Source organism: Scyliorhinus canicula, chromosome 8, assembly GCF_902713615.1.
Source record: "Scyliorhinus canicula chromosome 8, sScyCan1.1, whole genome shotgun sequence".
In the NCBI taxonomy this organism is placed as follows: domain Eukaryota; kingdom Metazoa; phylum Chordata; class Chondrichthyes; order Carcharhiniformes; family Scyliorhinidae; genus Scyliorhinus; species Scyliorhinus canicula.
Genome location: NC_052153.1, coordinates 198,358,762 through 198,430,343, shown reverse-complemented (window position 1 = coordinate 198,430,343; position 71,582 = coordinate 198,358,762). Strand labels below are relative to the sequence as shown.

Here is a 71,582-nt window from a genome sequence, read left to right as displayed (position 1 = left end):
AGTGAGCCCCTCAAGGCGAACCCCGATAGTGAGCCCCTCAAGGCGAACCCCGATAGTGAACCCCGATAGTGAGGCCCTCAAGGCGAACCCCGATAGTGAGCCTCTCAAGGCGAACCCCGATAGTGAACCCCGATAGTGAGCCTCTCAAGGCGAACCCCGATAGTGAACCCCGATAGTGAGCCTCTCAAGGCGAACCCCGATAGTGAACCCCGATAGTGAGCCTCTCAAGGCGAACCCCGATAGTGAGCCTCTCAAGGCAAACCCCGATAGTGAGCCTCTCAAGGCGAACCCCGATAGTGAGCCCCTCAAGGCGAACCCCAATAGCGAGCCCCGATAGTGAGCCTCTCAAGGCGATCCCCGATAGTGAGCCTCTCAAGGCGAACCCCGATAGTGAACCTCAATAGTGAGCCCCTCAAGGCGAACCCCGATAGTGAGCCCCTCAAGGCGAACCCCGATAGTGAGCCTCTCAAGGCGAACCCCGATAGTGAGCCTCTCAAGGCGAACCCCGATAGTGAACCCCTCAATGCGAACCCCGATAGTGAGCCCCTCAAGGCGAACCCCGATAGTGAGCCTCTCGAGGCGAACCCCGATAGTGAACCCCGATAGTGAGCCCCTCAAGGCGAACCCCGATAGTGAGCCCCTCAAGGCGAACCCCGATTGTGAACCCCGATAGTGAGCCCCTCAAGGCGAACCCCGATAGTGAGCCTCTCAAGGCGAACCCCGATAGTGAGCCCCTCAAGGCGAACCCCGATAGTGAGCCTCTCAAGGCGAACCCCGATAGTGAACCCCGATAGTGAGCCTCTCAAGGCGAACCCCGATAGTCAACCCCGATAGTCAACCCCGATAGTCAACCCCGATAGTCAACCCCGATAGTCGAACCCCGATAGTGAGCCTCTCAAGGCGAACCCCGATAGTGAGCCTCTCAAGGCGAACCCCGATAGTGAGCCCCTCAAGGCGAACCCCGATAGCGAGCCCCGATAGTGAGCCTCTCAAGGCGAACCCCGATAGTGAGCCTCTCAAGGTGAACCCCGATAGTGAGCCCCTCAAGGCGAACCCCGATAGTGAGCCCCTCAAGGCGAACACCGATAGTGAGCCTCTCAAGGCGAACCCCGATAGTGAACCCCGATAGTGATCCCCTCAAGGCGAACCCCGATAGTGAGCCCCTCAAGGCGAACCCCGATTGTGAACCCCGATAGTGAGCCCCTCAAGGCGAACCCCGATAGTGAGCCTCTCAAGGCGAACCCCGATAGTGAGCCTCTCAAGGCGAACCCCGATAGTGAGCCCCTCAAGGCGAACCCCGCTAGTGAACCCCAATAGTGAGCCTCTCAATGCGAACCTCGATAGTGAGCCTCTCAAGGCGAACCCCGATAGTGAGCCTCTCAAGGCGAACCCCGATAGTGAACCCCGATAGTGAGCCCCTCAAGGCGAACCCCGATAGTGAACCCCGATAGTGAGCCTCTCAAGGCGAACCCCGATAGTGAGCCTCTCAAGGCGAACCCCGATAGTGAGCCTCTCAAGGCGAACCCCGATAGTGAGCCCCTCAAGGCGAACCCCGATAGTGAGCCCCTCAAGGCGAACCCCGATAGTGAGCCCCGATAGTGAGCCTCTCAAGGCGAACCCCGATAGTGAGCCCCGATAGTGAGCCCCTCAAGGCGAACCCCGATAGTGAACCCCGATAGTGAACCCTGATAGTGAGCCCCGATAGTGAGCCCCTCAAGGCGAACCCCGATAGTGAGCCCCTCAAGGCGAACCCCGATAGTGAGCCTCTCAAGGCGAACCCCGATAGTGAGCCTCTCAAGGCGAACCCCGATAGTTAACCCCGATAGTGAGCCTCTCAAGGCGAACCCCGATAGTGAACCCCGATAGTGAGCCCCTCAATGCGAACCCCGATAGTGAACCTCTCGAGGCGAACCCGATAGTGAGCCCCTCAAGGCGAACCCCGATAGTGACCCCCTCAAGGCGAACGCCGATAGTTAGCCTCTCAAGGCGAACCCCGATAGTGAGCCTCTCAAGGCGAACCCCGATAGTGAGCCCCGATAGTGAGCCTCTCAAGGCGAACCCCGATAGTGAGCCCCTCAAGGCGAACCCCGATAGTGAGCCCCTCAAGGCGAACCCCGATAGTGAACCCCGATAGTGAGCCTCTCAAGGCGAACCCCGATAGTGAACCCCGATAGTGAGCCTCTCAAGACGAACCCCGATAGTGAGCCTCTCAAGGCGAACCCCGATAGTGAGCCCCTCAAGGCGAACACCGATAGTGAACCCCGATAGTGAGCCTCTCAAGGCGAACCCCGATAGTGAACCCCGATAGTGAACCCCGATAGTGAACCCCGATAGTGAACCCCGATAGTGAACCCCGATAGTGAACCCCGATAGTGAGCCCCTCAATGCGAACCCCGATAGTGAACCTCTCAAGGCGAACCCCGATAGTGAGCCCCTCAAGGCGAACCCCGATAGTTAGCCCCTCAAGGCGAACCCCGATAGTGAGCCTCTCAAGGCGAACCCCGATAGTGAACCCCGATAGTGAGCCTCTCAAGGCGAACCCTGATAGTGAGCCCCTCAAGGCGAACCCCGATAGTGAGCCCCTCAAGGCGAACCCCGATAGTGAGCCCCTCAAGGTGAACCCCGATAGTGAGCCGCTCAAGGTGAACCCCGATAGTGAGCCCCTCAAGGCGAACCCCGATAGTGAGCCCCGATAGTGAACCCCGATAGTGAGCCTCTCAAGGCGAACCCCGATAGTGAACCCCGCAAGGTGAACCCCGATAGTGAGCCCCTGAAGGCGAACCCCGATAGTGAACCCCTCAAGGTGAACCCCGATAGTGAGCCTCTCAAGGCGAACCCCGATAGTGAGCCTCTCAAGGCGAACCCCGATAGTGAACCTCTCAAGGCGAACCCATATAGTGAGCCTCTCAAGGTGAACCCCGATAGTGAACCCCGATAGTGAGCCTCTCAAGGCGAACCCCGATAGTGAGCCACTCAAGGCGAACCCCGATAGTGAGCCTCTCAAGGTGAACCCCGATAGTGAGCCTCTCAAGGCGAACCCCGATAGTGAGCCCCTCAAGGCGAACCCCGATAGTGAGCCTCTCAAGGCGAACCCCGATAGTGAGCCCCGATAGTGAGCCCCTCAAGGCGAACCCCGATAGTGAACCCCGATAGTGAGCCCCGATAGTGAGCCCCTCAAGGCGAACCCCGATAGTGAGCCTCTCAAAGCGAACCCCGATAGTGGGCCTCTCAAGGCGAACCCCGATAGTGAGCCCCTTAAGGCGAACCCCGATAGTGAACCCCGATAGTGAGCCCCTCAAGGCGAACCCCGATAGTGAGCCCCGATAGTGAACCCCGATAGTGAGCCTCTCAAGGCGAACCCCGATAGTGAACCCCGATAGTGAGCCCCTCAAGGCGAACCCCGATAGTGAGCCTCTCAAGGCGAACCCCGATAGTGAGCCCCTTAAGGCGAACCCCGATAGTGAACCCCGATAGTGAGCCCCTCAAGGTGAACCCCGATAGTGAACCCCGATAGTGAGCTTCTCAAGACGAACCCCGATAGTGAGCCTCTCAAGGCGAACCCCGATAGTGAGCCCCTCAAGGCGAACCCCGATAGTGAGCCCCTCAAGGCGAACCCCGATAGTGAACCCCAATAGTGAGCCTCTCAAGGCGAACCCCGATAGTGAGCCTCTCAAAGCGAACCCCGATAGTGAGCCTCTCAAGGCGAACCCCGATAGTGAACCCCGATAGTAAGCCCCTCAAAGCGAACCCCGATAGTGAGCCTCTCAAGGCGAACCCCAATAGTGAGCCTCTCAAGGCGAACCCCGATAGTGAGCCTCTCAAGGCGAACCCCGATAGTGAGCCTCTCAAGGCGAACCCCGATAGTGAGCCCCTCAAGGCGAACCCCGATAGTGAGCCTCTCAAGGCGAACCCCGATTGTGAACCCCGATAGGTAGCCTCTCAAGGTGAACCCCGATAGTGAACCTCTCAAGGCGAACCCCGATAGTGAGCTCCTCAAGGCGAACCCCGATAGTGAGCCCCTCAAGGCGAACCCCGATAGTGAGCCTCTCAAGGCAAACCCCGATAGTGAGCCTCTCAAGGCAAACCCCGATAGTGAGCCCCGATAGTGAGCCCCTCAAGGCGAACCCCGATAGTGAGCCCCTCAAGGTGAACCCCGATAGTGAGCTGCTCAAGGTGAACCCCGATAGTGAGCCCCTCAAGGCGAACCCCGATAGTGAGCCCCGATAGTGAACCCCGATAGTGAGCCTCTCAAGGCGAACCCCGATAGTGAACCCCGATAGTGAGCCTCTCAAGGCGAACCCCGAAAGTGAGCCTCTCAAGGCGAACCCCGATAGTTAGCCTCTCAAGGCGAACCCCGATAGTGAGCCTCTCAAGGTGAACCCCGATAGTGAACCTCTCAAGGCGAACCCGGATAGTGAGCCCCTCAAGGCGAACCCCGATAGTGAGCCCCTCAAGGCGAACCCCGATAGTGAGCCTCTCAAGGCGAACCCCGATAGTGAGCCTCTCAAGGCGAACCCCGATAGTGAGCCCCGATAGTGAGCCTCTCAATGCGAACCCCGATAGTGAGCCCCTCAAGGCGAACCCCGATAGTGAGCCCCTCAAGGCGAACCCCGATAGTGAGCCGCTCAAGGTGAACCCCGATAGTGAGCCCCTCAAGGCGAACCCCGATAGTGAGCCCCGATAGTGAACCCCGATAGTGAGCCTCTCAAGGCGAACCCCGATAGTGAGCCTCTCAAGGCGAACCCCGATAGTGAGCCTCTCAAGGCGAACCCCGATAGTGAACCCCGATAGTGAGCCTCTCAAGGCGAACCCCGATAGTGAGCCTCTCAAGGCGAACCCCGATAGTGAACCCCGATAGTGAGCCCCTCAAGGCGAACCCCGATAGTGAACCCCGATGGTGAGCCCCTCAAGGCGAACCCCGATAGTGAGCCTCTCAAGGCGAACCCCGATAGTGAACCCCGATAGTGAACCCCGATAGTGAACCCCGATAGTGAGCCCCTCAATGCGAACCCCGATAGTGAACCCCTCAAGGCGAACCCCGATAGTGAGCCTCTCAAGGTGAACCCCGATAGTGAACCCCGATAGTTGAGCCTCTCAGGCGAACCCCGATAGTGAACCCTGATAGTGAGCCTCTCAAGGCGAACCCCGATAGTGAACCCCGATAGTGAGCCCCTCAAGGCGAACCCCGATAGTGAACCCCGATAGTGAGCCTCTCAAGGCGAACCCCGATAGTGAACCCCGATAGTGAGCCTCTCAGGCGAACCCCGATAGTGAACCCCGATAGTGAACCCCGATAGTGAGCCCCTCAAGGCGAACCCCGATAGTGAACCCCTCAAGGCGAACCCCGATAGTGAGCCTCTCAAGGTGAACCCCGATAGTGAACCCCGATAGTGAGCCTCTCAAGGCGAACCCCGATAGTGAACCCCGATAGTGAGCCTCTCAAGGCGAACCCCGATAGTGAACCCCGATAGTGAGCCCCTCAAGGCGAACCCCGATAGTGAACCCCGATAGTGAGCCTCTCAAGGCGAACCCCGATAGTGAACCCCGATAGTGAGCCTCTCAAGGCGAACCCCGATAGTGAACCCCGATAGTGAACCCCGATAGTGAGCCCCTCAAGGCGAACCCCGATAGTGAACCCCTCAAGGCGAACCCCGATAGTGAACCCCGATAGTGTGCCTCTCAAGGCGAACCCCGATAGTGAACCCCTCAAGGTGAACCCCGATAGTGAGCCCCTGAAGGCGAACCCCGATAGTGAACCCCTCAAGGTGAAGCCCGATAGTGAACCCCGATAGTGAGCCTCTCAAGGCAAACCCCGATAGTGAGCCTCTCAAGGCGAACCCCGATAGTGAGCCTCTCAAGGCGAACCCCGATAGTGAACCCCTCAAGGTGAACCCCGATAGTGAACCCCGATTGTGAGCCTCTCAAGGAGAACCCCGATAGTGAGCCTCTCAAGGCGAACCCCGATAGTGAGCCTCTCAAGGCGAACCCCGATAGTGAACCCCTCAAGGTGAACCCCGATAGTGAGCCCCTCAAGGCGAACCCCGATAGTGAGCCTCTCAAGGTGAACCCCGATAGTGAGCCTCAAGGCGAACCCCGATAGTGAGCCTCTCAAGGCGAACCCCGATAGTGAGCCTCTCAAGGCGAACCCCGATAGTGAGCCTCTCAAGGCGAACCCCGATAGTGAGCCTCTCAAGGCGAACCCCGATAGTGAGCCTCTCAAGGCGAACCCCGATAGTGAGCCTCTCAAGGCGAACCCCGATAGTGAACCTCTCAAGGCGAACCCCGATAGTGAACCTCTCAAGGCGAACCCCGATAGTGAGCCTCTCAAGGCGAACCCCGATAGTGAACCCCGATAGGGAGCCTCTCAGGGCGAACCCCGATAGTGAACCCCAATAGTGAGCCTCTCAAGGCGAACTTAACCTTTTCTAGACCGAGAAAGCTCGCCATGTCCGATAGCCATGCTTCGGTCTTTGGGGCTTTGAGTCCCTCCAAGCCAACAGTATTCGTCGCCGGGCTACCAGGGAAGTAAAGGCCAAGATGTCGGCCTCCTTCTCCTCCTGGACTCCCAGGTCCACCGACACCCCAAAGATTGCCACCTCAGGACTCATTACCACCCCAGTTTTCAAAACCCGGGACATGATGTCCGCGAATCCCTGCCAGTACCCACTGAGTTTAGGGTACGACCAGAACATGTGCAACTGATTAGCCGGCGCATCCAGCACACTTGTCCTCCAGCCTGAAAAATGTACTCATTCAAGCCACTGTTATGTGGGCCCCGTGCACGACCATCAGTCTGTGTATCCTCTGCTCCCATTAGCTCTTTGTAAATATCTGAGACTCTACCCTCACCTACCCCTGCCCTAGAGACTACCCTGTCCTGCCTCCCCTTTGGCTGGAGGCGTGGGAAGGACGTCACCGGCCTGCACACGAAGTCCCGCACCTTTAAGTATCTAAAGTCATTCCCTCTCGTAAGCCCGAACTTCTCCTCCAGCGCCCTCATGCTCGGGAAGCTCCCCTCCAGGAACAGATCACCCTCCCTCACGATCTCCGCCCTCCGCCACAGCCGATACCCACCGTCCATGTTCCCTGGGGCAAATCGGTGATTGCCGCAGATTGGGGTCCACACCGATGCTCTCACTTCCCCTATATGCCTCCTCCACTGGCCCCAGATCCGTAGAGCCGCCACCACTATAGGGCTGGTGGAGAACTGCGCCGGCGGGAGCGGCAGGGGCACCGTAACCAACGCCGCCAAACTGGTGCCCCTGCACGAAGCAGCCTCCATCCGCTCCCAGACTGACCCCGTACCCACCATCCATTTCCTTATCATCGTTGGCCGCCCGGTAGTAGTTGCTAAAGTTCAGCAACGCCAGCCCCCCCTCCCCTCTGTTTGCCAGCGCAAACAACAGTGGGGAGAGTGGGCACCCCTGTCTTGTCCCGCAATACAGTCTGATTATAGAACATAGAACGATACAGCGCAGTACAGGCCCTTCGGCCCACGATGTTGCACCGACATGGGAAGTCAAAAACTAAAGGCCATCTAACCTACACTATGCCATTATCATCCATATGCTTATCCAATAAACTTTTAAATGCCCTCAATGTTGGCGAGTTCACTACTGTTGCAGGTAGGGCATTCCACGGCCTCACCACTCTTTGCGTAAAAAACCCACCTCTGACCTCTGTCCTATATCTATTACCCCTCAATTTAAGGCTATGTCCCCTCGTGCTAGCCACCTCCATCCGCGGGAGAAGGCTCTCGCTGTCCACCCTATCTAACCCACTGATCATTTTGTATGCCTCTATTAAGTCACCTCTTAACCTTCTCTCTAACGAAAACAACCTCAAGTCCATCAGCCTTTCCTCATAAGATTTTCCCTCCAAACCAGGCAACATCCTGGTAAATCTCCTCTGCACCCGTTCCAAAGCTTCCACGTCCTTCCTATAATGAGGCGACCAGAACTGTACGCAATACTCCAAATGCGGCCGTACTAGAGTTTTGTACAACTGCAACATGACCTCATGGCTCCGGAACTCAATCCCTCTACCAATAAAGGCCAACACACCATAGGCCTTCTTCACAACCCTATCAACCTGGGTGGCAACTTTCAGGGATCTATGTACATGGACACCGAGATCCCTCCGCTCATCCACACTACCAAGAATTTTACCATTAGCCAACTATTCCGCATTCCTGTTATTCTTTCCAAAGTGAACCACCTCACACTTCTCCACATTAAACTCCATTTGCCACCTCTCAGCCCAGCTCTGCAGCTTATCTATGTCCCTCTGTAACCTGCAACATCCTTCCGCACTGTCTACAACTCCACCGACTTTAGTGTCGTCTGCAAATTTACTCACCCATCCTTCTGCGCCCTCCTCTAGGTCATTTATAAAAATGACAAACAGCAACGGCCCCAGAACAGATCCTTGTGGTACGCCACTCGTAACTGAACTCCATTCTGAACATTTCCCATCAACTACCACTCTCTGTCTTCTTTCAACTAGCCAATTTCTGATCCACATCTCTAAATCACCCTCAATCCCCAGCCTCCGTATTTTCTGCAATAGCCGACCGTGGGGAACCTTATCAAACGCTTTACTGAAATCCATATTCACCACATCAACTGCTCTACCCTCGTCTACCTTTTCAGTCACCTTCTCAAAGAACTCGATAAGGTTTGTGAGGCATGACCTACCCTTCACAAAACCATGCTGACTATCCCTAATATTATTCCTATCTAGATGATTATAAATCGTATCTTTTATAATCCTCTCCAAGACTTTACCCACCACAGACGTTAGGCTCACCGGCCTATAGTTACCGGGGTTATCTCTACTCCCCTTCTTGAACAAAGGGACCACATTTGCTATCCTCCAGTCCTCTGGCACTATTCCTGTAGCCAATGATGACCTAAAAATCAAAGCCAAAGGCTCAGCAATCTCTTCCCTGGCTTCCCAGAGAATCCTAGGATAAATCCCATCAGGCCCCGATGACTTATCTATTTTCACCTTGTCCAGAATTGCCAACACTTCTTCCCTACGCACCTCAATGCCATCTATTCTAATAGCCTGGGTCTCAGCATTCTCCTCCACAATATTATCTTTTTCCTGAGTGAATACTGACGAAAAGTATTCATTTAGTATGTCGCTTATCTCCTCAGCCTCCACACACAACTTCCCACCACTGTCCTTGACTGGCCCTACTCTTACCCTAGTCATTCTTTTATTCCTGACATACCTATAGAAAGCTTTTGGGTTTTCCTTGATCCTACCTGCCAAAGACTTCTCATGTCCCCTCCTTGCTCGTCTTAGCTCTCTCTTTAGATCCTTCCTCGCTTCCTTGTAACTATCAAGCGCCCCAACTGAAACTTCACGCCTCATCTTCACATAGGCCTCCTTCTTCCTCTTAACAAGAGATTCCACTTCTTTGGTAAACCACGGTTCCCTCGCTCGACCCCTTCCTCCCTGCCTGACTGGTACGTACTTATCAAGAACATGCAATAGCTGTTCCTTGAACAAGCTCCACATATCCAGTGTGCCCAACCCTTGCAGCCTACTTCTCCAACCTACACATCCTAAGTCATGTCTGATGGCATCATAATTGCCCTTCCCCCAGCTATAACTCTTGCCCTGCAGGGTATACTTATCCCTTTCCATCACTAACGTAAAGGTCACCGAATTGTGGTCACTGTTTCCAAAGTGCTCACCTACCTCCAGATCTAACACCTGGCCTGGTTCATTACCCAAAACCAAATCCAATGTGGCCTCACCTCTTGTTGGCCTGTCAACATATTGTGTCAGGAAACCCTCCTGCACACATTGTACAAAGAACGACCCATCTAATGTACTCGAACTATATCTTTTCCAGTCAATATTTGGAAAGTTAAAGTCTCCCATAACAACTACCCTGTTACTTTCGCTCTTTTCCAGAATCATCTTCGCCATCCTTTCCTCTACATCCCTAGAACTATTAGGTGGCCTATAGAAAACTCCCAACAGGGTGACCTCTCCTTTCCTGTTTCTAACCTCAGCCCATACTACCTCAGAAGAAGAGTCCCCATCTAGCATCCTTTCCGCCACCGTAATACTGTCCTTGACTAGCAGCGCCACACCTCCCCCTCTTTTGCCCCCCTTCTCTGAGCTTACTAAAACACCTAAACCCCGGAACCTGCAACAACCATTCCTGTCCCTGCTCTATCCATGTCTCTGAAATGGCCACAACATCGAAGTCCCAGGTACCAACCCATGCTGCCAGTTCCCCTACCTTATTTCGTATACTCCTGGCATTGAAGTAGACACACTTCAAACCACCTACCTGAACACTGGCACCCTCCTGCGAAGTCAAATCTGTGCTCCTGACCTCTATACTCTCAATCTCCCGTACCCCAAAACTACAATCCAGGTTCCCATGCCCCTGCTGAATTAGTTTAAACCCCCCCCCCAAAGAGCACTAACAAATCTCCCCCCCAGGATATTGGTGCCCATAGATTATCATAGAATTTACAGTGCAGGAGGCCATTCGGCCCATCGAGTCTGCACCGGCTCTTGGAAAGAGCACCCTACCCAAGGTCAACACCTCCACCCTATCCCCATAACCCAGTAACCCCATCCAACACTAAGGGCAATTTATCATGGCCAATCCACCTAACCTGCACATCTTTGGACTGTGGGAGGAAACCGGAGCACCCGGAGGAAACCCACGCAGACACAGGGAGAACGTGCAGACAGTGACCCAAGCTGGAATCGAACCTGGGACCCTGGAGCTGTGAAGCAATTGTGCTATCCACAATGCTACCGTGCTGCCCAGTCTGAAGTAATCTGATGTCGTCCTTACACTAGTCTCTGGGGCCTGGTATAACAGCCGAACCCAGTCAATGAACTCCTCCCCGAACCCAAACCTTCCCAGCACCTCCCACGGATAGTCCCACTCAACCTGGTCGAAAACCTTTTCCGCATCCATAGCTATCACTAACTCTGCCTCCCTGCTCTCCGGGGGCATCATGGTCACATTAAGCAGCCTTCTTAGATTGGCCACTAGTTGCCTACCCTTTACGAACTCAGTTTGGTCCTCCGCAATTACGGTACACAGTCCTCAATTCTACTGGTCAAGATCTTGGCCAGTAACTTAGCGTCTGCGTTGATCAAAGAGATCGGCCTGTAAGACCCACAGACCTCCGGGTCTTTATCCCGTTTCAGAATAAGCGAAATAGTGGCCTGCGACATCGTCAGGGGTAGGACCCCTCTGTCTCTTGCCTCGTTAAAAACCCTGACCAGCACCGGCCCCACTATCTTGACAAACTTTTTGTAAAACTCCACCGGATACCCATCCGGCCCCGGGGCTTTACCCGATTGCATGACCTTCAGGCCCCCCAGTACCTCTTCGATCCCAACCAGGGCCCCCAGTCCGTCTCCCAACCCCCTACCCACTCTTGGGAAGGTCAGCCCGTCCAGGAATCTCCTCATCCCCTCCGTTCCCCTGGGGGGTTCCGAAGTGTACAGCTTACTGTAAAAGTCCCTAAACACCTTGTCCAGCCCTGCCGGGTCCTCCACCAGATTTCCCTCTCCATCCGCTATCCTTCCTGTCTCCCTAGCCGCTTCTCCCTTCCTTAGTTGTTGCGCGAGCATTCTGCTGGCCTTCTCTCCATGCTCATATATCGCGCCTTTTGCCTTTCTAAGCTGCTCTACAGCCTTGTCTGTAGTCAGCACCCCGAACTCTGGTCTCGGGGACTCCGTGTAGCTCCTGTCGGTCCGTTTCTGCCCTGTCTGTCCTGTCCCAATGGGCCCAGATTGAGATCAGCTCCCCTCTCACCACTGCCTTCAGTGCCCCCCAGAGCGTCGCTGCTGAGACTTCTCCGGTGTCATTTACCTGCAGGTAATTCTGCATGCATTTCCTCAGCCTCTCACACACCGCCTCGTCCGCTAGCAATCCAGCCTCCATTGTGGGCGCTGAAAGCTATCCTTACAAATCCGTAGGTCCACCCATTGCGGAGCATGGTCCGATATGGTAATTGCCGAATATTCTGCCCCCACCATCCCGGCCAGCAGGTCCCTACTCGTGACAAAGAAATCAATTCAGGAATACACCTTACGGACGTGGGAGTAGTACGAAAACTCCCTCGCCGACGGCCGGCTAAATCTCCACCGATCAGCTCCCCCCTATTTGCTCCATGAACCCTCTCAGTTCCTTTGCCATCGCTGCCAACCTGCCTGTTTTTGAAGGCCAGGATCGGAAACCCACCACGAAACAACAAGGAAAATAATTTTAAGTTCATGAAAAGGCCATATTTCAAAAGACTAGATATTTCACTCTCAAAACTGTAAAGTTATTTGAAGTCAAGAGTACAATATTTAAATAGTTTTATGTAGCTCATTTTCTGTTTCCTCCAGGCTCAGGTCCAGGACTGTGTTAAAGTCCCCGCCCCGATCAGTTTGCTGAGTCCAAGTCGGGGATCTTCCCGAGCACCCTCCTGATAAAATCCACATTGTCCCAATTAGGGGCATACACACTGCCCAAGACTACTCTCAACCCTTCGAGCGTTCCCTTCGCCCCGTCCGCAACTGTATCCTCCGCCTCAAATTGAACCCTTTTATTAATCAGGATCTCAAACCCCCAGTCTTAGTGTCGAGCCCCGAATGAAAGACCTGACTGACCCAGCCCTTCCTCAACCTAACCTGGTCTGCCACTTTCAGGTGCGTCTCCTGCAGCATGACTGCGTATGCCTTCAGAACCCGCAAATGCGCGAATACATGCCCTCTTCACTGGCCCGTTTAACCCTCTAACATTCCAGGTGATCAGCCTGGTTGGGGGGCACTTCGCCTCCCCCCCCCCCCCCCCCCCCCGTTGCCGATCAGCCATCCCTTTCCTTGGCCAGCCCTCCAGCCATGTGTCGCGCCTCATCTGGCCGGCTCCACCCATGACCTCCTCCCTGTTGCCATGTCCAGTTTCCATCCTCGTCAGCAGATCAACTCCCCCCCCCCCCCCCCCCCCCCCCCGCGCATCAGTAACACCAGCCTACCATCTAACCCCTGCTCTGGTCTAACTGTATGAATCCCCCCTACTTGGCTTCCGTTGACTAGCCCACCCAGCTAGCCTGGTGGCTCCCAGCTTCGGCGCCAGTGCGTCTCTCACCCATTGTTCCCTGGCTCCCCTCCCCCCCAGCCCATCCATACCACTTCCCCAAACCAGCCCTGCTTAAACACACACACTATACAAGTCAAAGACATCCCCTACAATAGTGCAATTCAGATCCAACAGATAGAGATGAGACGTACCAGGCACTCTCAGCCCTTCCCCTCCACATACAGAAAGATTGCAAAATATTCCCCCGAAACCCCCATCATAACCACACCTTTTTAGCTATTTTCTTTTTCATTTTCCCCCTACCAAACCTCCAACCAAACACGAGACCCCAAAAAGGAAACGTTTAGGGAACCACGGAAAAGAACAAGAGAAACACATCGCAACCAATATACATCAACCAAGAAAGGTCGAGAAAGCAAAAAGAACGGACCCAAGCATGCAGCCATCTCTCACAGCGAGAGAGAAACCAAATTGACTTAAACGTTCTACCATGAGTTGCAGCACGGTAGCACAGTGGTTAGCACAATTGCTTCACAGCTCCAGGATCCCAGGTTCGATTCCCGTTTGGGTCACTGTCTGCGGAGTCTGCATGTTCTCCCCGTGTGTGTGTGGATTCCCTCCGGGTGCTCCGGTTTCCTCCCACAGTCCAAAGATGTGCAGGGTAGGTGGATTGGCCATGATAAATTGCCCTTGGTGTCCAAAATTGCCCTTAGTGTTGGGTGGGGTTACTGGGTTATGGGGATAGGGTGGAGTTGTTGACCTTGGGTAGGGTGCTCTTTCCAAGAGCCGGTGCAGACTTGATGGGCTGAATGGCCTCCTTCTGCACTGTAAATTCTATGATCGGGTTGGAAGGTGGGGTTGGGGGGCGGGTTGGAAGGTGGGGTTGGGGGGCGGGTTGGAAGGTGGAGTTGGGGGGTGGGGTTGGGGGTGGAGCAGGGGGGCGGGTTGGAAGGTGGGGTTGGGGGTGGGGCTGGAAGACGGGGTGGGGGGTGGGGTTGGAAGATGGGGGCGGGGTTGGAAGATGGGGTTGGGGGTGGGGGTCGGGTTGGAAGGTGGGGGCGGGGTTGGAAGGTGGGGGCGGGGTTGGGGGTGGGGGTCGGGTTGTAAGGTGGGGGTGGGGCTGGAAGACGGGGTTGGGGGTGGGGGCGGGGTGGGGCAGGGGGGCGGGTTGGAAGGTGGAGTTGGGGGGGGTTGGAAGGTGGAGTTGGGGGTGGGTTGGAAGGTTGGGGTGGGGGTGGGGTGGGGTTGGGGGTGGGTTGGAAGGTTGGGGTGGGGTGTGGGGTGGGGTTGGAAGGTGGGGGTGGGGTTGGGGGTGGAGCAGGGGGGTGGGTTGGAAGGTTGGGGTGGGGTGGGGTTGGAAGGTGGGGGTGGGGTTGGGGGTGGAGCAGGGGGGCGGGTTGGAAGGTGGGGTGGGGGGTGGGGTTGGAAGATGGGGGCGGGGTTGGAAGATGGGGGTGGGGGTCGGGCTGGAAGGTGGGGGCGGGGTTGGAAGGTGGGGGCGGGGGTTGGGGGTGGGGGTCGGGTTGTAAGGTGGGGGTGGGGCTGGAAGACGGGGTTGGGGGTGGGGGTGGGGTTGGAAGGTGGGGCTGGAAGACGGGGTTGGGGGTGGGGGCGGGGTTGGGGGCTATTTGGGGGGGTGGGGCTGGAAGACGGGGTTGGGGGTGGGGGGTGGGGTTGGAAGATGGGGCGGGGTTGGAAGGCGGGATTGGGGGTGGGGTTGGGGGGCGGGGGTGGAGTTGGGGGCGGGGTTGGAAGGTGGGGGCGGGTTGGAAGGAGGGGTTGGAAGGTGGGGGCGGGGGCTATTTGGGGGGGTGGGGGTGCTGCAGTTTGTAACTGTTGTTTTCCCCGCAGGTCCTACAACATTAACAAGTTGGCGTCCCAGGAAGTGGAAGATCTTCTGTCTATTGGTGAGTGGAGAAACCCGGCTATAGGGAGAGAATCAGAGTGATTACAGAGATCATTCCGCCCAGAGTGGCTGTCGGTCACTGTTTTCTCCAGGGGCCTGTGCACGCGTTCTCTCTCCAGAAGCATTTCCAATTTCAAAGCTATGACTGAACTTTCCTCCATGTCCCTCTGCTTTGTTATCTTTCTAAATGACTTGGATGAGGAAGTGGAAGGGTGGGTTAGTGAGTTTGCCGATGACATGAAGGTTGGGTGGAGTTGTCGAGAGTGGTGAGGGCCGTTGCAGGTTACAACAGGACATTGACAGGATGCAGAGCTGGGCTGGGAAGTAGCAGATGGAGTTCAACCTTGATAAATGTGAAGTGATTCATTTGGGTAGCATGGTAGCATTGTGGATAGCACAATCGCTTCACAGCTCCAGGGATCCAGGTTCGATTCCGGCTTGGGTCACTGTCTGTGCGGAGTCTGCACATCCTCCCTGTGTCTGCGTGGGTTTCCTCCGGGTGCTCCGGTTTCCTCCCACAGTCCAAAGATGTGCAGGTTAGGTGGATTGGCCATGATAAATTGCCCTTGGTGTCCAAAATTGCCCTTAGTGTTGGGTGGGGTTACTGGGTTATGGGGATAGGGTGGAGGTGTTGACCTTGGGTATGGGGGTAGGGTGCTCTTTCCAAGAGCCGGTGCAGACTCGATGGGCTGAATGGCCTCCTTCGGCACTGTAAATTCTATGATTCTATGATCTATGATTTTGTAAGGTCGGATTTGAATGCTGAATACAGGGTTAAAGGCAGGATTCTTGGAAGTGTGGAGGAACAGAGTGATCTTGGGGTCCATGTACATAGATCCCTCAAAGTTGCCACCCAGGTTGATAGGGTTGTTAAGAGGGTGTATGGTGTGTTGGCTTTCATTAACAGGGGGGTTGAGTTTAAGAGCTGTGAGGTTTTGCTGCCGTTTTATACAACCCTAATTCGACTGCACTTAGGGGCTGGTTTAGCTCACTCGGCTAAATCGCTGGCTTTTAAAGCAGACCAAGGCAGGCCAGCAGCACGGTTCGATTCCTGTACCAGCCTCCCCGAACAGGCGCCGGAATGTGGTGACTAGGGGCTTTTCACAGTAACTTCATTGAAGCCTACTCGTGACAATAAGCGATTTTCATTTTCATTTTTTCATATTGTGCGATGAGGGATCCATAACCGAGGGTGCGAATTTTATAATCGAGGTGTTTGACTGGGAGTCGGTGTAGGTCAGAGGGCACAGGGTGATAGGGGGACACGACTGGCTGGAAGGTCAGAGGTCACAGGGTGATAGGGGGACAGGACTGGCTGGAAGGTCAGAGGTCACAGGGTGATGGGGGACAGGACTGGCTGGAAGGTCAGAGGTCACAGGGTGATAGGGGAACAGACTGGCTGGAAGGTTAGAGGGCACAGGGTGATAGGGGACAGGACTGGCTGGAAGGTCAGAGGTCACAGGGTGATAGGGGAACAGACTGGCTGGAAGGTCAGAGGGCACAGGGTGATAGGGGGACAGACTGGCTGGAAGGTCAGAGGGCACAGGGTGATAGGGGGACAGGACTGGCTGGAAGGTCAGAGGGCACAGGGGAACAGGACTGGCTGGAAGGTCAGAGGGCACAGGGTGATAGGGGACAGGACTGGCTTGAATCTGGCAACAGGCAGCAGAGGTTTGGATGATTGCGGGTTGGAGGGTAGATGGGAGAGCCACTGGAGAGTGGTGACATCACTGGATTAGTAATCCAGAGAGCCAGGGTAATGTTCCCAGGACCCAGGTTCAAATCCAACTTATTCAATTTGAATTGAATAAAAATATCTGGAATTAAAAGTCGAATGATGACCATTGTCGATTGTTATAAAAAACCATCTGGTTCACTGGCCCTGGGGGGGGGGGGGAGGGAGGTGGGCGCTGTGGCCCTGGGGGGGGGGGAGGTGGGCGGTACGGCCCTGGGGGCGGAGGTGGGCGGTGGGGCCCTGGGGGGGGGGAGGTGGGCGGTGGGGCCCTGGGGGGGGGGGGGGGGGGGGGGAGGTGGGCGCTGCGGCCCTGGGGGGGGGGGGGGGTGCGGCTCTGGGGGGGGGGGGGGGGTAGGTGGGCGGTGCGGCCCTGGGGGGGGGGAGGTGGGCGGTGCGGCCCTGGGGGGGGGGAGGTGGGCGGTGCGGCTCTGGGGGGGGGGGGGGAGGTGGGCGGTGTGGCCCTGGGGGGGGGGAGGTGGGCGGTGCGGCTCTGGGGGGGGGGGGGTGGGCGGTGTGGTCACACAGCAGCCTGGCTTTCTGAGGGGGATGGTTTTGTTGTGTGAGGTTGTTTCTGGGACCCTCCCTGCGGTGACTAACCCGTGTTTCTGTCCGTTAGTTAAGCAGAGGAGCCTTGTGAACCTGACCATCGATCAGGACTTTGTCCAACAAGGTGAGTGTGAGGTGACTTGTAGCTTGGTGGGCGTCCCACAAACTGACGATTCGCTACCTCCCACAGCCAGGAAAAGAAAGTCTGCATTGATATAGTGCCTTTCACATCCTCAGGGGCTGCAAAGATTTTAGATAAGATGTTGGAGCAGAAGTCCATTCGGCCCATCGAGTCTGCTCCAGAATCTGCGGCTGGATTCTCTGTTTGGGAGAATGATCTCCCGATGGAGATCAATCAGCCCCGCACTCTCACAGGGGGAGGGGGGTCTCTGGTGGGGGGTCTGTAATGGGGGGTCTTTGTAATCGGGGCGTTTCTGGTGGGGGTCTCGGTAATGGGGGGGGGGGGGGTCCTGGTGGGGTCTCGGTAATGGGGGGGGTCCTGGTGGGGTCTCGGTAATGGGGGGGGTCCTGGTGGGGTCTCGGTAATGGGGTGGTCCTGGTGGGGTCTCGGTAATGGTGGGGTCTCGGTAATGGGGGGGGGGGTCCTGGTGGGGTCTCGGTAATGGGGGGGGGTCCTGGTGGGGTCTCGGTAATGGGGGGGGTCCTGGTGGGGTCTCGGTAATGGGGGGTGTCCTGGTGGGGTCTCGGTAATGGGGGGGGTCCTGGTGGGGTCTTTGTAATGGTGGGGTCTCGGTAATGGGGGGGGGTCCTGGTGGGGTCTCGGTAATGGGGTGGGTCCTGGTGGGGTCTCGGTAATGGGGGGGGTCCTGGTGGGGTCTCGGTAATGGGGGGGGGGTCCTGGTGGGGTCTCGGTAATGGGGGGGGGGGGTCCTGGTGGGGTCTCGGTAATGGTGGGTGTCCTGGTGGGGTCTCGGTAATGGGGGGTCCTGGTGGGGTCTCGGTAATGGGGGGGGGTCCTGGTGGGGTCTCGGTAATGGGGGGGGGTCCTGGTGGGGTCTCGGTAATGGGGGGGGTCCTGGTGGGGTCTCGGTAATGGGGTGGTCCTGGTGGGGTCTCGGTAATGGGGGGGGGGGGGTCCTGGTGGGGTCTCGGTAATGGGGGGGGTCCTGGTGGGGTCTCGGTAATGGGGGGGGTCCTGGTGGGGTCTCGGTAATGGGGGGTCCTGGTGGGGTCTCGGTAATGGGGGGGGTCCTGGTGGGGTCTCGGTAATGGGGGGGGTCCTGGTGGGGGTCTCGGTAATTGGGGGGTGGGGGGGGGGGGGTCCTGGTGGGGGTCTCGGTAATTGGGGGGTGGGGGGGGGGGTCCTGGTGGGGGGAGGATTAGGATGTGCATTGTGGGCGGTGTCGGGTGTTCTGATTGACTTTGGGGGGCAGCGCTCCCTTTGACGCCCCCTCACCAGGGCTACGCTGGCAAATCCCGGTACCGATCGCTGCCGTGGTGAATGCTGGTGCAGAGGAGTGAAGAATAGCACCGGCTTGGGGAATGTGGTGTCCAGTCCTTAATAGAATCCAAATGGGTCACTTTGCCCTGGATACCGCGAGCAGCTCCGGGCTGGAGCATTAGAACGGGAAACACGATGGATTCTCCGCCACAGCGGGAACTGTCAGCGGACAATCTCGTCCCCTTTCCGGCCTTATCCCCAGAAACCCGGACTTCCTGACTCATTAAAACTTGGTCTAGAACATAGAACAGTACAGCACAGAACAGGCCCTTCGGCCCTCGATGTTGTGCCGAGCCTTGTCCGAACCAAGATCAAGCTATCCCACTCCCTGTCATTCTGGTGGGCTCCATGTGCCTATCCAATAACCGCTTGAAAGTTCCTAAAGTGTCCGACTCCACTATCACAGCAGGCAGTCCATTCCACACCCTAACCACTCTCTGAGTAAAGAACCCACCTCAGACATCCCTCCTATATCTCCCACCCTGAACCTTATAGTTATGTCCCCTTGTAACAGCTACATCCACCTGAGGAAATAGGTCGGGATTCTCCCCTATGGGCGGGGGGTCCCGGCGGGATGGAGTGGGCGTGAAACACTCCGGCATCGGGCCTCCCCAAAGCTGCGGAAGTCTCCAGACCTTTAGGGGCCAGGCCCTCACATTGAGGGGCTAGGCCCGCGCCGGAGTGGTTGGCGCCCCGCCGGCTGACGTGGACGGCATTTAGCGCCACGCCAGCCGGGGCCGAAGGAACTTCAGCGGCCGGCGGAAGTCAGCGCATGCGCCGGAGCGTCAGCGGCTGCTGGCGTCATCCCCGCGCATGCGCAGGGGAGGGGGTCACTTCTGCCTCCGCCTTGGTGAAGACTATGGCGAAGGCGGAAGGAAAAGAGTGCCCCCATGGCACAGGTCCCCCCGCCGATCGGTGGGCCCCGATCGCGGGCCAGGCCACCGTGGGGGCACCCCCTGGGGCCAGATCGCCCCGCGCCCCCCCCCCCCCCAGGACCCCGGTGCCCGCCCGCGCCGCCAATCCCGCCGGTCAGGTAGGTGGTTTGAAGGGCAGCACGGTGGCACAGTGGTTAGCATTGCTGCCTACGGCGCTGAGGACCCGGGTTCGAATCCCGGCCCTAGGTCACTGTCCGTGTGGAGTTTGCACATTCTCCCCGTGTCTGCGTGGGTTTCGCCCCCACAACCCAAAGATGTGCAGGGTAGGTGGATTGGCCACGCTAAATTGTCCCTTAATTGGAAAAAATAATTGGGTACACTAAATTTATAAAAAAAAAGGTAGGTGGTTTGATCCACGTCAGCGGGAGAGGCTTGACAGCGACGGGACTTCGGGCCAGAGAATCGCTGGTGGGGGGGGCCCGCCGACTGGCGTGGCACGATTCCCGCCCCCGCCGAATCTCTGGTGGCGGAGAATTCGGGACACGGCAGGGGGTGGGATTGACACCGACCCTGAACGTCCACTCTATCTATCCCCCTCATTATCTTATACACCTCTATTAAGTTGCCTCTCATCCTCCTCCACTCCAAAGAGAAAAGCCCTAGCTCCCTCAACCCCCCCCCGCCCCCCTAGGGTTGCTGCTGTTACGGACCATTGTCTACCGTTCTGCCAGGAAGTCTAGAAACGGTTGCCACCGCCCAAAAAACCCTTGCACCGACCCCCTCAGAGCAAATTTCACCTTTCCCAATTTAATAAACCCCGCCATGTCATTGATCCAGGCCCCACGCTTGGGGGCCTCACATCCTTCCACTGGAGAAGCATCCTCCGCCGGGCTACTAGGGACGCAAAGGCCAGAATGCCGGCCTCCTACACTCCCGACTCCTCTGCAACCCCAAATATTGCGAGCCCCCAGCCTGGTTTGACCCTGGATCCTACCACCCTCGACACCGTCTTCGCTACGCCCTTCCAAAATTCCTCCAGCGCTGGGCAAGCCCAGAACATATGGGTGTGGTTTGCTGGGCTCCCCGAGCACCTAACACTCAAAAAACCGGCTCATCCTGGTCCCGGGCGTGTCTGCCCTGTGCAGCACCTTAAACTGTCTGAGGCTGAGCCTCGCGCACAGAGGAAGAGTTCACCCTCCTGAGGGCATCTGCCCACGTCCCCTCCTCGATCTCCTCCCCCAACTCCTCCTCCCACTTACCTCTTACAGCACCACATGGGGGACAGACCAAATCTGACTAGCAACACCTCTCATTCAGCAACACATTATATTACCCCTGACAGGGCAGCACTCCCTCAGCACTAACCCTCTGACAGTGTGACGCTCCCTCAGCACTAACCCTCTGACAGTGCGGCATTCCCTCAGTACTGACCCTCTGACAGTGCGGCACTCCCTCAGTACTGACCCTCTGACAGTGCGGCACTCCCTCAGTACTGACCCTCTGACAGTGCAGCACTCCCTCTGTACTGACCCTCTGACAGTGCAGCACTCCCTCAGTACTGACCCTCTGACAGTGCGGCACTCCCTCAGTACTGACCCTCTGACAGTGCGGCACTCCCTCAGTACTGACCCCTCTGACAGTGCGGCACTCCCTCAGTACTGACCCTCTGACAGTGCAGCACTCCCTCAGTACTGACCCTCTGACAGTGCAGCACTCCCTCAGTACTGACCCTCTGACAGTGCGGCTCTCCCTCAGTACTGACCCTCTGACAGTGCGGCACTCCCTCAGTACTGACCCTCTGACAGTGCGGCACTCCATCAGTACTGACCCATTGACAGTGCGGCACTCCCTCAGTACTGACCCTCTGACAGTGCAGCACTCCCTCAGTACTGACCCTCTGACAGTGCGGCACTCCCTCAGTACTGACCCTCTGACAGTGCAGCACTCCCTCTGTACTGACCCTCTGACAGTGCAGCACTCCCTCAGTACTGACCCTCTGACAGTGCGGCACTCCCTCAGTACTGACCCTCTGACAGTGCGGCACTCCCTCAGTACTGACCCCTCTGACAGTGCGGCATTCCCTCAGTACTGACCCTCTGACAGTGCAGCACTCCCTCAGTACTGACCCTCTGACAGTGCAGCACTCCCTCAGTACTGACCCTCTGACAGTGCGGCTCTCCCTCAGTACTGACCCTCTGACAGTGCGGCACTCCCTCAGTACTGACCCTCTGACAGTGCGGCACTCCATCAGTACTGACCCATTGACAGTGCGGCACTCCCTCAGTACTGACCCTCTGACAGTGCAGCACTCCCTCAGTACTGACCCTCTGACAGTGCGGCGCTCCCTCAGTACTGACCCTCTGACAGTGTGGCACTCCCTCAGTACTGACCCTCTGACAGTGTGGCACTCCCTCAGTACTGACCCTCTGACAGTGTGGCCCTCCCTCAGTACTGACCCTCCCTCAGTACTGACCCTCCCTCAGTACTGACCCTCCCTCAGTACTGATCCTCCCTCAGTACTGACCCTCCCTCAGTACTGACCCTCCCTCAGTACTGACCCTCCCTCAGTACTGACCCTCCCTCAGTACTGACCCTCCCTCAGTACTGACCCTCCCTCAGTACTGACTCTCCCTCAGTACTGACCCTCCCTCAGTACTGACCCTCCCTCAGTACTGACCCTCCGACAGTGCGGCACTCCCTCAGTACTGACCCTGTGACAGTGCGGCACTCCCTCAGTACTGACCCTGTGACAGTGCAGCACTCCCTCAGTACTGACCCTGTGACAGTGCAGCACTCCCTCAGTACTGACCCTGTGACAGTGCAGCACTCCCTCAGTACTGACCCCCTGACAGTGCGGCCCTCCCTCAGTACTGACCCTCCCTCAGTACTGACCCTCCCTCAGTACTGACCCTCCCTCAGTACTGACCCTCCCTCAGTACTGACCCTCTGACAGTGCAGCACTCCCTCAGTACTGACCCTGTGACAGTGCGGCACTCCCTCAGTACTGACCCTGTGACAGTGCAGCACTCCCTCAGTACTGACCCTCTGACAGTGCAGTACTCCATCAGTACTGACCCACTGACAGTGCGGCACTCCCTCGTACTGACCCTCTGACAGTGCAGCACTCCCTCAGTACTGACCCTCTGACAGTGCGGCGCTCCCTCAGTACTGACCCTCTGACAGTGTGGCACTCCCTCAGTACTGACCCTCTGACAGTGCGGCGCTCCTCAGTACTGACCCTCTGACAGTGTGGCACTCCCTCAGTACTGACCCTCTGACCGTGCGGCACTCCCTCAGTACTGACCCTCTGACAGTGCAGCACTCCCTGGGGACTGACCCTCTGACAGTGCGGCACTCCCTCAGTACTGACCCTCCCTCAGTACTGACCCTCCCTCAGTACTGACCCTCTGACAGTGCAGCAGTCCCTCAGTACTGACCCTCCCACAGTGCAGCGCTCCCTCAGTACTGACCCTCTGACAGTGCGGCACTCTCTCAGTACTGACCCTCTGACAGTGCGGCCCTCCCTCAGTACTGACCCTCTGACAGTGCAGCGCTCCCACAGTACTGACCCTCTGACAGTGCAGCACTCCCTCAGTACTGACCCTCTGACAGTGCGGCATTCCCTCAGTGCTGACCCTCTGACAGTGCGGCACTCCCTCAGTACTGACCCTCTGACAGTGCAGCACTCCCTCAGTACTGACCCTCTGACAGTGCGGCACTCCCTCAGTACTGACCCTCTGACAGTGCAGCACTCCCTCAGTACTGACCCTCTGTCAGTGAGGCACTCCCTCAGTACTGACCCTCTCACAGTGCGGCGCTCCCTCAGTACTGACCCTCTGACAGTGCGGCGCTCCCTCAGTACTGACCCTCTGACAGTGCGGCACTCCCTCAGTACTGACCCTCTGACAGTGCGGCACTCCCTCAGTACTGACCCTCTGACAGTACTGACCCTCCCTCAGTACTGACCCTCCCTCAGTACTGACCCTCCCTCAGTACTGACCCTCCCTCAGTACTGACCCTCCCTCAGTACTGACCCTCCCTCAGTACTGACCCTCCCTCAGTACTGACCCTCCCTCAGTACTGACCCTCCCTCAGTACTGACCCTCCCTCAGTACTGACCCTCCCTCAGTACTGACCCTCCCTCAGTACTGACCCTCTGACAGTGCGGCACTCCCTCAGTACTGACCTTGTGACAGTGCAGCACTCCCTCAGTACTGACCCTCTGACAGTGCGGCGCTCCCTCAGTACTGACCCTCTGACAGTGCGTCACTCCCTCAGTACTGACCCTCTGACCGTGCGGCACTCCCTCAGTACTGACCCTCTGACAGTGCTGCACTCCCTTGGGACTGACCCTCTGACAGTGCGGCACTCCCTCAGTACTGACCCTCCCTCAGTACTGACCCTCTGACAGTGCAGCAGTCCCTCAGTACTGACCCTCCCACAGTGCGGCACTCCCTCAGTACTGACCCTCTGACAGTGCAGCGCTCCCTCAGTACTGACCCTCTCACAGTGCGGCACTCCCTCAGTACTGACCCTCCCTCAGTACTGACCCTCTGACAGTGCAGCACTCCCTCAGTACTGACCCTCTGACAGTGCAGCACTCCTTCAGTACTGACCCTCTGACAGTGCGGCACTCCCTCAGTACTGACCCTCTGACAGTGCAGCACTCCCTCAGTACTGACCCTCTGACAGTGCAGCACTCCCTCAGTACTGACCCTCTGACAGTGCAGCACTCCTTCAGTACTGACCCTTTGACAGTGCGGCACTCCCTCAGTACTGACCCTCTGACAGTGCGGCGCTCCCTCAGTACTGACCCTCTGACAGTGCGGCACTCCCTCAGCACTGACCCTCTGACAGTGCGGCGCTCCCTCAGTACTGACCCTCTGACAGTGTAGCACTCCCTCAGTACTGACCCTCTGACAGTGCGGCGCTCCCTCAGTACTGACCCTCTGACCGTGCGGCACTCCCTCAGTACTGACCCTCTGACAGTGCGGCGCTCCCTCAGTACTGACCCTCTGACAGTGCGGCACTCCCTCAGTACTGACCCTCTGACAGTGCGGCACTCCCTCAGTACTGACCCTCTGACAGTGCGGCGCTCCCTCAGTACTGACCCTCTGACAGTGCGGCACTCCCTCAGCACTGACCCTCTGACAGTGCAGCACTCCCTCAGTACTGACCCTCTGACAGTGCGGCACTCCCTCAGTACTGACCCTCTGACAGTGCAGCACTCCCTCAGTACTGACCCTCTGACAGTGTAGCACTCCCTCAGTACTGACCCTCTGACAGTGCGGCACTCCCTCAGTACTGACCCTCTGACAGTGCAGCACTCCCTCAGTACTGACCCTCTGACAGTGCAGCACTCCCTCAGTACTGACCCTCTGACAGTGCAGCACTCCCTCAGTACTGACCCTCTGACAGTGCGGCACTCCCTCAGTACTGACCCTCTGACAGTGCAGCACTCCCTCAGTATTCACCCTCTGACAGTGCAGCACTCCCTCAGTACTGACCCTCTGACAGTGCAGCACTCCCTCAGTACTGACCCTCTGACAGTGTGGCACTCCCTCAGCACTGACCCTCTGACAGTGCGGCGCTCCCTCAGTACTGACAGTTGTGTTGATTTTTTGTGCATTTGTTTAAATGCTGTGTGCTTGTTATGTGAATGACGTTCTGAGGTTAACCCATCTTTACTGTCTGCAGTCACTGAACACTACAACCAGTCACTTGTGTTCTGCCCAGAGGAGCCAAAGATCTTCTTCAGTATCCGGGAGCCCATTGTAAACAGAGTGTTCACCAGCCATCCACACCGAGGCTTCACCAGCAAGTATGTGTCCTTCATCCTGAGCTTTCCATCACTCTGACATTATCCAGTCTTTATCTGGGACCGAGTGTCAGCTCTCCTCGCTCCCCCTCTCCTCGCTCCCCCTCTCTGCGCTCCCCCTCTCTGCGCTCCCCCTCTCTGCGCTCCCCCTCTCTGCGCTCCCCCTCTCTGCGCTCCCCCTCTCTGCGCTCCCCCTCTCTGCGCTCCCCCTCTCTGCGCTCCCCCTCACCGCGCTCCCCCTCTCTGCGCTCCCCCTCTCTGCGCTCCCCCTCTCTGCGCTCCCCCTCTCTGCGCTCCCCCTCTCTGCGCTCCCCCTCTCTGCGCTCCCCCTCTCTGCTCTCTGTTCATCATGTTTCTGTCACTTTTTCAATGCTGCCTTTTCCTGGTGTGTCTTTGTGTGTCCACAATGGAGGTTTTCTGTGTAAACACACTGTAATTATCTGAGAATCATAGAGACATAGAATCGTTACAGTGCAGAAGGAGACCATTCTGAAAGAGCACCTCTTAACTAGGCTCCTGCCCTGTCCCTGCAAATCCACTAACCCGCATAACAAAGGCAATTTAGCACGGCCAATCCACATCACCAGCACGTCTTTGGACTGTGAGAGGAAGCCCATGCAGACGCAGGGAGAACGTGCAAACTCCGCACAATCACTCGAGTCGGAATCGAACCCAAGTCTCTGACGCTGTGAGACAGCAGTGCTAACCACTGTGCCAACCCAATTATAGAATCAAAGCAAAATACTGCAGCTGCTGGAAATCTGAGAGCAATGCAGAAAATGCTGGAAATACTGAGTGGGTCCGACAGCATCTGTGGAGAGGGAGAGTCAATATCGTCTGTCCGCCTTGCAGAGCTACAGAGGAGAAATGTGATTGATTATCTAATCTTTCAGAGAGGGTGGAGTAAAATACAAGGTCGGGGTAGATGCAAGCAGAGTAGAGATGTGATGGGAACGACGGGGAATGTTAATGGCAGTGTTAAAGACTAAAGAAGGAGCTGATAGTGGTATAAAGGTAGATATCGGAATGTGTTAACAGCAGGACAAGAGGGTCTGTGAAAGCAACACTTAACAAGTAACAGATGGTCCTGTGGAGAAATGATTGGGTCAAACAAATTGGATTGCAAGCGGGACCCAGACCTTCCTGTCGCTGCCATTTCAGCTCACAGTGCTGCTCTCACATCCACATGTCCATCCTCAGCCTGCTGCAATGTTCCAGTGAAGCCCAGCACAAACTGGACGAACAGCACCTCACCTTCCGATTGGGAACGTTACAGCCTTCCAGACTCAACATTGAGTTCAACAACTTCAGACTGTGAACTCTCTCCTCCACCTTGGCCCTCTTTTTTAACCCCGTTTTCTAGTCCCAGTGTGGCTCCTGTTTCCACAGGGACATCTGTCCCGTCCTCTTACAGACCCTTGTTCTGCTCTTAACACGTTCTAATATCTCACCTTCACACCACTATTGGCACCTTCTTTAACACTCCCTCCGTCTTACATAATAATAATCTTTATTGTCACAAGTCGGCTTACAATAACACTGCAATGAAGTAAGGGCAGCACTGTGGTGCAGTGGTTAGCACTGGGACTGCAGGGCCGAGGACCTGGGTTCAAATCCCGGCCCTGGGTCACTGTCCGTGTGGAGTTTGCACATTCTCCCATTGTCTGCGTGGATTTCACCTCCACAACCCAAAGATGGTTAGGTGGATTGGCCGCGCTAAATTACCCCTTAATTGGAAAAAAAATTAATTGGGTACTCTTTTTAAAAAAAAAAAAAAAAATCTTTTTAAAAACAAAAAAAAAACCCTGCAATGAAGTTACTGTGAAAAGCCCCTAGTCGCCACATTCCGGCGCCTGTTCGGGTACACAGGGAGAATTCAGAATGTCCAATTCAACTAACAGCCCGTCTTTGGAGACTTGTGGGAGGAAACCGGAGCACCCGGAGGAAACCCACGCAGACACGGAGAGAACGTGCTGACTCCTCGCAGACAGTGACCCAAGCCGGAATCGAACCTGGGACCCTGGAGCTGTGAAGCAACTGTGCTAACCACTGTGCTACCGTGCTGGCCATTACATATTTGTCAAATCTCTCCTGCACTTCCAGCTATCATGACCTGTTGTGCTGCAGCCCATCTTTAACAGTATAAAATCTATCACATTTTATGGATAGAACTGTGGCTGCACAGTGCCAGGGTCCCAGGTTCGATTCCCCGCTGGATCACTGTGTGGAGTCTGCACGTTCTCCCCGTGTCTGCGTGGGTTTCCTCCGGGTGCTCCGGTTTCCTCCCACAGTCCAAAGACATGCAGGTTAGGTGGATTGGCCGTGATAAATTGCCCTTGGTGTCCAAAAAGGTTAGGAGGGTTATTGGGTTACGGGGATAGGGTTGAAGTGAGGGCTTAAGTGGGTCGGTGCAGGCTCGATGGGCCGTATGGCCTCCTGCACTGTATGTTCTGTGTACGTTCTACATACATTTCTTCTGTTCAGCTCTGATGAAGAATCATAAGGACTCGAAACGTTAGCTCTTTCTCTCCACAGACCTGCTGAGTAATTACACAATCAATCCATTGGGTAGCTTGCCCGGGTTACATATTCTCGGTGTCTATTGAGACGTGATTTTCATTTTCAAACGTTACTGTTTTTGGTAAAATTAGAACATATTTACAGCTCAGAAACAAGCCATTCAGCCCATTTACTTCCTACTACTCCTCCTCCTACCCCTTCTCACCCTATTAGCATATCCTCCTATTCCTTTCTCTCTCTTGTGTGTCCAGCATCCCCTTCAATGCTGTTCACCTCAATTCCAGTCTAACCTGTTGGCGATTCAGCCCCAGTTTCCCAGGGTAATGCTCTGGGAGCTGGGATCCAGGGGAATGCTCTGGGAGCTGGGATCCAGGGGAATGCTCTGGGAGCTGGGATCCAGGGTAATCCTCTGGGAGCTGGGATCCAGGGGAATGCTCTGGGAGCTGGGATCCAGGGGAATGCGCTGGGGAGCTGGGATCCAGGGGAATGCTCTGGGAGCTGGGATCCAGAGGAATGCTCTGGGAGCTGGGTTCCAGGGGAATGCTCTGGGAGCTGGGTTCCAGGGGAATACTCTGGGATCCAGGGTAATCCTCTGGGAGCTGGGATCCAGGGGAATGCTCTGGGAGCTGGGATCCAGGGGAATGCGCTGGGGAGCTGGGATCCAGGGGAATGCTCTGGGAGCTGGGATCCAGAGGAATGCTCTGGGAGCTGGGATCCAGGATAATGCTCTGGGAGCTGGGACCCAGGGGAATGCTCTGGGATCCAGGGTAATGCTCTGGGAGCTGGGATCCAGGGGAATGCTCTGCGAGCTGGGATCCAGGGGAATGCTCTGGGAGCTGGGATCCAGGGGAATGCTCTGGGAGCTGGGATCCAGAGGAATGCTCTGGGAGCTGGGTTCCAGGGGAATGCTCTGGGAGCTGGGTTCCAGGGGAATACTCTGGGATCCAGAGATGCTCTGGGAGCTGGAATCCAGGAGAATGTGCTGGGATCCAGGGTAATACTCTGGGAGCTGGGATCCAGTGGAATGCTCTGGGATCCAGGGTGGTGCTCTGGGAGCTGGGTTCCAGGGGAATGCTCTGGGAGCTGGGATCCAGGGTAATGCTCTGGGAGCTGGGATCCAGGGGAATGCTCTGGGAGCTGGGATCCAGGGTAATGCTCTGGGAGCTGGGTTCCAGGGGAATGCTCTGGGAGCTGGGATCCAGGGTAATGCTCTGGGAGCTGGGTTCCAGGGTAATGCTCTGGGAGCTGGGTTCCAGGGTAATGCTCTGGGAGCTGGGATTCAGGGTATTGCTCTGGGAGCTGGGATCCAGGGTAATCCTCTGGGAGCTGGGTTCCAGGGGAATGCTCTGGGAGCTGGGATCCAGGGGAATGCTCTGGGAGATGGGACCTAGGGGAATGCGCTGGGAGCTGGGATCCAGGGGAATGCTCTGGGAGCTGGGATTCAGGGTATTGCTCTGGGAGCTGGGATCCAGGGTAATCTTCTGGGAGCTGGGATCCAGGGTAATGCTCTGGGAGCTGGGTTCCAGGGGAATGCTCTGGGGAGCTGGGATCCAGGGTAATGCTCTGGGATCCAGGGGAATGCTCCGGGAGCTGGGATCCAGGGTAATGCTCTGGGAGCTTGGGTCCTGGGTAATGCACTGGGAGCTGGGATCCAGGGTTATCCTCTGGGAGCTGGGATCCAGGGTAATGCTCTGGGATCCAGGGGAATGCTCCGGGAGCTGGGATCCAGGGTAATGCTCTGGGAGCTTGGGTCCTGGGTAATGCACTGGGAGCTGGGATCCAGGGGAATGCTCTGGGATCCAGGGTGGTGCTCTGGGAGCTGGGGTCCAGGGTAATGCTGTGGGAGCTGGGATCCAGGGTAATGCTCTGGGATCCAGGGTAATGCTCTGGGAGCTGGGATTCAGGGTAATCCTCTGGGAGCTGGGATCCAGAGGAATGCTCTGGGAGCTGGGATCCAGGGGAATGCTCTGGGAGCTGGGACCCAGGGGAATGTTCTGGGAGCTGGGATCCAGGGTAATGCTCTGGGAACTGGGTTACAGGGGAATACTCTGGGATCCAGGGGAAAGCTCTAGGATCCAGAGTGATGCTCTGGGAGCTGGAATCCAGGAGAATGTGCTGGGATCCAGGGTAATGCTCTGGGGGCTGGGATCCAGTGGAATGCTCTGGGGGCTGGGATCCAGTGGAATGCTCTGGGAGCTGGGATCCAGGATAATGCTCTGGGAGCTGGGACCCAGGGGAATGCTCTGGGATCCAGGGTAATGCTCTGGGAGCTGGGATCCAGGGAAATGCTCTGTGAGCTGGGATCCAGGGGAATGCTCTGCGAGCTGGGATCCAGGGGAATGCTCTGGGAGCTGGGATCCAGGGGAATGCTCTGGGAGCTGGGATCCAGAGGAATGCTCTGGGTGCTGGGTTCCAGGGGAATGCTCTGGGAGCTGGGATCCAGGGGAATGCTCTGGGAGCTGGGTTCCAGGGGAATGCTCTGGGAGCTGGGTTCCAGGGTAATGCTCTGGGGAGCTGGGATCCAGGGTAATGCTCTGGGGAGCTGGGATCCAGGGTAATGCTCTGGGATCCAGGGGAATGCTCCGGGAGCTGGGATCCAGGGTAATGCTCTGGGAGCTGGGGTCCAGGGCAATGCACTGGGAGCTGGGATCCAGGGGAATGCTCTGGGATCCTGGGTGGTGCTCTGGGAGCTGGGGTCCAGGGTAATGCTCTGGGTGCTGGGATCCAGGGTAATGCTCTGGGAGCTGGGATCCAGGGTAATGCTCTGGGAGCTGGCATCCAGGGTAATGCTCTGGGAGCTGGGATTCAGGGTATTGCTCTGGGAGCTGGGATCCAGGGTAATCTTCTGGGAGCTGGGATCCAGGGTAATGCTCTGGGAACTGGGATCCAGGGGAATGCTCTGGGAGCTGGGATCCAGAGGAATGCTCTGGGAGCTGGGATCCAGGGTAATCTTCTGGGAGCTGGGATCCAGGGTAATGCTCTGGGAACTGGGATCCAGGGGAATGCTCTGGGAGCTGGGATCCAGGGTAATGCTCTGGGAACTGGGTTCCAGGGGAATACTCTGGGATCCAGAGATGCTCTGGGAGCTGGAATCCAGGAGAATGTGCTGGGATCCAGGGTAATGCTCTGGGAGCTGGGATCCAGGGTAATGCTCTGGGAGCTGGGATCCAGTGGAATGCTCTGGGAGCTGGGATCCAGGGTAATGCTCTGGGATCCAGGGTGGTGCTCTGGGAGCTGGGGTCCAGGGTAATGCTCTGGGAGCTGGGATCCAGGGGAATGCGCTGGGAGCTGAGATCCAGGGGAATGCTCTGGGAGCTGGGTTCCAGGGGAATGCTCTGGGGAGCTGGGATCCAGGGTAATGCTCTGGGATCCAGGGGAATGCTCCGGGAGTTGGGATCCAGGGTAATGCTCTGGGAGCTGGGGTCCAGGGTAATGCACTGGGAGCTGGGATCCAGGGGAATGCTCTGGGATCCAGGATGATGCTCTGGGAGCTGGGATCCAGGGGAATGCTCTGGGAGCTGGGACCCAGGGTAATGCTCTGGGAGCTGGGATCCAGGGGAATGCTCTGGGAGCTGGGACCCAGGGGAATGCTCTGGGATCCAGGATGATGCTCTGGGAGCTGGGATCCAGGGGAATGCTCTGGGAGCTGGGATCCAGGGGAATGCTCTGGGAGCTGGGATCCAGGGGAATGCTCTGGGAGCTGGGTTCCAGGGGAATGCTCTGGGATCCAGGATGATGCTCTGGGAGCTGGGATCCAGGGGAATGCTCTGGGAGCTGGGATCCAGGGGAATGCTCTGGGAGCTGGGATCCAGGGGAATGCTCTGGGAGCTGGGACCCAGGGGAATGCTCTGGGAGCTGGGACCCAGGGGAATGCTCTGGGAGCTGGTTGTGACTCTCACCAGGGTGGATGGTGAAATTCGAATTCAATAAAAATCTGGAATTAAATGTTTCACGATGACCATGAAACCATTCCCGACTGTTGTAAAAACCTACCTGGTTCACTAATGTCCTTTAGGGAAGGGAATTTGTCATCCTTACCCAGTCTGGCCTACATGTGACTCAGGACCCACAGCAATGGGGTTGACTCTGACCTCCCCCCTCAATTAGGGCTGGGCAGTAAATGCTGCCCCAGCCGGCGACACCCATGTACAAATAAAGAAGTTGTTCTGCTTCCGGAGGAGGCTGTTCGTCCCATCGACTCCATTCTGCCTCTGACGAGGAATCCAGTCAATCCCATTCCTCTGGCTCCATCCCCATATCTTTGGCTCTACCTTATCCTGGGCAGATCCGTTCTCCTGTTGAAATTATCCTAATTCCATTGCATGGTCCAGAGGGGTGGGGGGGGGGGGGGGGGGGGATTTCAGGTCACCTCTGTACTCTGGCGAAGGGCCCAGGCAATCGGGGTGGGGGCTGATTTGCGGTGTTTGGGGGGGAGGGGGCGTAGGGTGGATGTCCGCAGGAACGCGCTGTTAGGCCGCCCTCCCAAAGGGATTCCCCCAGGATCTCTCCTATTCCGTGCAAAATGTGCATGCCGAGGAATACGGAATTGCATCCCGCTTCACACTCACAGGGGGTTTGTAAATCGGGTGCAATTCTCCGGCAGGGGAACATAGGCCGGGATTGTCCGTAGCCGATATCGTGTTCAGTGGTCGGGTGGAGAACGAGCTGTGACACTGAAATTGGGGCCGGTCTGCCGTCATCGTGACCCGCGCTGTGCACCCTGCGACGGCGTCAACGCGTGATTGGCTGGTCCAGCGGGAGCCCGACGTGATGGCTGAGGACTGTCTCCAGCCCCACCACACTGGGCCGGGCTCCGTGCCACTGGCCGGGGGGGCCTCTGCAAAGGCTGGAGGGACTGGTGCGGGGTGGCCAGGGGGGGTGGGTTGTGGAGTCGCGGGTGGCGTGTTGGGTTCGTGTTGTGCGGCGCGACCTCTGCAGGTTGACGGCACGCACGTGCACGGGCCGGGACCCGCCCATTCTCTGGCCGTTTTCAGCATGGGAGACGGCAGTTTTACTTGGTGCCGGTGCTAGACCCTCGCCGCTCCCGGAATCAACACGGCGAGTGTTTGCCGGTACAAGATCACACACTCTGCTGGCACCAGCACTTAGCCACTGACACGGAGAATCCTGTCCATTCACTCCCAAGCAGAGAATGTCACTTGCTCTTCTCTGTTCCTGAACATTCTCAGCCCAGTTAGAATCATACAATTTACAGAGCAGAAGGAGGCCATTCGGCCCATCGGGTCTGCACCGGCCCCAGGAAAGAGCACCCTACCCAAGGTCACACCTTCACCCTATCCCCATAACCCAGTAACTCCACCCAACCTTTTGGACACTAAGGACAATTTATCATGGCCAATCCACTTAACCTGCACATCTTTGGACTGTGGGAGGAAACCGTAGCACCCGGAGGAGACCCACGCACACACGGGGAGGACGTGCAGACTCCGCACAGCCACCCGAGGCCGGAATTGAACCTGGATTCCTGGAGCTGTGAGGCAGCAGTGCTAACCACTGTGCCACCTCATGAGGCCCACCTCATTTCCCAGGACCAGATCCAGCACTACCTCCTGATCAAGGAAGTTGTGAACACTTTCGAGGTTTGTCCATTCTCCGTCCCATTTTCACTCTCACACCCAGTCAATGTTTGGATAATTCGAGACTCCAGTATCACTAATCTAATTCTTGCACATCTGTAATGTTCCTGCAGATTTGTTTTGTTACCTCCCCTCACCGTTTGTCAGTCTGTACAGTGTCTAGTGACATATCTGATCTGTTGTGTGAACTGATGGATTCTGTTCTTTGCCCCTAGTGCCCCAGGACACTAAAATGCTCCTGTATTCTCCAAATCTTCTGTCTTCTCATCATTGTCATCACATCTCCCTTTTCCCTTCTCCATCTTTTCTGAACACATTATATCCGTATATATTATAGTTCATCCCATTTTTCAGACACGTTTCTGTTACAGCCACTACACTCAGCTTCTAGCTCATCAAATATAGGTACTGCACTTTGTATGTTTGTGAATGTGCATTCTGTCATCTAATCTCCTCCTCCAGCATTTTCTACTTCTATCTGATGGGTAGCATAGTGGTTAGCACTGTTGCTTCACAGCTCCAGGGTCCCAGGTTCGATTCCCGGCTTGGGTCACTGTCTGTGCGGAGTCTGCACATCCTCCCCGTGTCTGCGTGGGTTTCCTCCGGGTGCTCCGGTTTCTTCCCACAGTCCAAAGATGTGCAGGTTAGGTGGATTGGCCATGATAAATTGTCCTTAGTGTCCAAAAAAGGTTAAGTGGGGTTACGGGAATAGGGTGGAGGTTTGGGGGGTAGGGTTGGGTGTCTGGGCTTGGGTAGGGTGCTCTTTCCAAGGGCCGGTGCAGACTCGATGGGCTGAATGGCCTCCTTCTGCACTGCAGATTGTATGATTCCTATCCCCCTGCCAATTTAGTTTGAATCCTCCCCAACCAGATGATGAACCTACCCCCAGGACATTGCAAATTTGTGAAGAAAGAGCAAACAGCACCATCCAGTGGCCATTCTGTGCAGTTGCAGTGTGATAAGTTTACATAGGAAAATCCCATTCTAGATGTGCAGAGGAGAACTGAGCATGGAAACGGTCAGTATAAAGAGAGAGAACAGGATCTGTCGACCTGACGTGACTTTCAGTAAGTTATAGATTGAACTCTGATGGTCAATGTTGTTATCGATGGAGGTGGAGGTGTGGAGCAGTTAGTAAAGCAAGCTGGAGGAAGATGGGAGCTTGAGGAAATCATTCAGCTCCACAACCCTGCCTTCCCATTCTGCTGGATCCTGGCCAATGTGGATATCACTCCATTTATCTGCCTTTGCTCCCGAGCTTTCCATAGGCCTACCTTGGCTGAAAGTCTGAATGTGTGTCTCCCTCTCGCTCCCAATTTGCCCAACACTTTGTGTGAGCTTGTCCCTGTCTAGTCGAGTTGTAAAGTTTTGTCACCTGCTCCAGATTCTTCTATGAGAAGAAGCAGTTTATTTCTGTAAACACAATTGGTTCATTTTAATTATTTTAATGACCCCATGATCTTCTAGACTTGAGAATGGAGCCACCCTCCTAATTGAGCATTTGCGGTCGGGAACATTTAGCTGGAATTGAATGACCCAGCTCCTGTGGCTAACTGGGGGAGAATGCACTGGCTGCTCAACATTTCAATGCAAATTTCTCAGAGCGGTATTGGGCTGGGAGGCTCTGAGGGGCAGTACAGCTTTGCTAATGAGCTGAACTCCAGTGTGGGTTCCTACCGGGGCTTTGAAAGCAGACCCAGGCAGGCCAGCAGCACGGTTCAATTCCCGTGCCAGTCTCCCCGAACAGGCGGCAGAATGTGGCGACTAGGGGCTTTTCACAGTAACTTCATTTGAAGCCTGCTCGTGACAATAAGCGATTTTCATTTCATTCATTCATTCCAACCTCCTTCTCACTCTTCTGTCCAGGATGTGTGTCCGCTCGAGGTGCTGGGATGCCTGTATGGTGGTGGATGGTGGGACCTCATTTGAGTTCAATGACGGTGCGATCGCGACGCTGACTGTGGATGAGGACGATGCTTTGTGCACTGTTGTTCTGGAGGATTGAGAGGACGTTCCTATATCTGGGTGATACTGGACTGTGCCTGACTACTGAGTATTCGGCAGTGGAGTGTGTGGGAGTGTGTTCACTGCCTTTCCTGTGTGAGGGGCAGTAACGTGGGGGATTGAGCTCCACTCCGCCTGATCCTTGTAAATTTTGATCTGGGTTTATCTGGGGTTGAGTGTTGGTGGGAAGGAGGGGTTGCTCCACCAGAGGCTTTTATCAAAGTTTCTGTCATGGTACCAGTGGATGCGAAAGCTCAACAATCAGATTGTCCTTCAGTGAAATCCAGGTGTCTGTGGGCATGCGGCCTAATCACAGGCCGATATCTCCCTGGTTCTGGTGAGTTCCATCCTGCAGTGTCTCTCCCTCCTCCCCAACATCCCCACCCCCTCATGGGGTAAGCCTGTTCTGCCTGCCTCTGTGTGGGTAGCAAGGTGCTATGTGATCCAGCCGGATCCTGACCCTTCTACCAGGAGAAGGGTCCTGAGGCTCACGGTCAGTTCCCAGTTTAATGGGGCTCGAATCTGCACTTTGTACATTGGTGACTGGTCAGAGACTGTGTCCAGAGCTGGAACCCTGGCCTCTCCTATGGTAAGGTCCGGTTGCTATGGAGGGAGAAGCTGAGTGTGTATAGCGAGGTGAGTGATGGGAGATCTGCCTGAGTACCGCATCAATACAATCAAATGTGAAGCCATGTCAAAGCCAATAATAAACTTTTAAACCACTTCCAGTGCTTTCTGCAGTTAAGTATAGGAAACGTGTGTTCAGCTGATGTGATCACAGGGGAGGCCATTTGGCCCATTGTCGCTGTACCAACTCTTCCAGATAATCCCACTGCCTCCTGCTCTTAACTGCACAGCTCAGCAGATATTTACCAATCCCCTTTCAAACTTTCCTGTTGAATCTATTTCCAGGCAGCACATTCCTGATCACAACAAAACTGCTTAAAAAAACGTTTCCTCATCTCTGCAAGTGCTGCTTCTGCCAATCACTGGAAATCTGTCTCCTTATTGATCTATCAGCCTGGAAAATACCTTCTCTTTAATTACTCGATCAGATTTTGTCTTTTCCTTCTTCCCTAAGCAGAGCAGCATAGCTGCTTCTGACTCTCAGTGTAAACTGCAATCCCTCATCCCTGGGCCCATTCCAGTCAATCCCCTCCTACACCCTCCGGGCCTTGCTCAAGTGTACTACCCAGAATTGGACGCAATACTTCAGCTGCGGTCTAAAGAGTTTTTATACACGTTTGCTTCCTTTATTGTTCTACTCTGCTGTTAATAAATCCATGCAGCCTACATAGCCAGATCTCTCTGTTTCTGTCTCTCTTTCAGAGCTGTACACTTTTATGACCTCCTCAAAATGTATCACTCACACATAGGATTTACAGTGCAGAAGGAGGCCATTCGGCCCATCGGGTCTGCACCGGCTCTTGGAAAGAGCACCCTACCCAAGCCCACACCCCCACCCTATCCCCATAACCCAGTAACCCCACCCAACACTAAGGGCAATTTTGGACACTAGGGGCAATTTATCATGGCCAATCCACCCAACCTGCACATCTTTGGACTGTGGGAGGAAACCGGAGCACCCGGAGGAAACCCACGCACACACGGGGAGGATGTGCAGACTCCGCACAGACAGTGACCCAAGCCTGGGATCGAAGCTGGGACCCTGGAGCTGTGAAGCCACAGTGCTAGCCACTGTGCTACCGTGCTGCCTAAATCTCTGCATTAAACCTCACCTGCCATGTTTTACCAGTCTGTGTTGAGTGTGGTTTAGACACTTAGTGGGGAGAGGGCTGGAGTCACCACCTGGCTTGTGGCAGGGACTGTGGCTTCAGTCTTCCCAATATTTAATCAGAGAAACTATTGTTCGTCCAGTCTGATAATTTAACAACAGTGAACGATTAACTTGGTGAGGGGCGAGGATCCAGTTCTCGTGTAGGTAGCGATGACATTGGTAGAACGAGCAATGATGCTGAGCTGAGACTCTGTGAGGAATTTGGGTCCGAATTAAAATGCAAAACATCAAAGGTAACCATCTCTGGATTGTTACCTGAGCCGTTCCAATTGGGAGAGGGTCAAACCGATTGGAGAATTAAACACGATTCAAAGCGGTGTAGGAGGAAGGGGCCTGCATTAACATTCCGGGTACAGTGACCAATTCCGTTGGGATGGGCTCCACTTGAATCTGACTGGGAGCAGAGTCCTGATTAATTGTGTAACTAGGTCAGTGCATGTGGGGTAGGGGTGGGGGCAGAGGGAAGGACATTTAGAAATCCAAAAAGCAAAGACAGAACAGTGTACATCACTGGTGGGGGATGTCTGCTTGATGTTTCTCCCAATCGGATAGGTGGGAGATAATCGAGTAACAGAAATAATTTCACCTGGGGGCAGCACATGCGCAGTGGTTAGCACTGGGACTGCGGCGCTGAGGTCCCAGGTTCGAATCCCGGCTCTGGGTCGCTGTCCGTGTGGAGTTTGCACATTAGAACATAGAACAGTACAGCACAGAACAGGCCCTTCGGCCCTCAATGTTGTGCCGAGCCATGATCACCCTACTCAAACCCACGTATCCACCCTATACCCATAACCCAACAACCCCCCCCCCCTTAACCTTACTTTTAAGGACACTATGGGCAATTTAGCATGGCCAATCCACCTAACCCGCACATCTTTGGACTGTGGGAGGAAAGCGGAGCACCCGGAGGAAACCCATGCACACACGGGGAGAACGTGCACACTCTGCACAGACGGTGACCCAAGCCGGAATCAAACCCTGGCCCCTGCCGCTGTGGCATGGAAGGGAAATTGAGTGATCAAGATTATAGTTAGAAGAGAATTGAGAGTGCATGGGATGGTTCTCTTAGCCAGAATGTGCTTGGCAAGGACTTGAGGGGGAGATAGGAGTAAGTCAGGGCAGGAGAGCTCCAAGCATTGGTTTGCTCCTATTGCTCCATGTGGGAAGCTGGAAACATTCCCAGTGCCCGGGACCTGAAATTGTGCAGGAAGTGTCTCCAGCTACAGCTCCTTGAAGCCCGGGTTTCTGAGCTGGAGCGGCAGCTGGGGACATGATGGAGTATCCCTGAGGCTGTGTGTGTCGTGGACAGAGGTGGTCACACCACAGGCTCAGACTCTGCAGGCAGGAAGGGAATGGGTGACCAGACAGAATAATAATTTTTAAATCTTTAATCGTGTCACAAGTGTCATTAACACTGCAATGAAGTTACTGTGGAAAGCCCCTCGTCGCCACATTCTGGCGCCTGCTCGGGTACACAGAGCTGAATTGGACATGAATTCATCTAACAAGCACGTCTTTCGGGACTAGTGGGGGACACGGGGAAAATGTGCAGACTCCGCACAGACAGTGACCCAAGCCGGGGATTGAACCCCGGACCCTGGCGCTATGAAACATCAGTGCTAACCACTGTGCTACCGTGTCAGCGTGAAAGAGATTTACAGGTGGTGCAGGAATCTCCTGTGCCAATTCCCGATGCCTGTGTATCTGTATTTACATTGTGTATTTTATGTTTCCCCTATTATGTACGGAATGATCTGTCTGAGCTGCACGCAGAGCAATACTTTTCACTGGACCTCGGTACACGTAACAATAAACCAATCCAAATCCAAAACAGATATACCACTTTGGATACAGTTCAGGGAGTGACTTCTTACACCACAATTGGTTCTGCTGCAGAGGGGAGGGGTTATAAGTGTGACAGTGCAATAGTTATAGGGGATTCAATTGGAAGGGGAGTAAACAGGCAATTATGTGGCCGCAAATGAGACTCCAGGATGGTGTGTTTCCTCCTGGTGCCAAGGTCAAGGATGTCTCGGAGCGGCTACAGGACATTCTGGAGGGGGAGGGGGGACAGCCAGTGGTTGTGGTCACATCGGTACAAACAATATCAACAAACCAAAGGGATGAGGTCCTGAAAGCAGAATATAGAACATTACAGCGCAGTACAGGCCCTTCAGCCCTCGATGCTGCGCCGTCCTGTGAAACCCCTCTAAAGCCCATCTACACTATTCCCTTATCGTCCATATGCCTATCCAATGACCATTTAAATGCGTTTAGCGTTGGCGCGTCCACTACTGTTGCAGGCAGGGCATTCCACGCCCTTACTACTCTCTGAGTAAAGAACCTACCTCTGACATCTGTCCTATATCTATCTCCCCTCAATTTAAAGCTATGTCCCCTCGTGCTGGACATCACCATCCGAGGAAAAAGGCTCTCACTGTCCACCCTATCGAATCCTCTGATCATCTTGTATGCCTCAATTAAGTCACCTCTTAACCTTCTCTCTAACGAAAACAGCCTCAAGTCTTCCCTCATAAGATCTTCCCTCCATACCAAGCAACATCCTGGTAAATCTCTGTACCCTTTCCAATGCTTCCACATCCTTCCTATAATGCGGCGACCAGAACTGCACACAATACTATAGGGAATTCAGAAGGCAGTTGAGAAGTGGGACCTCAAAGTTGGTGAACTCAGGATTACTGTCAGTGCCACCTGCTGGTCAGAGTAGAAATAGCAGGATAAGGATCATGAAATGGGACCAGGAGTTGGCCATTCGGCCCCTCGAGCCTGCTCCACCATTCAATAGGATCACATAAGAACTAGGAGCAGGAGTAGGCCATCTGGCCCCTTGAGCCTGCTCCGCCATTCAATGAGATCATGGCTGATCTTTTGTGGACTCAGCTCCACTTTCCGACCCGAACACCATAACTCTTAATCCCTTTATTCTTCAAAAAACTATCTATCTTTACCTTAAAAACATGTAATGAAGGAGCCTCAACTGCTTCACTGGGCAAGGAATTCCATAGATTCACAACCCTTTGGGTGAAGAAATTCCTCCTCACGGCCTAGCAACATCCAGAAGACCTCTCGCGGACTGGTATTGCCATTTTCCTGTGTACTTTACTTAAATAGATTTTGCCTCTGAATAAACTGCCTGTTGCTGTTATCCACTGATGGTTACCTGGAGTTCCTGTTACTACATTGGGAGGAGGTAGAAGGACCGATTGTGGGTCGAGCACGGTCCGCTTTCCCGGTCTGGCTCCTAGTTCTTCCCAGTGCCCGTCGGTAGGACATGCTGCGTTTTAGTAAGCTGGAGTCTGGAGAGTATGTGTTACTTTTTCAGAGCCAATGGCATGGAATGGGAAGAAAGACAAAAACTTATTTTGCTCCGCCCAGTGGGTCCCAGACCTTCAGTGTAATGAGGCCCCTGATTCTAAATCATTTAGGGTTCTCATAGAATTAGTTAGAGGTCATTATCACCCGAAACCCTCTATTATCCTTCAGCAGCATGGGTTCTGTTCAATGGGGAGGTGCCAGGTAAATCCGTTGTGGTTTTTATGACTGGCTTGAGAAAGTTGGCGGAATGTTGTGATCTCGGGTTGTCCCTCGATGATACTTTGCACGACAAGCTGTGTGTTGCAGACGGAACCAGAGTTGGAGTTGGAAAGGGTGATGGGAATTGTGTTATCCCTGAAGGAGCCCAGGAATTGCAAAGCGTGCTGGTGGGGAGGGGGAGGGGTGTGCAAGGCCCTCCAAGTGGTGTAAGTAGCAGCCCCAGGAATGAGGCTAATGGCACAGACAGGAAGATTCACTCACGGAGGGAACGGGCAGAAGCCACCACCTTAATCAGCAAGTTTCAGCGAGTGTTTCCATTGCGGGGAAACACCCCAGACAGCTGTAGGTTCCAAAAGACCAAGTGTTTCTGCTCAGTAAATGGGGTCCCTTGAGGCCTGGATGCCTGCTCGGCCCAGGAAGAGGCGCAAACTGGAGGAAAACCAGCCAACTGAGCGGAAGATGTTCACATTGACATGGGCAGAATGGCTCCAATAATAATCATACTGCTTGTCACCAGATACCCTTTAAAGATGGAATTAAACACTGGGGCTTCAGCAACCGTTATAGGGGAACAAGTTTATCACTACTTGCAAGATTGGTTCCAGCCATTGAGGTTGAACAACAGTTTTCCACTTTTATAGATGAGGCGCTAGAAATGGAGGGGAGCACAGTAGCTCCAATAACATTTGGGCAGCAGTCGGCCCAGCTCCCACTTGTCCTCGTACGTGGACAGGGTTCAAGCTTAAGGGGTGCGAATGGCTCCAACACAAATTGAATTGGGTGAAAATATGCCACCTGGGCAAGGGAGACCTGTAAGAAGTTATCCAAAGGTATTTTGAGGTCTTCCGGAACGAACTGGAGAAGATAAAGGGGTTCCAAGCCGATCCTGACGCCACACAGGATTCCATAGGGCCAGAATGGTCCCTTGTTCCATGTTAGAAAAAGTGGAAGTAGAATTTCACCTTGGAGACCTAGCCATCATTAAACACGTAGAGTTCGGGGCCCATCCTCAAGCCAGACAATGCAGCCCAAATTTGCAGGGATTATAAACTAATAGTCAATTGAGCAGCCAAATTGGATGATTTGGTATTGGAGTAGATTCCTTCCGAATCTGACCAACCTTGCATACTTTGTTGAAGAAACACCAGAAATGGTTTTGGAAAGCACCCCAGGAGGCGGCCTTCAATCAAATGAATGAGTGTTTTCAGTCCGCGAGTTTCCTGATCCAGTTTGACCCTCAGAAAAACTTGTCCTCGCTTGCGACACGTCTCCATAAGGGATTCGAGCCGGTCCTATCTCATCGATTGCCCAATGGAACAGACAGGCCCATTGCTTATGAATCCCAAACCTTCTCCAAGGCAGAGGAACCCTCTCCGTGGCAAGGGATGGGACTCAAGTTGAAAAGGAGGCGGTTGGTGATTGTGTTGAGCATTAAGAAATTGGGACGGTATTTCACATTGGTGATATTCACAAATTCTTGGTGGATGAGGCAACTCCCCCCACCCCACTCCCTCTGCCTGAATAGAATGCTGAGCTTTGCTACTGTCGGCCTATGAATATACCTTTGAGCATCTGCCTGGGGCCCAGGTAAGTCATGCTGATGCCTTGAGCCATCTCCTGTTATCCATAAGCCCCACATCCCCACTGTTGTCGGAGGAAGTTGTGGTAACAACCGGTGTCCAGAAGGTAAATTAGTTTGTGGACAAAAAAGACCCTGTCCTGTCAAAATAAAGATTATTCTGATTTCCGGTGAATGTGACCTCTGATTTGAGGTGATTGTGGTGTCGGATTCCGGGTGATTGTGATTGTCAGTGTTTGCAATGCCAGATTCCGGGTGATTGTGATGTCTGATTCCTGGTGATTGCGGTGTCTGATTCCAAGTGATTGTGGTGTCTGATTCCTGGTGATTGCGGTGTCTGATTCCCAGTGATTGTGGTGTCTGATTCCCAGTGATTGTGGTGTCTGATTTGGGGTGATTGTGGTGCCTGATTCTGGGTGATTGTGGTGTCTGATTCTGGGTGATTGTGGTGTCTGATTCTAGGTGATTGCGATGTCTCATTCCCTGTGATTGTGGTGCCTGATTTGGGGTGATTGTGGTGTCTGATTCGGGGTGATTGTGGTGTCTGATTCTGCATGATTGTGGTGTCTGATTCTGGGTGATTGTGGTGTCATATTTGGTGATTGTGGTGCCTGATTCGGGGTGATTGTGGTGTCTGATTCTGGGTGATTGTGGTGTCTGATTCTGGGTGATTGTGGTGTCTGATTCGGGGTGATTGTGGTGTCTGATTCTAGGTGATTGTGGTGTCTTTTTCGGAGTGATTGTTGTGTCAGATTCGGGGTTATTGTGCTGATTCTGGATGATTGTGATGTCTGGTTCTAGGTGATTGTGGTCTCTGATTCTGGGTGATTGTGATGTCTGATTAGGGGTGATTGTGGTGTTGTATTCTGGGTGATTGTGGTGTCTGATTCCCGTTGATTGTGATGTCTGATTTGGGTTGATTGTGGGGTGTGTTTCTGCGTGATTGTGGGGTCTGGTTCTGGGAGATGGTTGTCTCTTATTTTGGGTGATTGTGGTGCTGATTCCCGGTGATTGTGATGTCTGATTCTGGGAGATTGTATTGTCTGATTCTGGTGATTGTGGTGTCTGATTCTGGGTGATTGCGATGTCTCATTCCTGGTGATTGTGGTGCCTGATTCGTGTGATTGTGGGGTCTGATTCGGGGTGATTGTGGTGCCTGATTCGGGTGATTGTGGTGTCTGATTCGGGGTGATTGTGGTGTCTGATTCTGGGTGATTGTGGTGCCTGATTCTGGGTGATTTGGTATCTGATTAGGGGTAATTGTGGTGTCTGATTCGGGGTAATTGTGGTGTCTGATTCTGGGTGATTGTGGTGTCTGATTCTGGGTGATTGTGGTGTCTGATTCTGGGTGATTGTGGTGTCTGATTCTGCATGATTGTGGTGTTTGATTCTGGGTGATTGTGGTGTCTGATACCTGGTGATTGTGGTGTCTGATTCTGGGTGATTGTGGTGTCTGATTCGGGGTGATTGTGGTGTCTGATTCGGGGTGATTGTGGTGTCTGATTCTAGGTGATTGTGGTGTCTGATTCGGGGTGATTGTTGTGTCAGATTCGGGGTTATTGTGCTGATTCTGGATGATTGTGATGTCTGGTTCTAGGTGATTGTGGTCTCTGATTCTGGGTGATTGTGATGTCTGATTAGGGGTGATTGTGGTGTTGTATTCTGGGTGATTGTGGTGTCTGATTCCCATTGATTGTGATGTCTGACTTGGGTTCATTGTGGGGTGTGTTTCTGCGTGATTGTGGGGTCTGGTTCTGGGAGATGGTTGTCTCTTATTTTGGGTGACTGTGGTGCTGATTCCCGGTGATTGTGGTGCCTGATTCCGGGTGATTGTGGGGTCTGATTCGGGGTGATTGCAGTGTCTGATTCCCAGTGATTGTGGTGTCTGATTCTGGGTGAATGTGGTGTCTGATTCGGGGTGATTGTGATGTCCGATTCTTGGTGATTGTGGTGTCTGATTCGGGGTGAATGTGGTGTCTGCTTCGGGGTGATTGTGGTGTCTGATTCGGGGTGATTGTGGTGTCTGAGTCGGGGTGATTGTGGTGTCTGATTCTGGGTGATTGTGGTGTCTGATTCTGGGTCATTGTGGTGTCTGATTCCCGGTGATTGTGTGTCTGATTCGGGGTGATTGTGGTGTCTGATTCAGGGTGATTGTGGTGTCTGATTCTGGGTGATTTTGGTGTCTGACTCTGCATGATTGTGGTGTCAGATTCTGGGTGATTATGGTGTCTGATACCTGGTGATTGTGGTGTCTGATTCTGGGTGATTGTGGTGTCTGATTCTGGGAGATTGTGGTGTCTGATTCTGGGTGATTGTGGTGTCTGATTCGGGGTGATTGTGGTGTCTGATTCTGGGTGATTGTGGTGTCTGATTCTGGGTGATTATGGTGTCTGATTCTGGGTGATTGTGGTGTCTGATTCTAGGTGATTGTGGTGTCTGATTCGGGGTGGTTGTAATGTATGATTCTGGGTGATTGTGGTTTCTAATTCTCGGTGATTGTGCTGATTCTGGGTGATTGTGGTGTCTGATTCTGGGTGATAGTGGTGTCTGATTCTGGGTGATTGTGGTGTTTGATTCGGGGTGATCGTGGTGTCTGATTCTGGGTGATTGTAATGTCTGATTCTGGGTGATTGTAATGTCTGATTCTGGGTGATTGTGATGTCTGATTCTGGGGATTGTGGTGTCTGATTCGGGGTGATTGTGGTGTCTGATTCGGGGTGATTGTGGTGTCTGATTCGGGGTGATTGTGGTCTCTGATTCTGGGTGATTGTGATGTCTGATTCGGGATGATTGTGCTGATTCTGGGTGATTGTGATGTCTGATTCTCCGTGATTGTGGTGTCTAATTCCGGGGGATTGTGATAGCTGATTCCAGGTGATTGTGGTGCCAGATTCTGGATGATTGTGATATAAGAACATAATAACATAAGAACTAGGAGCAGGAGTAGGCCATCTGGCCCCTCGAGCCTGCTCCGCCATTCAATGAGATCATGGCTGATCTTTTGTGGACTCAGCTCCACTTTCCGGCCCGAACACCATAACCCTTAATCCCTTTATTCTTCAAAAAACTATCTATCTTTACCTTAAAAACATGTAATGAAGGAGCCTCAACTGCTTCACTGGGCAAGGAATTCCATAGATTCACAACCCTTTGGGAGAAGTTCCTCCTAAACTCAGTCCTAAATCTACTTCCCCTTATTTTGGGGCTATGTCCCCATGTTCTGCTTTCACCCGCCAGTGGAAACAACCTGCCCGCATCTATCCTATCTATTCCCTTCATAATTTTAAATGTTTCTATAAGATCCCCCCTCATCCTTCTAAATTCCAACGAGGACAGTCCCAGTCTACTCAACCTCTCCTCATAATCCAACACCTTCAGCTCTGGGATTAACCTGGTGAATCTCCTCTGCACACCCTCCAGTGCCAGTACGTCCTTTCTCAAGTAAGGAGACCAAAACTGAACACAATACTCCAGGTGTGGCCTCACTAACACCTTATACAATTGCAGCATAACCTCCCTAGTCTTAAACTTCATCCCTCTAGCAATGAAGGACAAAATTCCATTTGCCTTCTTAATCACCTGTTGCACCTGTAAACCAACCTTCTGTGACTCGTGCACTAGCACACCCAAGTCTCTCTGCACAACGGCATGCTTTAATATTTTATCGTTTAAATAATAATCCCGTTTGCTGTTATTCCTACCAAACTGGATAACCTCACATTTGCCATGCATCTTTATCTTATGCAGCAACCTTTTGTGTGGCACCTTGTCAAAGGCTTTCTGGAAATCCAGATATACCACATCCATTGGCTCCCCGTTATCTACCGCACTGGTAATGTCCTCAGAAAATTCCACTAAATTAGTTAGGCATGACCTGCCCTTCATGAACCCATGCTGTGTCTGCCCAATGGGACAATTTCTATCCAGATGCCTCGCTATTTCTTCCTTGATGATAGATTCCAGCATCTTCCCTACTACCGAAGTTAAGCTCACTGGCCTATAATTTCCTGCTTTCTGCCTACCTCCTTTTTTAAACAGTGGTGTCACGTTTGCTAATTTCCAATCCACTGGGACCACCCCAGAGTCTAGTGAATTTTGGTAAATTATCACTAGTGCATCTCCAATTTCCCTAGCCATCTCTTTTAGCACTCTGGGATGCATTCCATCAGGGCCAGGAGACTTGTCTACCTTTAGCTCCATTAGCTTGCCCATCACTACCTCCTAAGTGATAACAATCCTCTCAAGGTCCTCACCTGTCATAGCCTCATTTCTATCAGTCGCTGGCATGTTATTTGTGTTTTCCACTGTGAAGACCGACCCAAAAAACCTGTTCAGTTCCTCAGCCATTTCCTCATTTCCCATTATTAAAACTCCCTTCTCATCCTCTAAAGGATCAATATTTACCTTAGCCACTCTTTTTTGTTTCATATATTTGTAAAAACTTTTACTGTCTGTTTTATATTCTGAGCAAGTTTACTCTCATACTCTATCTTACTCTTCTTTATAGCTTTTTTAGTAGCTTTCTGTTGCCCCCTAAAGATTTCCCAGTCCTCTAATCTCCCAGCAATCTTTGCCACTTTATATGCTTTTTCCTTCAATTTGATACTCTCACTTATTTCCTTAAAGATCCATGGTCGATTTTCCCTCTTTCTACCGTCCTTCCTTTTTGTTGGTATAAACCTTTGCTGAGCACTGTGAAAAATCGCTTGGAAGGTTCTCCACTGTTCCTCAACTGTTCCACCATAAAGTCTTTGCTCCCAGTCTACCTTAGCTAATTCTTCTCTCATCCCATTGTAATCTCCTTTGTTTAAACACAAAACACTAGTATTTGATTTTACTTTCTCACCCTCCATCTGTATTTTAAATTCCACCATATTGTGATCGCTCCTTCCGAGAGGATCCCTAACTATGAGATCATGAATCAACCCTGTCTCATTACACAGGACAAGATCTAGGACCGCTTGTTCCCTCGTAGGTTCCATTACATACTGTTCTAGGAAACTATCGCAGGTACATTCTATAAAGTGGAGATGCCGGCGTTGGACTGGGGTGAGCACAGTAAGAAGTCTTACAACACCAGGTTAAAGTCCAACAGGTTTGTTTCAAACACGAGCTCAAAGGCTCAAAGCCCAAACACATTCTATAAACTCCTCCTCAATGTTGCCTTGACCGACCTGGTTAAACCAATCAACATGTAGATTAAAATCCCCCATGATAACTGCTGTACCATTTCGACATGCATCAGTTATTTCTTTGTTTATTGCCTGCCCCACCATATCGTTACTATTTGGTGGCCGATAGACTACTCCTATCAGTGACTTTTTCGCCTTACTATTCCTGATTTCCACCCAAATGGATTCAACCTTATCCTCTATAGCACCGATGTCATCCCTTACTATTGCCCGGATGTCATCCTTAAATAACAGAGCAACACCACCTCCCTTACCATCCACTCTGTCCTTCCGAATAGTTTGATACCCTTGGATATTTAACTCCCAGTCGTGACCATCCTTTAACCATGTTTCAGTAATGGCCACTAAATCATAGTCATTTACGATGATTTGTGCCATCAACTCATTAACTTTATTCCGAATGAATACCTCATAGAGGTACTGGAGCGGTTCGGGCTTGGAACAGGGTTCACCGCTTGGGTAAAGCTCCTATACAACGCTCCCATGGCGAGTGTACGGACCAACAATACCAACTCCCAATACTTCCAGCTGCACAGGGGCACCAGACAAGGATGCCCACTGTCCCCGCTGCTGTTCGCACTAGCAATCGAACCGCTAGCAATCGCGCTCAGGGCAGCAAAAAATTGGAGGGGGATCCGAAGGGGAGGTAGAGAGCACAGAGTCTCACTCTATGCGGATGATCTGCTCCTCTATATCTCGGACCCACAAAGCAGCATGGACGGAATCATAGCGCTCCTGAAAGAGTTTGGAGCCTTCTCGGGCTACAAACTCAACATGAGCAAAAGTGAGATCTTCCCAGTACACCCGCAAGGGGGGGGGGGGGGGGGGGGGGGGGGGCGGCAGCACTAAAGGGGCTGCCGTTCAAACAAGCCCGAAATAAATTCCGCTACCTGGGGATCCAAATAGCCCATGACTGGAAAGGGATCCACAAATGGAACCTCACCAGCCTGACGGAGGAAGTTAAAAAGGACCTGCAAAGATGGAACACACTCCCGCTCTCCCTCGCGGGGAGAGTCCAGACGTTCAAAATGAACGTACTGCCCAGGTTCCTCTTCCTGTTTAGATCCATTCCGATCTACATCCCCAAGGCCTTTTTCAAAGCGCTGGACAAACATATCATGGCGTTCGTATGGGGGGGTAAAAATGCTAGGATCCCAAAGAAGGTCATACAAAAAACAAAATCCAGGGGGGGGCTAGCCCTCCCGAATCTACAATTCTACCACTGGGCGGCAACAGCCGAGCGAGTAAGGGGATGGATCCAGGAGCCAGAAGCCGAGTGGGTGCGTGCGGAGGAGGCCTCTTGCATGGGGACCTCTCTCCGGGCCCTCGCCACGGCAGCACTCCCATCCCCACCCAAAAAACACTCCACCAGCCCAGTGGTGACAGCCACCCTCCAATCCTGGAACCAACTGCGGCAGCAATTTGGCCTGTACAAAATGTCGGACAAGGCTCCCATCTGCAACAACCATAGGTTCACACCAGCACTGACTGACGCCACCTTCAAAAGGTGGAGGCAGGACGGGGGGACACTGACAGTCAGGGACCTATACACGGACGACAGGATCGCAACACTGGACGAACTGACAGAGAAATTTCAGCGAGCTGGGGGGAACGAGCTACGGTACCTGCAGCTCAAAAACTTCCTACGAAAGGAGACAAGGACGTACCCACAACCGCCACGACAGACACTATTGGAAGACCTACTGGACGCAAGTATCCTAGAGAAAGGGAACTGTAGTGACATGTATGACCGACTGGTAGATAGGGACGACACCGTACTGGACGCAACAAGAAGGAAATGGGAGGACGACCTGGGGATGGAGATAGGGTGGGGACTCTGGAGCGAAGCACTGCATAGGGTCAACTCCACCTCCACGTGCGCAAGGCTCAGCCTGACGCAACTAAAAGTGGTACATAGAGCCCACTTAACGAGAAACCGTATGAGTAGGTTATTCCCGGAGGTGGAGGATAGATGTGAACGGTGCCAAAGAGGCCCGGCCAACCACGCCCACATGTTCTGGTCTTGCCCCAGACTTGTGGAGTACTGGACAGCCTTCTTCGAGGTTATGTCCAAAGTGGTGGGGGTGAGGGTGGAGCCATGCCCGATAGTGGCGGTCTTCGGGGTTTCAGACCAGCCAGATCTATTCCTGGGGAGGAGGGCGGATGCCCTTGCCTTTGCCTCCCTGATCGCCCGCCGTAGAATCCTGTTTGGCTGGCGGTCAGCAGCACCGCCCAGAGCTGCAGACTGGCTGTCCGACCTCTCGGAATCTCTCCAAATGGAGAAAATCAAATTCACCATCCGAGGGTCGGACGACGGCTTCCACAGAACGTGGGAGCCATTCATGCAACTGTTCCGGGACCTGTTTGTGGCCAACGTACATGAGGAAGAATAGTCGGGTGGCCAAGAACCAGGGGAAAATGGACGGGAATCGGGGGAAGGTAGCCGGGGGGGGGGGGGGGGGGGGGGGGGGGGGGGGTGGGGGGCTACGGGTTCGTTATGGGGGTTTGATGGCAAGCCAAGGCCCAAAACCAAACTATAAATAAATGCCTATAAACATGTGCCTCGGCCATATTGGGGAATGTAAAATATGTATGCTGGCTAAAGGGGACGGCCACAATTATTGTTATGAAGATGCTTACCTGTAAATATACATGTAAAATTTTTGTGTTTTCCTTTTTTTTTTCTCTCTCTCTAATAACTTGTAATTTGTCATATATAAAATATGAAAACTCAATAAAAAAACATTTATAAAAAAAAACTTTATTCAGAATACTACGAGCATTCATGTAAAGTACACTTATGTTGGTTTTTTTACCTCTGTTTTGAATCTTAACAGCTCCAGTTTTAGTCCTTTTAGTATTACTGGGCCTATTCACTGAGCTCCCCTCAGTCACTGTACCTTGTACTGTCGCCCTTTTAGATTTTTGACTATGTCTTCTCGGCCTTGCACTTTTCCCCTTACTTCCTTTTGCTTCTGTCCCTGTTTTACTACCTTCCAACTTCCTGCATCGGTTCCCATCCCCCTGCCACATTAGTTTAAACCCTCCCCAACAGCTCTAGACATCTGTTCCAGTCCTGCCCAGGTGCAGACCGTCCGGTTTGTACTGGTCCCACCTCCCCCAGAACCGGTCCCAATGCCCCAGGAATTTGAATCCCTCCCTCTTGCACCATCTCTCGAGCCACGCATTCATCCTATCTATCCTGACATTCCTACTCTGACTAGCTCGTGGCACTGGTAGCAATCCTGAGATTACTACCTTTGAGGTCCTACTTTTTAGTTTAACTCCTAACTCCCTGAATTCCGCTTGTAGGACCTCATCCCGTTTTTTACCTATATCGTTGGTGCCTATGTGCACCACGACAGCTGACTGTTCACCCCCCCCCCCCAGAATGTCCTGCAGCCGCTCCGAGACATCCTTGACCCTTGCACCAGGGAGGCAACATACCATCCTGGAGTCTCGACTTCATCCACAGAACCGCCTGTCTATTCCCCTTACGATCGAGTCCCCTATCATTATAGCCCTGCCATTTTTCTTCCTGCCCTGCTGTGCAGCAGAGCCAGCCACGGTGCCATGAACCTGGCTGCTGCTGCCTTCCCCTGGTGAGCCATCTCCCTCAACAGTATCCAAAGCGGTATATCTGTTTTGCAGGGAGATGACCGCAGGGGACACCTGCAGTGCCTTCCTACTCTTGCTCTTTCTTTTGGTCACCCATTTTCTATCTCCCTCAGTAACCTTCACCTGCGGTGTGACCAACTCGCTAAACGTGCTATCCACGACCTCCTCAGCATCGCGGATGCTCCAAAGTGAGTCCATCCGCAGCTCCAGAGCCGTCAAGCGGTCTAACAAGAGCTGCAACTGAACACACTTCTTGCACGTGAAAGAGCCAGGGACAGTGGACGTGTCCCTGAGCTCCCACATCGCACACGAGGAACATGACACGGGTCTAGGATCTCCTGCCATGTCTTAAACCCTTGGTAAACTTATACAACAACAATTTCAAAATAAAAATAAATAATTTAGACAATGAAAAGAAAATATCTGATTCCTGGTGATTGTGGTGCCTGATTCCAGGTGATTGTGATGTCTGATTCTCCGTGATTGTGGTGTCTGATTCTGGGTGACTGTGAAGTCTGATTCTGGGTGATGATGGTGTCTGATTCCCAGTGATTGAGGTGTCTAATTCCCAGTGATTGTGGTGTCTGATTCTGGGTGATGATGGTGTCTGATTCCCAGTGATTGAGGTGTCTAATTCCCGGTGATTGTGGTGTCTGATTCTGGGTGATTGTGGTGTCTGATTCTGGGTGATTGTGGTGTCTAATTCTGTGTGATTGTGCTGTCTAATTCTGGGTGATTGTGCTGATTCTGGGTGATTGTGGTGTCTGATTCTGGGTGATTGTGGTGTCTGATTCTGGGTGATTGTGCTGATTGTGGGTGATTGTGCTGATTCCAGTGATTGCGGTGTCTGAGACGTTATCTGCTCAGTTGGATTCCTGGAGTACGATGATGTTAGGCTGCTCTCCCAACTTTGGCACAAACCCCCAGATGTCAGCAAGTTGGACTTTGCGAGGTTGACAGTTGATGTGGTCCATTATCTTGCTGAGATCCTTCTCTTGGGGCCTATTGTTCCGCTCTGAAGGGGTATATCCCATCTTAGACAGGTTCCTCCTGTCCCAATGCTCCAGGAATGACAAACTTTCCATCAGGCAACATTTTCTTAGCCACATGTTTATAGATCCCTACAGTGCAGGTGGCCATTCGGCCCATCAAGCCTGCACACGCCTTCAAAAGAACACCCTACCCAGGCCCACCCCCACCATATCCCTGTAATCCCACTTAACAGCACATCTTTAGACCTACGCACACACGGGGAGAACGTGCAGACTCCAGTCAGCTGACATCAGAATTGTACCGGGGTTCCTGACGCTGAGGCAGCAGTGCTGACCACTGTGCCACCATGCTGCCTGGGTCCCTGATGCTGTGAGACAGCAGTGCTAACCACTGTGCCACTCTTGTACTATCACAGTTCCACCTGCACAATTTAATGAGCTTGGGAAATGGGAGCAGGGGTAGCCAATCAGCACCCTCGCGATGTGTAAAAACTGGGACCTCTGAATCAGCCCATTTAACCTGTGGATGTTCCAGTTTACAATTCATTCCAGGGGCTTACACCTCCATCCTCTCTACCGTTCGACATCATCCGCCTCCAATACCACTTATAGAAGAATCTAGAAGCAGAGGACACCATCTCAGACTAAAGGGACGATACTTTAAAACTGATGAGGAGGAATTTCTTCAGCCAGAGGGTGGTGAATCTGTGGAACTCTTTGCCGCAGAAGGCTGTGGAGGCCAAATCACTGAGTGTCTTTAAGACAGAGATAGATAGGTTCCTGATTAATAAGGGGATCGGGTTATGTGCAGAAGGCAGGAGAATGGGGATGAGAAAAATATCAGCCATGATTGAATGGTGCGGCAGACTTGATGGGCCGAGTGGCCTAATTCTGCTCCTGTCTTATACCCATTTCATGGCACTCGAGCCTTCCACACCCTCGGGTACACCCACAAGCCGCAGGCTCTGCCACCTGAACCATTTTTATCCTGCTCCTCCATCTTCACACTCAGCGACTTGCACAGGTCCCCCACCTCCAGGGACACGATCCGGCTCCTCTGGTCAGGCACCACCGTCTCCACCTCTTGTATCTTTCCCTCTTGTGTCTTGATGCACTTCTCCACTCGGTCCTTTGACCGCGCAAATGTGCTCCTGCCCCCTCGATGGCGTTCGACCCATCCCCATGCATCCTCCTTTGCTGTCACAATTTGTCTTTGATGAAGTCCATCAACTGCTCCACCTGGGCCTTCCCACTGGAGATGTTCCTTCCTCCTCCATCCTCTTCACATTTGTTCCTGCGCCACAGGTCCCCTCCATTCCCTTAGTCGGGTCGTTGACTGTTTTTTTGCTGGGTATGGCCAATCCTGGGGAGGACTTCTCCATCTGCTCCACATTCCTGCCAAGCCTACCCCACTTATGGGTTAAAGTGTCCAACCCAACACCTTCGAGCTGGAGTAAAAGCAACAGGGTTGTTGTGATGGGAGACTTCAACTTCCCCAATATTGACTGGGACTCACTTAGTGCTGGGGCCTTGGACGGGGCAGAGTTTGTAAGGAGCATCCAGGAGGGCTTCTTAAAACAATATGTAGATAGTCCAACTAGGGAAGGGGCTGTACTAGACCTGGTATTGGGGAATGAGCCCAGCCAGGTGCTAGAGGTTTCAGTAGGGGAGCATTTCGGGAACAGTGACCACAATTCAGCAAGTCATTTTTTGACCCAGGCCTCCACGCTTGGGGGCCTCGCATCCTTCCACTGAAGAATCCTCCGCCCGGGCTACTAGGGACGCAAAGGCCAGAATGCCAGCCTCTTTCGCCTCCTGCACTCCCGGCTCCACCGCCACCCCGAATATTATGAGCCCCCAGCCCGGATCAACCCTGGATCCTACCACCCTCGGCAGCATCCTTGCTACGCCCTTCCAAAATTCCGCCAGTGCTGGGTATGCCCAGAACATATGGGCATGATTTGCTGGGCTCCCTGAGCACCTAATACACCTGTCCTCACTCCCAAAGAACCGGCTCATCCTTGTCCCGGTCATGTGAGCCCTTTGCAGCACCTTAAACTGTGAGGCCAAGCCTCGCACAAGAAAAGGAGTTCACCCTCCCCCAGGCTTCCGCCCACGTCCCCATCTCTTATCTCCTCACCCAGCTCCTCCTCCCATTTACCCTTCAGCTACTCGACCGAGGCCTCGTCCATCTCCTGCATCACTTGGACAATTCAGTAAGTTTTAAAGTGCTGGCGGACAAGGATAAGTGTGGTCCGAGGGTGAATGTGCTAAATTGGGGAAGACTAATTTCAACAATATTGAAATGAAAATTGCTTATTATCACAAGTAGGCTTCAAATGAAGTTACTGTGAAAAGCCCTTATTAGGCGGGAACTGAAGAACCTAGATTGGGGGCGGATGTTTGAGGGTAAATCAACATCTGACATGTGGGAGGCTTTCAAATGTCAGTTGAAAGGAATTCAGGACCGACATGTTCCTGTGAGAAGGATAAATACGGCAAATTTTGCAATCCTTGGATAACGAGAGATATTGTAGGCCTCGTCAAAAAAAGGAGGCATTTGTCAGGGCTAGAAGGCTGGGAACAGACGAAGCCTGTGTGGAATATAAGGAAAGTAGGAAGGAACTTCAGCAAGGAGTCAGGAGGGCTAGAAGGGGGCACGAAAAGTCATTGGCAAATAGGGTTAAGGGAAATCCCAAGGCTTTTTGCACGTACATAAAAAGCAAGAGGGTAGCCAGGGAAAGGGTTGGCCCACTGAAGGACAGGGGAGGGAATCTATGTGTGGAGCCAGAGGAAATGGGCGAGGTACTAAATGAATACTTTGCATCAGTGTTCACCAAAGAGAAGGAATTGGTGGATGTTGAGTCTGGAGAAGGGTGTGTAGATAGCCTGGGTCACATTGAGATCCAAAAAGACAAGGTGTTGGGCGTCTTGAAAAATATTAAGGTAGATAAGTCCCCAGGGCCGGATGGGATCTACCCCAGAATACTGAAGGAGGCTAGAGAGGAAATTGCTGAGGCCTTGACAGAAATCTTTGGATTCTCAGTCTTCAGGTGATGTCCCGGAGGACTGGAGAATAGCCAATGTTGTTCCTTTGTTTAAGAAGGGTAGCAAGGATAATCCAGGGAACTACAGGCCGGTGAGCCTCACGTCAGTGATAGGGAAATTACTGGAGAGAATTCTTTGAGACAGGATCTACCCCCATTTGGAAGCAAGTCGACGTATTAGTGAGAGGTAGCATGGTTTTGTGAAGAGGAAGTCGTGTCTCACTAACTTGATAGTTTTTCGAGGAGGTCACAAAGGTGATTGATGCAGGTAGGGCAGTGGATGTTGTCTGTATGGACTTCAGTAAGGCCTTTGACAAGGTCCCTCATGGTAGACTGGTACAAAAGGTGAAGTCACACGGGATCAGGGATGGGCTGGCAAGGTGGGTACAGAACTGGCTAGGTCATAGAAGGCAGAGAGTAGCAATGGAAGGGTGCTTTTCTGATTGGAGGGCTGTGACTAGTGGTGTTCCGCAGGCGTCAGTGCTGGGACCTTTGCTGTTCGTAGTATATATAAATGATTTGGAGGAAAATGTAACTGGTCTGTTTCGTAAGTTTGCGGACGACACAAAGATTGGTGGAATTGCGGATAGCGATGAGGACTGTCAGAGGATACAGCAGGATTTAGATTGTTTGGAGACTTGGGCGGAGAGATGGCAGATGGAGTTTAATCCGGACAAATGTGAGGTAATTCATTCTGGAAGGTCTAATACAGTGAATGGTAGAACCCTCAAGAGTATTGACAGTCAGAAAGATCTAGGTGTACAGGTCCACAGGTCACTGAAAGGGGCAACACAGGTGGAGAAGGTAGTCAAGAAGGCATACGGCATGCTTCCCTTCATTGGCCGAGACATTGAGTATATAAATTGGCAAGTCATGTTGCAGCTGTATCGAACCTTAATTAGGCCACACTTGGAGTATAGTGTTCAATTCTGGTCGCCACACTACCAGAAGGATGTGGAGGCTTTAGAGAGGGCACAGAAGAGATTTACCAGGATGTTGCCTGGTATGGAGGGCATTAGCTATGAGGAGCGGTTGAATAAACTCTGTTTATTCTCACCGGAACAAAGGAGGTTGAGGGGCGACCTGATAGAGATCTACAAAATTATGAGGGTCATAGACAGAGTGGATAGACAGAGCCTTTTCCCCAGGGTAGAGGGGTCAATTACACAGGGGAATAGGTTTAAGGTGCGAGGGGCAAGGTTTGGAGATGTACGAGGCAATTCTTTTTACACAGAGGGTAGTGGGTGCCTGGAACTCGCTGCCGGAGGAGGTGGTGGAAGCAGGGACGATAGTGACGTTTAAGGGGCAGCTCGACAAATAGAACATAGAACAGTACAGCACAGAACAGGCCCTTCGGCCCTCGATGCTGTGCCAAGCAATGATCACCCTACTCAAACCCACGTATGAATAGGATGGGAATAGAGGGATACGGACCCAGGAAGTGTAGAAGATTTTAGTTTAGTCGGGCAGCATGGTCGGCACAGGCTTGGAGGGCCGAAGGGCCTGTTCCTGTGCTGTACTTTTCATTGTTATTTTTGGTCTTTGGCGTTACCCGGTCTGGCCTACATGTGACTCCAGATCCACAGCAATGCGGTTGACTCTTCACAGCCCTCTCAAGGGCAACAAATGCTGACCCAGTGACGCCCACGGCCCGTGAATGAATGAAACTCCCTTGTGGATTGGCAGGTGTGATGGGATTATCCGTACAAATTTATGTCAATCCCAGAGTAATAATAATCCGAAAGTCGTTTATTGGCTTTTGTAAGAAAATCATACAATACCGATCATTAACACTAATGGCATATTCACAGTACCAAATTATCCCCAGTATAATAAAGACCTATTTTAATGAGACAAGCCACGAGAACATTCAGAGTTTCACCGAGGGTGAAATCTTGTCTGATTCAGAAGCATTGATTCTAAACGCCTCAAAGAAAAGAAAATATTACAGGCGTTGGAAATCTGAAAGAGAAACATTGAAAATAGAACATTCAGCCCTTCGAGCCTGCTGCCACATTCATCATCATGGAAGACTACCCACCAGAACAGCTTAATCCTGCCTTCCTCATAACATTAAATAAAAACAAAATGCTGGAAATACTCAGCACGTTCAATAACCTTTCCTCACAATTAAAGGTTTGTATCCGGGATGTGGGGATAAAAGATTGAACGAGAAAAGGTGAAGCTGGTGACAGACAAACGGAGGTGAAATGGCGAAGGGAGGCAACGCCTCCCACCCAGGCTTTGCCCTCTTCCAGACCCTTCCATCAGGCAGAAGGTACAGAAGCCTGAAGACCCGCACATCCAGACATAGGAACAGCTTCTTCCCCACAGCTACCAGACTCCTCAACGACTCCCCGCTCGGACTGATCTGTTCCCTGTAAGAACACTATTCACGACGCCCTACGCTGCTCTTGCTCATGTATTTGCTTTGTTTGGCCCCTTGTTCCGCACTGTAACCAATCACTTTGTCGATGTCCCATTTCTCAATGTCCTCTGTTGATTATTCTTTTGTCTACTCTGTACGTCCTGTGTACGTTCCCTCGGCCTCAGAAAAATACTTTTCACTGTACTTCGGTACATGTGACAATAAATCAAATCAATCAACCAATCAATAATGGGGCCTGATACAGAATCAGACGGTGGAAAGAGATTCAATATTTACATCAGCTGCCTGAGAATATGATTGTTGCAAAACATTACTTCATCTGATTTTAGTTTATTTGACTTTAGTTTTAACAAGAAACGAGCAGTGACTGGAATCTCCGGAGATCCAGAACAGTTTTGTTTGATCTGTCAGCTGAAAGGCTGGATTTCCTTTTACCAATGGAACATTGTGAACACAAACTCGCATAAAATGTAATATAAAAATATGTAAAATCTTTCATAATCTGATCTCGGTCTCAGTAAATTTCTCTTCTGTCCGATTCCTGGATCTCTGTCGCTGACTGGATAAGAAATTGCTGCATTCTCAGATCCGGGAATGTTGGTGGGAGCGATACAGACCCGGGGGTGTCGGTGGGAGCGATACAGACCCGGGAGTGTCGGTGGGAGCGATACAGACCCGGGAGTGTCGGTGAGTGCGATACAGACCCGGGAGTGTCGGTGGGCGCGACACTCAGACCCGGGAGTGTCGGTGGGAGTGATACAGACCCGGGAGTGTCGGTGGGAGCGACACTCAGACCCGGGAGTGTTGGTGGGGGCGACACTCAGACCCGGGAGTGTCGGTGGGAGCGATACAGACCCGGGAGTGTCGGTGGGAGCGATACAGACCCGGGAGTGTCGGTGGGAGCGATACAGACCCGGGAGTGTCGGTGGGAGAGATACAGACCCGGGAGTGTCGGTGGGAGCGATACAGACCCGGGAGTGTCGGTGGGAGAGATACAGACCCGGGAGTGTCGGTGGGAGCGATACAGACCCAGGAATATTGGTGGGAGCGATACAGACCCGGGAGTGTCGGTGGGAGCGATACAGACCCGGGAGTGTCGGTGCGAGCGACACTCAGACCCGGGAGTGTCGGTGGGAGCGATACAGACCCGGGAGTGTCGGTGGGAGCGACACTCAGACCCGGGAGTGTCGGTGGGAGCGATACAGACCCGGGAGTGTCGGTGGGAGCGATACAGACCCGGGAGTGTCGATGGGAGCGATACAGACCCGGGAATGTTGGTGGGAGCGACACTCAGACCCGGGAGTGTCGGTGGGAGAGATACAGAGCCGGGAATGTTGGTGGGAGCGATACAGACCCGGGAGTGTCGATGGGAGCGACACTCAGACCCGGGAGTGTCGGTGGGAGTGATACAGACCCGGGAGTGTCGGTGGGAGCAATACAGACCCGGGAGTGTCGGTGGGAGCGATACAGACCCGGGAATGTTGGTGGGAGCGACACTCAGACCCGGGAGTGTCGGTGGGAGCGACACTCAGACCCGGGAGTGTCGGTGGGAGCGACACTCAGACCCGGGAGTGTCGGTGGGAGCGATACAGACCCGGGAGTGTCGGTGGGAGCGATACAGACCCGGGAGAGTCGGTGGGAGCGATACAGACCCGGGAGTGTCGGTGGGAGCGATACAGACCCGGGGGATGTCGGTGGGTGCGATACAGACCCGGGAGTGTTGGTGGGAGCGACACTCAGACCCGGGAGTGTTGGTGGGAGCGACACTCAGACCCGGGAGTGTCGGTGGGAGCGACACTCAGACCCGGGAGTGTCGGTGGGAGCGATACAGACCCGGGAGTGTCGGTGGGAGCGATACATACCCGGGAGTGTCGGTGGGAGCGACACTCAGACCCGGGAGTGTTGGTGGGAGAGATACAGACCCGGGAGTGTCGGTGGGAGCGATACAGACCCAGGAATGTTGGTGGGAGCGATACAGACCCGGGAGTGTCGGTGGGAGCGATACAGACCCGGGAGTGTCGGTGGGAGCGATACAGACCCGGGAGTGTCGGTGGGAGCGACACTCAGACCCGGGAGTGTCGGTGGGAGCGATACAGACCCGGGAGTGTCGGTGGGAGCGATACAGACCCGGGAATGTTGGTGGGAGCGACACTCAGACCCGGGAGTGTCGGTGGGAGCGATACAGACCCGGGAGTGTCGGTGGGAGCGACACTCAGACCCGGGAGTGTCGGTGGGAGCGACACTCAGACCCGGGAGTGTCGGTGGGAGCGATACAGACCCGGGAGTGTCGGTGGGAGCGATACAGACCCGGGAGTGTCGGTGGGAGCGATACAGACCCGGGAGTGTCGGTGGGAGCGATACAGACCCGGGGGATGTCGGTGGGTGCGATACAGACCCGGGAGTGTTGGTGGGAGCGACACTCAGACCCGGGAGTGTTGGTGGGAGCGATACAGACCCGGGAGTGTCGGTGGGAGCGACACTCAGACCCGGGGGTGTTGGTGGGAGCGATACAGACCCGGGAGTGTCGGTGGGAGTGATACAGACCCGGGAGTGTTGGTGGGAGCGATACAGACCCGGGAGTGTTGGTGGGGGCGACACTCAGACCCGGGAGTGTCGGTGGGAGCGATACAGACCCGGGAGTGTTGGTGGGAGCGACACTCAGACCCGGGAGTGTCGGTGGGAGCGATACAGACCCGGGAGTGTCGGTAGGAGCGCCACTCAGACCCGGGAGTGTCGGTGGGAGCGATACAGACCCGGGAGTGTCGGTGGGAGGGATACAGACCCGGGAGTGTCGGTGGGAGCGACACTCAGACCCGGGAGTGTCGGTGGGAGCGACACTCAGACCCGGGAGTGTCGGTGGGAGCGATACAGACCCGGGGGTGTTGGTGGGAGCGATACAGACCCGGGAGTGTCGGTGGGAGCGACACTCAGACCCGGGAGTGTCGGTGGGAGCGACACTCAGACCCGGGAGTGTCGGTGGGAGCGATACAGACCCGGGAGTGTTGGTGGAAGCGATACAGACCCGGGAATGTCGGTAGGAGCGCCACTCAGACCCGGGAGTGTCGGTGGGAGCGACGCTCAGACCCGGGAGTGTCGGTGGGAGTGATACAGACCCGGGAGTGTCGGTGGGAGTGATACAGACCCGGGAGTGTTGGTGGGAGCGATACAGACCCGGGAGTGTCGGTGGGAGCGACACTCAGACCCGGGAGTGTCGGTGGGAGCGATACAGACCGGGAGTGTCGGTGGGAGCGATACAGACCCGGGAGTGTCGGTGGGAGCGACACTCAGACCCGGGAGTGTTGGTGGGAGAGATACAGACCCGGGAGTGTCGGTGGGAGCGACACTCAGACCCGGGAGTGTCGGTGGGAGCGATACAGACCCGGGGGAGTTGGTGGGGGCGATACAGACCCGGGAGTGTCGGTGGGAGCGACACTCAGACCCGGGAGTGTCGGTGGGAGCGATACAGACCCGGGAGTGTTGGTGGGAGCGATACAGACCCGGGAGTGTCGGTGGGAGCGACACTCAGACCCGGGAGTGTTGGTGGGAGCGACACTCAGACCCGGGGGTGTTGGTGGGAGCGATACAGACCCGGGAGTGTTGGTGGGAGCGACACTCAGACCCGGGAGTGTTGGTGGGAGCGATACAGACCCGGGAGTGTCGGTGGGAGCGACACTCAGACCCGGGGGTGTTGGTGGGAGCGATACAGACCCGGGAGTGTCGGTGGGAGTGATACAGACCCGGGAGTGTTGGTGGGAGCGATACAGACCCGGGAATGTTGGTGGGAGCGACACTCAGACCCGGGAGTGTCGGTGGGAGCGACACTCAGACCCGGGAGTGTCGGTGGGAGCGATACAGACCCGGGAGTGTCGGTGGGAGCGATACAGACCCGGGAGTGTCGGTGGGAGCGATACAGACCCGGGAGTGTCGGTGGGAGCGATACAGACCCGGGGATGTCGGTGGGTGCGATACAGACCCGGGAGTGTTGGTGGGAGCGACACTCAGACCCGGGAGTGTTGGTGGGAGCGATACAGACCCGGGAGTGTCGGTGGGAGCGACACTCAGACCCGGGGGTGTTGGTGGGAGCGATACAGACCCGGGAGTGTCGGTGGGAGTGATACAGACCCGGGAGTGTTGGTGGGAGCGATACAGACCCGGGAGTGTTGGTGGGAGCGACACTCAGACCCGGGAGTGTCGGTGGGAGCGATACAGACCCGGGAGTGTCGGTGGGAGCGATACAGACCCGGGAGTGTCGGTGGGAGGGATACAGACCCGGGAGTGTCGGTGGGAGCGACACTCAGACCCGGGAGTGTCGGTGGGAGCGACACTCAGACCCCGGGAGTGTCGGTGGGAGCGATACAGACCCGGGGGTGTTGGTGGGAGCGATACAGACCCGGGAGTGTCGGTGGGAGCGACACTCAGACCCGGGAGTGTCGGTGGGAGCGACACTCAGACCCGGGAGTGTCGGTGGGAGCGATACAGACCCGGGAGTGTTGGTGGAAGCGATACAGACCCGGGAATGTCGGTAGGAGCGCCACTCAGACCCGGGAGTGTCGGTGGGAGCGACACTCAGACCCGGGAGTGTCGGTGGGAGTGATACAGACCCGGGAGTGTCGGTGGGAGTGATACAGACCCGGGAGTGTTGGTGGGAGCGATACAGACCCGGGAGTGTCGGTGGGAGCGACACTCAGACCCGGGAGTGTCGGTGGGAGCGATACAGACCCGGGAGTGTCGGTGGGAGCGATACAGACCCGGGAGTGTCGGTGGGAGCGACACTCAGACCCGGGAGTGTTGGTGGGAGAGATACAGACCCGGGAGTGTCGGTGGGAGCGACACTCAGACCCGGGAGTGTCGGTGGGAGCGATACAGACCCGGGGGAGTTGGTGGGGGCGATACAGACCCGGGAGTGTCGGTGGGAGCGACACTCAGACCCGGGAGTGTCGGTGGGAGCGATACAGACCCGGGAGTGTTGGTGGGAGCGATACAGACCCGGGAGTGTCGGTGGGAGCGACACTCAGACCCGGGAGTGTTGGTGGGAGCGACACTCGGACCCGGGGGTGTTGGTGGGAGCGATACAGACCCGGGAGTGTCGGTGGGAGCGACACTCAGACCCGGGAGTGTCGGTGGGAGCGACACTCAGACCCGGGAGTGTCGGTGGGAGCGATACAGACCCGGGGGAGTTGGTGGGGGCGATACAGACCCGGGAGTGTCGGTGGGAGCGACACTCAGACCCGGGAGTGTCGGTGGGAGCGATACAGACCCGGGAGTGTTGGTGGGAGCGATACAGACCCGGGAGTGTCGGTGGGAGCGACACTCAGACCCGGGAGTGTTGGTGGGAGCGACACTCAGACCCGGGAGTGTCGGTGGGAGCGATACAGACCCGGGAGTGTCGGTGGGAGCGATACAGACCCGGGGGTGTTGGTGGGGGCGACACTCAGACCCGGGAGTGTCGGTGGGAGCGATACAGACCCGGGAGTGTCGGTGGGAGCGACACTCAGACCCGGGAGTGTCGGTGGGAGCGATACAGACCCGGGAGTGTTGGTGGGAGCGATACAGACCCGGGAGTGTCGGTGGGAGCGATACAGACCCGGGAGTGTTGGTGGGAGCGATACAGACCCGGGAGTGTCGGTGGGAGCGATACAGACCCGGGAGTGTCGGTGGGAGCGACACTCAGACCCGGGAGTGTCGGTGGGAGCGACACTCAGACCCGGGAGTGTCGGTGGGAGTGATACAGACCCGGGAGTCGGTGGGAGCGACACTCAGACCCGGGAGTGTCGGTGGGAGCGATACAGACCCGGGAGTGTCGGTGGGAGAGATACAGACCCGGGAGTGTTGGTGGGAGCGATACAGACCCGGGAGTGTCGGTGGGAGCGACACTCAGACCCGGGAGTGTTGGTGGGAGCGACACTCGGACCCGGGGGTGTTGGTGGGAGCGACACTCAGACCCCTCCACCCGGACACAGCTGGGTCAGGAGCTGTCTGTCGCTCTGCAGTTTGCCGCTCACACACTCTGGAGGCCCAGCCTACAGCCAATCCCCCAGATGGTTTGCATTTTTCCGTTGCCAAGTGTGGGTCGGCCAATGGTCGTCAGGGGAACCGTGTTGATTTTAATCTGAGCAATCAGTTCCTTCACATTGACTGTGGAGTCTCGCACCAATCCATAAATATTCAGAGTTTTCAGAGTGGCAATCTCCCCCAAATTCCTGTGCAGAGACCAGCAAAAACCAATAAATTACTCACAGACACGTTAGAGCAGGGAAACCAGCACCAATGGCACTGATATCACCCGGAAGGTACACGCAAACTTTTTACAGATCACACACAATATCCACACAATCAACATGATCACATGGCCTCCCGTTAACCCAGGGATCACTGGGCAATGATCAGGAGCAGGAACCCTGGCTGATTTCCACTCTCTATCTGTCTAACCCAGGGATCACTGGGCAATGATCAGGAGCAGGAACCCTGGCTGATTTCCCCTCTCTCTCTAACCCAGGGATCACTGGGCAGTGATCAGGAGCAGGAACCCTGGCTGATTTCCCCTCTCTATCTAACCCAGGGATCACTGGACAGTGATCAGGAGCAGGATCCGTGACTGATTTCCCCCCTCTCTCTCTCTAACCCAGGGCTCACTGGACAGTGATCAGGAACATTGGCTGATTTCCCCTCTCTCTCTAACCCAGGGGTCACTGGACAGTGATCAGGAGCAGGAACCCTGGCTGATTTCCCCTCTCTCGCTCTAACCCAGGGATCACTGGACAGTGATGAGGAGCAGGAACCCTGGCTGATTTCCCCTCTCTCTCTCTAACCCAGGGATCACTGGACAATGATCAGGAGCAGGAACCCTGGCTGCTTTCCCCTCTCTCTCTCTAACCCAGGGATCACTGGACAATGATCAGGAGCAGGAACCCTGGCTGATTTCCCCTCTCTCTCTGTCTAACCCAGGGATCACTGGACAGTGATCAGGAGCAGGAACCCTGGCTGATTCCCACTCTCTCTCTAACCCAGGGATCACTGGACAGTGATCAGGAGCAGGAACCCTGGCTGATTTCCCCTCTCTCTCTGTCTAACCCAGGGATCACTGGACAGTGATCAGGAGCAGGAACCCTGGCTGATCACCCCTCTCTCTCTCTGTCTAACCCAGGGATCACTGGACAGTGATCAGGAGCAGGAACCCTGGCTGATTTCCCCTCTCTCTCTCTAACCCAGGGATCACTGGACAGTGATCAAGAGCAGGAACCCTGGCTGATTTCCCCTCTCTCTAACCCAGGGATCACGAGCAGGAACCCTGGCTGATTTTGCCATCTCTCCCTAACCCAGGGATCACAGGACAGTGATCAGGAGCAGGAACCCTGGCTGAATTCCCCTCTCTCTCCCTAACCCAGGGATCACTGGGCAGTGATCAGTAGCAGGAACCCTGGCTGATTTCCCCTCTCTCTCTCTAACCCAGGGATCACAGGACAGTGATGAGGAGCAGGAACCCTGGCTGATTTCCCCTCTCTCTCTCTAACCCAGGGATCACTGGGCAGTGATCAGGAGCAGGAACCCTGGCTGATTTCCCCTCTCTCTCTCTAACCCAGGGATCACAGGACAGTGATCAGGAGCAGGAACACTGGCTGATTTCCCCTCTCTCTCTCTAACCCAGGGATCACTGGGCAGTGATCAGGAGCAGGAACCCTGGCTGATTTCCCCTCTCTCTCTAACCCAGGGATCACTGGACAGTGATCAGGAGCAGGAACCCTGGCTGATTTCCCCTCTCTCTCTCTAACCCAGGGATCACTGGACAGTGATCAGGAGCAGGAACCCTGGCTGATTTCCCCTCTCTCTCTAACCCAGGGATCACTGGACAGTGATCAGGAGCAGGATCCGTGACTGATTTCCCCCCTCTCTCTCTAACCCAGGGCTCACTGGACAGTGATCAGGAACCCTGGCTGATTTCCCCTCTCTCTCTAACCCAGGGGTCACTGGACAGTGATCAGGAGCAGGAACCCTGGCTGATTTCCCCTCTCTCGCTCTAACCCAGGGATCACTGGACAGTGATGAGGAGCAGGAACCCTGGCTGATTTCCCCACTCTCTAACCCAGGGATCACTGGACAGCGATTAGGAGCAGGATCGCTGACTGATTTCCCCTCTCTCTCTCTAACCCAGGGATCACAGGACGACGATCAGGAGCAGGAACCCTGGCTGATTTCCCCTCTCTCTCTCTTCCCCCAGCTATAACTCTTGCCCTGCGGGGTATACTTATCCCTTTCCATCACTAACGTAAAGGTCACCGAATTGTGGTCACTGTCTCCAAAGTGCTCACCTACCTCCAGATCTAACACCTGGCCTGGTTCATTACCCAAAACCAAATCCAATGTGGCCTCCCCTCTTGTTGGCCTGTCAACATATTGTGTCAGGAAACCCTCCTGCACACATTGTACAAAGAACGATGTTAGGAAGAACCTCTTCACTTAAAAAGGTGATCAGGGATTGTGAATCTCCTTGCAGTTGAAGCTCGATCAGTAGTTGATTTTAAATCTGAGATAGAGAGATTTTTCTGAAGCAAAGATATGAAGGGATATGGGCCACAGGCAGTGATATGGAGTGAGGGCACAGATCAGCCATGATCTCATTAAATGGTAGGACAGGCTCGAGGGGCTGAATGACCTGCTCCTGTTCCTATGATATTGTGGAGTGACAGCGAGATTTGCACGATACTTACACAAGACTTGCTGGTGGGATCTCATGGCACCTGCTCAGGCCCAGATGCTGGAGGTGAGAGAGGCTCTGGAGGGCAGCGAAGCAATCGGGCGTGAGCATTGTACTGTCACTGCAGCAGAGAGAGAGAGAGAGAGAGAGAGAGAGCATTAGAGGGCTGCGGGGGCCGGTGTCTTGGTGGCAGAATTACCCAGGCAATATGGAGAGTATCCCATCACACTGCCTGTGCCTTTTAGACAATGACCAGGCTTTGGGAAGCCAGGAGGAGAGTTACACAGTAACCATATCACTGGTCCAGTTCAATAAGTCCAGATTCAGTGAGGGAATCACCTGGGAACCCCATCACCTGACTTGGAAATATATTATCGTTCCTTCACTGTCGCTGGGGCAACATCCTGGAACTCCCTCCCTAACAGCACAGTGGATGTACCTGCACCTTAGGGACTGCCGTGGTTCAAGAAGGCAGCTCACCCCCACCTTCTGAAGGGCAGCTAGGGATGGGCAGTAAATGCTGGGCTAACCAGCGACGCCACATCCTGTAAAACTCATTTTTAAAAATGCCATTAAATGTCAAGGGGCAATCGTCAACATAGCACAGAACAGGCCCTTCGGCCCTCGATGTTGTGCTGAGCTTTGTCCGAAACCAAGATCAAGCTATCCCACTCCCTGTCATTCTGCTGAGCTCCATGTGCCTTTCCAATAACCGCTTGAAAGTTCCTAAAGTGTCCGACTCCACTATCACAGCAGGCAGTCCATTCCACACCCTAACCACTCTCTGAGTAAAGAACCTACCTCGGACATCTCTCCTATATCCCCCACCCCGAACCTTATAGTTATGTCCCCTTGTAACAGCTACATCCACCCAAGGAAATAGTCTCTGAACGTCCATTCTATCTATCCCCCTCATCATCTTATAAACCTCTATTAAGTCGCCTCTAATCCTCCTCCGCTCCAAAGAGAAAAGCCCTAGCTCCCTCAACCTTTCCTCATAAGACATATCCTGCAAACCAGGCAGCATCCTGGTAAATCTCCTTTGCACCCTTTCCAATGCTTCCACATCCTTCCTATAGTGAGGTGACCAGAACTGCACACAATACTCCAAATGTGGTCTCACCAGGGTCATGTATAGTTGCAGCATAACCCCGCGGCTCTTAAACTCAAGCCCCGTCAATAAACGCTAACACACTATAAGCCTTCTTCACGGCTCTATCCACTTGAGTGGCAACCTTCAGAGATCTGTGGATATGAACCCCAAGATCTCTCTGTTCCTCCACATTCCTCAGAACCCTGCTGTTGACCCTGTAATCCGCATTCAAATTTGTCCTACCAAAATGAATCACCTCACACTTATCAGGGTTAAACTCCATCTGCCATTTTGCGGCCCAGCTCTGCATCCTATCAATGTCTATTTACAGCCTACAACAGCCCTCCACCTCATCCACTACTCCATCAATCTTGGTGTCATCAGCAAATTTACTGACCCACCCTTCCGCCCCCTCCTCCAAGTCATTGATAGAAATCACAAATAGCAGAGGACCCAGCACTGATCCCTGTGGTAAACCGCTGGTAACTGGTCTCCAGTCTGAAAATTTTCCATCCACCACCACCCTCTGTCTTTCATAGAATTTACAGTGCAGAAGGAGGCCATTTGGCCCATCGAGTCTGCACCGGCTCTTGGAAAGAGCACCTTACCCAAGTCCATACCTCCACCTTATCCCCATAACCCAGTAACCCCACCTAACACTAAGGGCAATTTGGACCCTGAGGGCAATTTAGCCTGGCCAATTCACCTAACCTGCACATCTTTGGACTGTGGGAGGAAACCGGAGCACCCGGAGAAAACCCACACACACACGGGGAGAACGTGCAGACTCCACACAGACAGTGACCCAAGCCGGGATTCGAACCTGGGACCCTGGAGCTGTGAAGCATTTCTGCTAACCACTATGCTACCGTGCTGCCCTTCTATGTGATAGCCAGTTACTTATCCAATTGGCCAAATTTCCCTCTATCCCACACCTCCTTACTTTCGTCATGAGCCGACCATGGGGAACCGTATCAAACGCCTTACTAAAATCCATGTATACGACATCAACTGCTCTGCCTTCATCTACACACTTAGTTACCTCCTCAAAGAAATTTGTGAGGCAAGACGTACCCTTCACGAATCCGTGTTGACTATCCCGGATTAAGCTGCATCATTCTAAATGGTCATAAATCCTATCCTTCAGGACCTTTTCCATTAACTTACTGACCACCGAAGTAAGACTAACTGGCCTATAATTACCAGGGTCATTCCTAGTCCCTTTCTGTATCACACTATCATCCTCAAAAACATGGTCCCTCTCCTTGGTGAACACTGAAGAAAAGTATTCATTCAACGTCTCTCCCATTTCTTCTGACTCCATGCACATGCACAGGGGATGGTTTAGCTCACTCGGCTAAATCGCTGGCTTTGAAAGCAGACCAAGCAGGCCAGCAGCACGGTTCGATTCCTGTACCAGCCTCCCCGGACAGGCGCCGGAATGTGGCGACTAGGGGCTTTTCACAGTAACTTAATTGAAGCCTACTCGTGACAATAAGCAATTTTCATTTCATTTCATTTATGTTCCCATGTCTGTCCTTGACCGGCCCTACCCTCACCCTGGTCATTCTTTTATTTCTCACATAAGAGTAAAAAGCCTTGGGGTTTTCCTTGATCCAACCCGTCAAGGACTTCTCATGCCCCCTCCTAGCTCTCCTAAGCCCTTTTTTAAAGCTCATTCCTTGCTACCTTGTAACCCTCAAGCGACCCAACTGAACCTTGTTTTCTCATCCTTACATACGCTTCCTTTTTCCTCTTGACAAGACATTCAACCTCTTTTGTGAACCATGGTTCCCTCGCACGGCCATTTCCTCCCTGCCTGACAGGGACATACCTATCAAGGACACGCAGTATTTGTTCCTTGAACAAGCTCCACTTTTCATTTGTGCCTTTCCCTGACAGTTTCTGTTCCCATTTTATGCTCCCTAATTCTTGCCTAATCGCATCATAATTACCCCTCCCCCAATTATAAACCTTGCCCTGCCGTATGGCCCTATCCCTCTCCATTGCAATAGTGAAAGACACCGAATTGTGGTCACTATCTCCAAAGTGCTCTCCCACAAACAAATCTAACACTTGGCCTGTTTCATTACCCAGTACCAAATCCAATGTGGCCCCACCTCCCCCTCTTGTCGGCCTATCCACATATTGTGTCAGGAAACCCTCCTGCACACACTGTACAAACACTGCCCCATCCAAACTGTTCGACCAATAGAGGTTCCAATCAATATTTGGAAAGTTAAAGTCACCCATGACAACTACCCTGAGACCTCCACACCTATCCATAATCTGTTTTGCAATTTCTTCCTCCACATCTCTCTTACTATTTGGGGGCCTATAGAAAACTCCCACCAACGTGACCACTCCCTTCCTATTTCTAACTTCGGTCCATATTACCGCAGTAGGCAGATCCCCTTCGAACTGCCTTTCTGCAGCTGTTAAACTATCCTTGATTAACAATGCTACTCCTCTACCTCTTTTACCACCTTCCCTACTCTTCCAGAAACATCTATACCCCGGAACTTCCAACAACTATTCCTGTCCCTGTTCTAACCATGTCTCCGTAATGGCCACAACATCGTAGTCCCAAGTACCAATCCACGCTCCAAGTTCACCTACCTTATTCCGGATGCTCCTTGCATTGAAGTAGACACACTTCAACCCACCTTCCTGTCTGCCGGTATACTCCTGCGACCTTGATACCCTCCTCAGTACCTCACTACTCTCAACACTGGCTTATGGACTACAGCTCGTTTCCCCAGCCCCCTGACAAATTTACTTGTGTACAGCACACACCTGGACAACTTTCCACGTTGCCGGGTAGATGCCAGTGTTGTGGCTGTACTGGGACAGCTTGGCTAGGGGTGCGGCAAGTTCTGGAGCACAAATCTTCTTACTATTGCTAGAATATTGTCAGGGTCCATAGCCTTTGCAGTCTCTAGCGCTTTCATGGACCCCTTGGGCCCATTACGTCTGCGCCGGTCATTTTCCAGCATTTTGCCCATAGCTGTGTCTGCCCTGGGATCTGCACATCTGAAATGTTGTGAGGGTCTCTGCCTCCACCCCCCTTTCAGGCAGCGAGTTCCAGACTCCCAGCACCCTCTGTGTGAAAGGTTTTTCCTCACATCCCCTCTAAACCTCCTGCCCCTTCCCTTAAATCTCTGCCCCTGGTCACTGACCCCTCCTCCAAGGGGAAAAGTTTCTTCCCGTCTACTCTATCTGTGCCCTTCATAATTTTATACACCTCAATCCTGTCCCCCCTCAGCCTCCTCTGCTCCAAGGAAAACAATCCCAGTCTATCCAATCTCTCTCCATAACTAACACTCTCCAGCCCAGGCAACATCCTGGTAAATCTCCTCTGAACCCTTTCCAGTGGCTATCACATCCCGACTATAATGTGGATTCCAGAACTGCACACAGTACTCTAGCTGTGGCCTAACCAACGCTTTATACAGTTCCATGGATCCCACGGGCTCTTACCTTTGGTTTCAGTCTCCCGTGTGGAACTTTATGAAAATACTTGCTGAAGTCCAAGTGACCACGTCAAATACATTTCCCTCATCGACACACCTGTTCACCTCTTTGACAAACTCAATCAAGTTGGTCAGACATGTCCTCCCCATCCTGACTGTTCCTGATTAATCCCGGCCTCTCCAAATGCAGATTGATTCTGTCTCTCAGAATTGCTTCCAATAGTTTTCCCACCACTGAGGTTAGGCTGACTGGCCTGTAATCTCCTGGTTTCTCCCTTCTTGAATAATGGAACCACATTGTCTATCCTCCAGTCCCCCGGCACCTCCCCTGTGGCCAGAGAGGAATTGAGAATTATTGCCAGGGCCCCTGCTATTTCCTCCCTCGCCTCACTCAGCAGCCTGGGATACATTTCATCTGATCCTGGAGATATATCTACTTTTAATCCTGTCAGACCGCTCAGAACCGCCTCTCTGTCTGTGTTAATCTCTTTAATTTTATTGCAGACCTTCTCCCTGATTTCTATACCCACTGTCCCTCCTCCTGATTTCTATACCCACACTGTCCCTCCATCTCCCTGATTTCTATACCCACACTGTCCTCCTCCTCCCT

General features: G+C 53.8%; 1 protein-coding gene across 1 annotated transcript; it reads left to right on the top strand.

Annotated features, from left to right (window-relative positions):
- Positions 1–14,762: 14,762 nt before the first annotated feature.
- Positions 14,763–36,845, top strand: LOC119969960 (NAD kinase 2, mitochondrial-like). Its single transcript, XM_038803927.1, has 4 exons — positions 14,763–14,988; positions 17,339–17,392; positions 25,303–25,426; positions 35,407–36,845. Exons 1-4 carry the CDS (start codon positions 14,763–14,765, stop codon positions 35,543–35,545), a joined length of 543 nt encoding a protein of 180 aa, XP_038659855.1. The 3' UTR covers positions 35,546–36,845.
- Positions 36,846–71,582: the final 34,737 nt, after the last annotated feature.

Coding starts and splice junctions, on each gene's coding strand:
- LOC119969960 (XM_038803927.1), top strand. CDS start 14,763: ATGGGGCGGGGTTGGAAGGCGGGATTGGGGGTGGGGTTGGGGGGCGGG. Junction 17,393..25,302: donor TCAGGACTTTGTCCAACAAG/GTGAGTGTGAGG, acceptor TACTGTCTGCAG/TCACTGAACACTACAACCAG. Junction 25,427..35,406: donor CACCGAGGCTTCACCAGCAA/GTATGTGTCCTT, acceptor TCTTCTGTCCAG/GATGTGTGTCCGCTCGAGGT.